Source organism: Aphelocoma coerulescens, chromosome 4 (assembly GCF_041296385.1).
Source record: "Aphelocoma coerulescens isolate FSJ_1873_10779 chromosome 4, UR_Acoe_1.0, whole genome shotgun sequence".
In the NCBI taxonomy this organism is placed as follows: domain Eukaryota; kingdom Metazoa; phylum Chordata; class Aves; order Passeriformes; family Corvidae; genus Aphelocoma; species Aphelocoma coerulescens.
Genome location: NC_091017.1, coordinates 71,927,089 through 71,996,972, shown reverse-complemented (window position 1 = coordinate 71,996,972; position 69,884 = coordinate 71,927,089). Strand labels below are relative to the sequence as shown.

At 42.6% G+C, this 69,884-nt stretch overlaps 4 protein-coding genes across 11 annotated transcripts in view; 1 reads left to right on the top strand and 3 right to left on the bottom strand.

The window, feature by feature from the left end:
- Positions 1-3,293, bottom strand: part of SLBP (stem-loop histone mRNA binding protein) — a 7,796-nt gene extending 4,503 nt beyond the window's left edge. Inside the window, exons 1-3 of the mRNA XM_069012255.1 lie at positions 2,932-3,293; positions 2,493-2,624; positions 186-290 (exon numbers count right to left, since the gene is read on the bottom strand). Coding sequence (XP_068868356.1) covers positions 186-290; positions 2,493-2,624; positions 2,932-2,975 — 281 coding nt within the window. The 5' untranslated portion in view covers positions 2,976-3,293. The remainder of the gene's footprint in view (positions 1-185; positions 291-2,492; positions 2,625-2,931) is intronic.
- A 2,548-nt stretch (positions 3,294-5,841) lies between these two features.
- Positions 5,842-16,535, bottom strand: LOC138110033 (histone RNA hairpin-binding protein-like). 6 transcript variants are annotated; one of them, XM_069014645.1, is made up of 14 exons: positions 16,429-16,499; positions 15,355-15,507; positions 14,755-14,871; positions 14,171-14,240; positions 13,415-13,519; positions 12,930-13,061; positions 12,097-12,246; positions 11,151-11,288; positions 10,441-10,557; positions 9,941-10,048; positions 9,370-9,483; positions 8,945-9,058; positions 7,997-8,188; positions 5,842-7,152 (listed from the first exon to the last, which is right to left on the bottom strand). In XM_069014645.1, the coding sequence occupies exons 5-12, from the start codon at positions 13,441-13,443 to the stop codon at positions 8,953-8,955; spliced, it is 894 nt and encodes a 297-aa protein (XP_068870746.1). In that variant the 5' UTR covers positions 13,444-13,519; positions 14,171-14,240; positions 14,755-14,871; positions 15,355-15,507; positions 16,429-16,499; the 3' UTR covers positions 5,842-7,152; positions 7,997-8,188; positions 8,945-8,952. The 6 variants fall into 6 exon arrangements, with proteins under 6 accessions (XP_068870746.1, XP_068870745.1, XP_068870740.1 ...); XM_069014644.1 differs by having other exon boundaries at positions 15,355-15,523; positions 16,429-16,493; XM_069014639.1 differs by lacking the exons at positions 14,171-14,240; positions 15,355-15,507 and having other exon boundaries at positions 16,429-16,535.
- A 1,365-nt stretch (positions 16,536-17,900) lies between these two features.
- On the bottom strand, positions 17,901-28,955 carry TMEM129 (transmembrane protein 129, E3 ubiquitin ligase). The gene is made up of 4 exons (XM_069014638.1): positions 28,524-28,955; positions 26,932-27,406; positions 24,517-24,676; positions 17,901-21,992 (listed from the first exon to the last, which is right to left on the bottom strand). Exons 1-4 carry the CDS (start codon positions 28,726-28,728, stop codon positions 21,744-21,746), a joined length of 1,089 nt encoding a protein of 362 aa, XP_068870739.1. The 5' UTR covers positions 28,729-28,955; the 3' UTR covers positions 17,901-21,743.
- Positions 28,956-30,414: 1,459 nt separating this feature from the next.
- TACC3 (transforming acidic coiled-coil containing protein 3) lies at positions 30,415-50,430 on the top strand. 3 transcript variants are annotated; one of them, XM_069014635.1, is made up of 16 exons: positions 30,415-30,520; positions 34,212-34,392; positions 34,530-34,675; positions 37,038-38,057; positions 39,217-39,316; positions 39,780-39,972; positions 40,988-41,034; positions 41,900-42,033; positions 42,652-42,763; positions 43,473-43,625; positions 45,976-46,043; positions 46,129-46,172; positions 47,131-47,291; positions 48,606-48,712; positions 48,920-49,040; positions 50,265-50,430. In XM_069014635.1, the coding sequence occupies exons 2-16, from the start codon at positions 34,213-34,215 to the stop codon at positions 50,328-50,330; spliced, it is 2,652 nt and encodes an 883-aa protein (XP_068870736.1). In that variant the 5' UTR covers positions 30,415-30,520; position 34,212; the 3' UTR covers positions 50,331-50,430. The 3 variants fall into 3 exon arrangements, with proteins under 3 accessions (XP_068870736.1, XP_068870737.1, XP_068870738.1); XM_069014637.1 differs by lacking the exons at positions 30,415-30,520; positions 34,212-34,392 and having other exon boundaries at positions 34,536-34,675; positions 37,038-37,092; positions 37,194-38,057; XM_069014636.1 differs by lacking the exons at positions 41,900-42,033; positions 42,652-42,763.
- Positions 50,431-69,884: the final 19,454 nt, after the last annotated feature.

Here is a 69,884-nt window from a genome sequence, read left to right as displayed (position 1 = left end):
CAGAGTTTCCCATGACATTCCTGCAGGACTTAACCCAAAGCTGATCTAAAAGCAGCAGACAAGAGGCTGAGGTTGCCCTGATTTTACTACAAAGGTGAAGTTAAAAATAGAAGTCGAAACAGATTCTACAAGACAATTTCCATTTCCCTTCCTTTCCCCACTTCATCTTAAACACCCAGGGGTACCTTGCCATTTCTTTGTTGACATTGGTCCTCATTTCATCTTCTTCCACTGCAGTTCCCCAGTCTGAACACCGGGAAAGGGGTCCAGGGCCTTCTGGTGTTGTAAAACTAGAAAGGAAAAAAAATTAAGGCTCTGTGTTAAAAGCCTGGGTTATTGTATTTATCTCCCACACTCACAGCTTGACGCCTTAAACATAATTATTTACAGTACTCAAAATGGCCATGAACATCTTGTGTTGTTCTATTAAAATTCCATCGTTGTAAAATTAAGCATCAGTTGGGAGTTCCACCTTGAGGTTGTGTGGTTTGTGTTGGGTTTTCTTAAAATTTATGTGGGTATCTCTTATAGAAACACAGCATAGATTGTTGACCCAGCCTGTGTTTTCAGCAACTTCCAGCTCATGTCCTTCAGAAAATGGTACGTGAAATACCCGCTTTACTTATTCACTCACTTGTTTTCACTCCACTAAATGACTTAGCAATTATTTATTCTTTCATGACTGCAGACTCATTAGCTATATAAGAGACAAAAATTAGAACACAGAATCAAGATGTAAAGCTAATTAATTCAAGTTACATGATAGCACCAGGAGTTTCTCTGTGTAAATATATGCCTAGTAGAGAAGGCAAAGGCACAAAAATGTCCTATTTTAGCTAGGAAACTGAGACTTACTATGGCTTTGCAACCGGTTTAACAACTTTACTGCAGCCCATTAGCATTGCAAGCAGGTTCAGACTCTTGCAGGGGAATAAGCTCAGATCTTTTCCCAGCCATCTATAGCTGCCTGCATTCAGATTATCCAATGTTTCCCATCTGTCCTCCTGATGACCAGTTTTCACTAAGTAAAACTCAAAACTGTATCCTACAGAGCACAGCTTTTTCAGTAGATCTCGAAATGCTCTGGAGACTTTCCAGGATTCTGTGCAAACATGTCCCTTAGAGTCAGGGAATTAGATCCATCTGCACTAAAACCAGCTCCAACTCCCTCCCTGCTCCCAAAATGGTTTGCACAACTTTGAATGTTTTATTTAATTCAAACTAAAAGTTCCATTTAGTTGAAACCCAGTTACAAACTTGGCAAAATTAAAAATCCATAGCAAACAATACAGGTACCTCTGCAAAGATCTGTTCAAGCTCCAAGGATTTTTAACTTTTGCTTTTACTGATTTCTAGTTGTGCAGAGAACACAGGCCATATCCAATTATTGCTCTCCCGTGGCAGAGAACAAACAGTAGAATCCCAGTTGTTCCCAACTCCTGAGCTTTTTCCTCAACCCTGTGAGGTACCTTTTTATACCTGTTTGATTCTGCACCTGTGCTGTGATTATAGATGACCCAGCCTCCAACCTGATCTTCTTTACTTTTGAGAATTTTAATTTGACATGGTTGGATTGGCATAAACAAAAAGTAGTTTCAGCCCAATAAGAGAACAACTTCTCTCAGAGCTCAATCCAAACTGAAACCAGGAAATAAGTCTGCACAATTCAATACTGGAAGACACACAGAAATGTTGCTTATTTACCTTGAAACTGACAAAACTATGTGTAAAGTTTCATTTTTGTACTGCTATTCAACCATGCTTCCTGAAATTAGTTTAAGCTACTCTGGGGACAGTGTAACTTGAGCCACTGACCAACGCGTTCCCTGTTGTCAGCAAAGGAAAATGGGTAGTTACAAGGCACAACCCACCCTGTTTTACATTAGAAACCTTGATTCAGTCAACTGGGCTGTGGCCACAACTCCCATCCACCGATCAAAGTGACTAAAGGGACTGTGGCATGAATAGCTCAGACTGTAAATGTGATGTAAAATAAGTCATTTAAGTCTAGCTGTGCTGGGGAAACACAGGAGGCAGCGAACAGCAGTGTGACCACTATGGGGTGACCTCAAAACCGGATCCCCACACAAATGTGCTGAAATACAACACAGCTTCTCAAGGTGGTCTGTACTCCCTTCAGAAACATAAAATAAATGATTTCTAAGAATTGAATTTTTGTAATTTCTTTTTACATTACAGCCTGTATTTACAAACATAATTAGCCTGTACGTTATTACTTCTTGATAAATGGCAGTAAACCAGCATGAAATAGAACATAAATTATCAAGAATGTATTTCAAGAGGTAAGAACGAAAAATGTTGACTCTTAAGAATTAAGAATGCCAAGATAAGGGCATTGCACTCGATCCTTTTCCCTCCTTTAAAACGAGCTACTTGTGGCTGATGAGTGATTGATAAACAAGCAGGGCTTGGAAAACTGAGCAAAACTGCTAGTTCAACAGCTCCTGGTGAACTGTCCAACTCCTCCTCACCTGTCCAGCCGGCTGTCCTCAGGCCTGGGCTTGTTTTCCTCAAACACGGAGGATTCGGGCTCGTTCTGCCTCCGCCGCTTCCCATCGGCGCCGCGTTTCCGCGCCTGGGCCCAGCGCGGGGGGTGCTGCGTGCTGGCGACAAACACAGCGACACACGAGGTGAGCACCCGGGGGGGCTTTAGCGCTTTAATCTTCTTCCCAGACCGCGGTTATTTACCGATTTCGCTCCCACCAACGCAGCGAGGCCACGCCACTCGCTGCGGGCCCTCTGAGGGAGCTCTGCGCACCCCCCCCCCCCCCCCTCGCACCCCCTCAGAGAACTCCGCCCGCGGGACGGCGGGGAGCGAGAGCCGGACAGCGCCGGGGGGAGCGAGAGCCGGACAGCGCCGGGGGAGCGAGGCCCGGCGCTGCCACCCCCGCCTCAGCCCGGAGGCCCTACCTGCTCTTCGTGCTGTCGTGCGGGCTCCGCTGGCGGAAGGACATGGTGCGAGGTATCCTCGGAAGGGAGGGCTGGACGCAGAGCCGGGAGGTGAAGGAGAGCCGGGCGGTGAAGGAGCTGAGGCGGGCGGTGAAGGAGAGCCGGGCGGTGAAGGAGCTGAGGCGGGCGGTGAGGCAGGGCCGGAACGGGCGGTGAGGAAGCGCTGCCGCCTTCCCGCTCAGCCCCTTCGCATCTCCCGCCGGCGCTGGGCGACACCGCCCGCTCCGCCTCCCCGCAGGGCGCCTCCACGGGGACAGGTGCGGACGGGAGGGGGGAAAGCGGGAAAGCTCAGCCGCCGCCCCGCATCCTTACGGCCTCACACACGCGGCACCCCCCCCGCCAGGGTAATGGCTCAGCCCGCCCCGCCCGGCCCCGCCCCCGGGGCGTGGTGGCGGGAGAATCGAGAGCGGTGGCGCGCGGTTTTGGCGCGCGGTGGCGGCGGGACCCACGTGAAACAACAGGAAAAAAACCCAGCCCAAACAAAAGGGAAAATACAAATTCCCGCGATTCAGATATGAAGGAAGGATGACGGTCACCGGCACGGCTCTACAGTCGATGAAGCGGACAGGGTACTTCAAGGGCCAGTTCAAACCCCACGCCAGATGGTTACCACGTAAATTTCACAACGACATGGTATTAAATTTCTTATCAATAGTGAAGAAGATTGGGTAATGCCACGAGGTTGCTATGCCTTGGTTGGTGGAGCTTTCTGGAGTTTTTATTGCACATGCATGCACAGTGAGATCCCGTTTGTCCTGGTATTAGGCATACACTCACATTTTAGAACAGCAATTTAGAAACAACCTGAAGAACTCCAAGAGAACACAAACAGCTTTAAACAGTAACACATTTGCAGCCCTTGCAGCCTGAAGACTGGTGGGACACTTCAGAGAGATGGTTTCTTCTGGCCTTAGAATCAGAGATCACTAAGGTTGAAAAAGCCTTATAATCACAGATTCATTAAGGGTGGAAGAGTCCTCTTAGATCATCAAATACAACCATTATTGTATAACCAGGTGATCACTAAACCACGTCCCCAGGAACCACATCTGGTAAAACAGATGGCAAAAGTAGCAAAGGAAAAGTTGTTTGGTGGGTTTTTAAAAATCAGCTTAAAACACAAAAGCAGCTATTGAAGAGTAGCAATGGTTTTGGAGAGACTTTCTGAACACACAGTAACAGGAGCTGTTTGGTTTTGGGTTTTTTTTTTTTTAATGAAGATACACTTTCAGCCTTGCTATGCATGAAGGGATTTACCTTGAAAATTCCTTTCCTGTTGCCTGGCCTTACTGTAGTAAATTTTGTACAAACTCACGCATCTTCTGTGTGGCACCTACATGAATATCCACGTTCCTGCAGAGAAGTCTGCTCTGCTGGCACCTCTCCTTTCCCACACACTACTATGGAAAACATAACTGTGTTCCTGAACCAAAGTCGTGCTTGAAGTACAGCAGAGTTTCAAAACATGCACAAACTCCTCTCCCTTCAGCCTGGCTCTGACACAAGCTAGAACAATCTGTTTACCTGAACACATCCAAGCAAGCCAGACAGAGAACAGCTACCGCCTGGAAGCTACACAGTACTTTTAGCATAACACTATGTACAAATTAAATTCATTTTATCCAGAACTATCTGCTGGGATAGATAGTAACAGCTCAGGGATTACAGCTGCACTGCATCTTTCTGTCCTTGTCAGCAACAAAAATCCTTCAGAAAAGCAGTTTCACACGACAGTGGGAATTTAAGGGGAGGAGACATCCTCAGCTGTGACCTCAAAGGAGTTTTACAAAGGAAACAAAGTACACACAACCCATGGCATTTCAGAACCGCCAGTGAAGGATGGTTTCCCCAAGCATAGATAATGTATCATCTGTAAGGAGATTCTCCCAGTGGAAGCATGCCAACAGAAGATACTTATCATTTCTAGGCAGAAACTATAACCTGTCTGCTGAAGTTCAGGGGATATTTTGGCTTAATTATAAACTGAGCACGGATTTATGCAGAGGAGATTTAATTAAGTTAGTAAAATTAAAGGAAAAACTGGGGGTGGAGTGCCAGACTTCTGCTCGCTTACCTCAGTTGTAAACTCCGTGTCAGACAGCCCTGGGTAGGTAAACAAGTGCATGGACAGGCTGTGTTCCAGTTTTGACTGCTCTGTTTACACTAATGAAGGTACTAATTAGAACACAGGATGATTCTACATCCAGGGGCAGCACTGCATGAAATGACTTCAGCAGACTTCAAACCTCATCTGCTGTTTCGTTCCTTCCCTTGTGCTACCGTAGCTTGTCCAAGCATACAGAATGTGGATTTGGGAATAAAACTGCCCAAAATTTAACTGCCACACACAGATTGGTTATGCTATGTCTAGGCTAATACCTTCAACCAAGAAATACAAAGATCTTTTAAGGACTGCTGAATTACAAATCCTATAGATGTGCCCATAAATCCACCGCAGGCCCTGTCTATCTCAGGCAAAAGCTTAAAGGCTCTTAATACTCATGAAATACTTAAGATGAGTTTAAATATTTCTTGACAGCCTATTACTCTCACCTAGCAGTTCCATCTTCTCCAGCAGGACACCTTTCCATGGCAGAATGGGTGCTGGGACTCCAGCTGCTGCATTCCACTAAGCCACAATGCCCTAAGCACAAACTGAGGGGCTGGACACAACCAGAATTGAATCCCTTCAAGAGTCTAATTTTAATCTCTGAAGACTCCTCCTTTCCCCTTTTAGCAAGGGCTAAAAAAGCAAAACCACCATCCAAAACAAACAAAACACCCTAAAACAAACAAAAAAGGACTACTAGGCCCACATATTCCTTTTACAATCAAACTGATAACACAACCCCAAAAGCAGACTAACAAGGATTTTTAAAGTTAAAGTTTTTAATTCTTCTGCATAAAGGCAAATTGCCAAAAATGTAACACATTCCTTTATTTACAATCACCATAAATCACATGGAAGCATGCACACTGGAACAACAAGGTTCTAAATATTACTCCTTAGAAAAGTGCTGTACAGATGTTCCCTTGTACACACACACACTCCGTGCTCTGTGGTGTGTGACTGATACACCCTTGTGTTGGGAAAAATGCCTGAGCATGCCTGGAAATAACATTTTGGGAGTGAGAGTAGTTCCTCAGGAAGCAGCTTATTTCCAAATCAGCAGCACAAAGGGCTCTTGGCCCTGGGTACTTCCAGCCCCACAGAAGGCTGTGGTGAAAAGCAAAACCAAACCCTGCAGAGACAACTCCCAGCTCTAGCAGACATTGGTATCCCAGTACATGCTACACAAGGACTGTAAAATTCTTGCAACTGGCACATGAATTTAGTATAAACTACTGTAGCCACAGCTCTCACTTCAAACTTCTGCACACAGTGCTGGCAGAGTAAAACAAAGGAGAGCTTATCCCAACATCATCACAATTCCTTAGCCTGGACAAGAGCAGCTCCACACCTGCAAATACTGCTATTCATCCCCAATACTTGTAGGAACAACAGGCACTGAATACATCCTCTCCCACTCTTTAACAGTGGACTGGCTCTTTGGGTCAGGCTGCAACACACATAAAAGCAAAATCCAGGTATTTAAGCTGGCTGCTGTTCTAAAAGTCACTGAGCCCCTTCAAGAAAAGGATCTGATTTTGATAAACCATCTACCTTTCCTTTCTCTTCTCTCACCTGGCTTAGGCAAATGCCAGCTTAATTCAGAGAACAATAAATAGGCCAAATGGGTGATTGCCCAATCCAAAGTTATTAACAGCTTGTCTTTAATGACTGGAGGAAAGCTGAAATTATCTACATTCCTTTGAAGGAGTTCCTCGGGCTGGATGTACAATTCTGGTCCAGTGGAGCAGAGAGGGTTCCTTCGTTTGAGGGGTGGCATTCTTCAGTTTGACTCAATGCTGGAGTCCAGTCAATTCACCAATTTCCTGGTGAAACATCAGCACACTCTGAGGAACAAGATCTCCAGAGGGAATGCCAGGATCCATCACCTGAAGCAGCTTTGCAATATAATGCACATGTCACCTGCCAATGCAGGCATAGCAGAAATGTCCTCACAAAAGCTTTAAGGAACATCCATTGTCATTGCAGCACAGGCTTCATGAAATCTGAAGTTTTACACTTGAGGCACAGCTTGCAGGAAACAATCTATCCTTATAAAGATCTGGAGAAACCTAAACAAAAAAGCAGGTAACAGCATTTTATAAATGTGCTATATCCAGGCATTAACAGCAAAACATTTCCTCTTTTAAGCTGTAGCATTACAGTAGCAGTAAATGGAAGAGAGCACTGCATATGGTGAGCTTATAGCACAGTATAAAGGAGAAACCCGTATTGTCCATACCAAAGAAAGTGTTACAGCTAGTATGAACATTTTGAACACATAAATTACTGAGAAAATACAGTACTAGATACCCTACATTCCTAAAGTATTTGTCAAGAAGAAAAGGAAGCAGCTGAGCCTATTTTTCTCAACCACTCACATAATTTTCATCTAAATGTCATTAATTCATAAAATAGACTTTTATCTCAATTATAATTAATCAATTTCTGCCATATCTTAAAAATATTCTATTGACTAAGGTTTTTCCCCAGAAAGCAACCAGATACATTCATATTTATTTCTGATTATGACAAATTTTCTTTTAGCAAGGGAAGGTAGTGTGGAATTCTACCATGTAACCCACTATCTGGTTTTCAAGCAAGATTAAACTTCCACAGATAAAGTTCCTGACACTTGAGATTTAGAGCTCCTCACACCTAAAAGCCAAGGTTAAAGGCAATGTTGCTCTAAATACTGATCTTTCCATCCCAGAAAACCAGTGTGTTGCTCCACAGAGAAGGTATTTAATTCACTTCATACATTTTACATCTAACATAAATATTTACAAACCCACTGAATATATACACTCCTTAATACAGCCTTATTTACAACAAAGACCACTGAAAAAACGCTAAGTATCAACTATGTGGAAACCAGAAAGGCTCTTAACTGTGACACAGAGATGCTTCTTTTACCTGAATAATTTCACCTTATGTTGATTGCACGTCTGCTGACTGTAAATCTTCCTCTTTCAGTGCAGATCCTACATGACAGCACCAGTTTTCCAAGACTTGACCTGCTGGTCTCAGACTACATTCCTATTCTTCAAGTCTTTTTTCTGTCACAGGAGAAATTCCTTCTTCAATACTTCTATATACAAAGAAAGACTAGATATTTTCAAATATTGAATTAGCACTTTAGGGAAGTGAATGCATGTTAAATATTATTCATGCTCAAAGAATTTAACTTAAAAATCAATGAAGTCAAAATAAAAATGCCATCAGCATAATTTTTTAAAAGCTCTAGCTGCCTTTTCCTCATATTACTATAATACAAAATCTAAGTGTAAAACTAATTTTGGCCATATTCTAAATGAGTTTTATTATGCAAAATAGTCAAAGATCACTCTTTAACAGACATTTATATCCTAGTCCATGTTTCAGAGCCTGCATCAAATGTACTTCAAAGCCAATCTAATTACACAAAAGACTACCTGCTAATAAAACCTGTTTGACCCAGATTGCCATCCATCCTATTAATGCACCACAGGAATCTACAGTCCAAGAGAAAATTTTCACTAAAATCTACTCCTGCAAATGCCAAGTTGTAACTTCATCACAAAAACATTAAGAGGCAGAAAAGGCGCTACTGAAATAATTGAAAAAACTGGCACTTTTTATTTGAGTGATAAAAACCCATCTTCTAGCAGACAGGTAACAATTTCAATTTCCTAAGTCTGAAGCATTAGATCTTTTAATTAAGGTGCTGTATTAAGCGCAAGAGGATGGGATAAAACACTAATAAAATAAAGGAATAAAAAAGAAACTGATCTGCCTGAACTGAACAGTTGGAATCTGTAGAATGATACTGTGGATGAGCTACTGAAACAGAACAGGTCACGTAAGTAGTCAGCACAAACTCACTTTGGTATTTAGATTTTTTTCCTCAATATTGTATCTTCAGCATTTGCACTTCCCCATCCTCTGTCAGGGTATTCTGACTGATGTCCTCCCAATAAACTGCTACAAAGTTTAAGCCTACAAATAAAAAAAACAAACCCAAAGACTAAGTGCCTTTATTATGGTAACTTTTAAATATTAAATAGCTACAATCCATTAACACAGACTATAACATAGAACATAAAGAACATAAGGACAGAATTTTACCACACAACATATAAATATCGACCAAAACATCCCTAAGAAGAATAGCAAAAAAAAAAAAAAGTCAATGTTTATAATAAAAGCTTGGATTGAATTACAGCAAGAAAGCAACTAAGCTTCTAAATTAATATAATTTATAATTATAAAATTAATTAAAAAATACCCCTCAAACCCCAATTTGATACCTCTCCAGCCTGCAGTCTGCATCTCTGCAAGTCTTGCTGTCAGGCAGAAAGAAGCTGGATTTCCTCTGTTTTGGACTGTTCCATCCTGAAGAACAACTGGCTGGAATTGGGTCACTGCATAAAAACAAAAAACTATCATTGTTGCCACTACAAAACAACTTAATCTCTAGGGAGACAGAGAGGAAGCTTCCAGCTCTTAAAGGCTGAGGAAATGAGAGGCAAACTTCCAATTCTTTCCACAAGACAGAGTGTGAAAGGGGCTCATCATTTTCCAGCATTATCTGGGATGGCAGACAGCAGAAAGCAACAGATGGGAAAGTCAGAGTGGAAAAAGCTGAGTAAGCTCAAAGAAGAGAAGTACCAACCAAACATACCATGTGCTGGAGGAAATGTAAAAAGGGAAAAGGGAAAAGGGAAAAGGGAAAAGGGAAAAGGGAAAAGGGAAAAGGGAAAAGGGAAAAGGGAAAAGGGAAAAGGGAAAAGGGAAAAGGGAAAAGGGAAAAGGGAAAAGGGACACCTTTACAGGATAAGCAATAAACAGAAATAACATCATAATCACTGGAGTATTTACCTTGTTATTCCTATACTTTGTTGTACTGTCACTACTTCATCTTTTTCACCTAAGGCTTCCCACTCTGAGCACTTTGAAAAAGCCTCCTGATGTCCTGAGTCAGTAAGGCTGGAAAGAAAATGAAAAGGTCTGAATCCATGCACGTGAGTAACACAGCTCCTCTTAAGGGGGCTAAGTGGACAGAAAAAAAACCACACCTGTATAAACATTTTTTACTAAGGTTAGTGTGAAATGTCTACTAAACTGCCCAAACCCTTCGTGTTGCTTAAATCTACACACAAAACCCCCCGTGTTGTGTCTTCTGACACTTGCAATGGACCACTGTAAATATTTGCTATCATACAGCACAATTATTCTGACATGATTTCCATTCCTCATTAAATCGCACACATTTTTAGATGAAATTAAAGCTGTTAACAAATGGAGGGAAAAGTACCAGTCATATTCCAAAAGTTAGTTTGTAATATCAATGAATTCCCATATGGAGAATAATTTCATACCTTTCCAGTGTGTGGTACATCTGCAGATAATGGTTTTTGCTCTCTGAAACCACAGAGGAGTCAGAACTGTTTCTTTTTCTGCGCTTCCATACTGGAGAAGAATCAGGAGAACAGAAACTACAAAAATAAAACACAGATTTTACACACATAACATTTTTTTATCTATGTCTAAATGTTTATCAGAGTTCTGCTAAATAATAGCATATGCTACAGAGGAAGTTTTCTTTTGAGGTATGATTCTTCAGTCACACAGAGGAACATGGAGCAAATGGCTCACAGTTTGGAAGCAGAACCATTTTGAGCTCCACACACTTTCCCCCAGGACAAAAGATTTCAGTAAACAGGGAAGTGCACAAGGTACTTCACAGTCAGCCTCCCTGCTGTTCTGCAGACAGGCAAGATGCTATTAAGGAACAGCTTCTGAAAAAGCTCCCCTACTTTCAGAACATTCCAGCAATGACTAAAGAAACCTCAGTACTCTAAGATGCTGAAAAAATACTGCCTTTCCTTCTGTTAAATCATGTAATTCTGCAGTGCTGGTAATTTTTCCACATTCAATGCTCTGTACCATTGATGGATTACGCTCAACAGCTAAAGTGCCAAACTCCAGAGCTGAGCATTAACTACTCTTCCACGTTAAACATTTCCTACAAAAACTGACACGTACTGAATTATTTCCCTAAGTTAAGCACAGAAGTTTTCTCTCATACCTCTCAGGTATGTAGTCAGTCTGTCTGCATTCATCTTCACACTCATTTCTCTTCTGCTTTTCGTCAAACACAAAGGAGCCAGAAACATCCTCATCTTTGCAGAACCATTCCTGGGAACTACCTGAAGGTTCTGTACTACTAAAAACAGGAGGAAAAAAAAAAGCTTTAAAAAACTACCCATCTGGCTTACTGCTCCAACTAGAAAACAGTTAAACTGAAGTAATAATTAACAGTTCATCTCATATGACATCCAAATGGTGTAAAAACTGCAACTTCTACCACAGGTTAATTACAACACAGGTAAAACTACTTACACAGTGCAGTTACAAAGCTACAAGAACTCCATTCACCCTTTTCCTCCCAATTTACTAGTCCAAATCTTGTAAAGTATGAGGTGGCATCAATTAGCAGAGCTAGCCTTGTTACAGAAATTCAAAGTTGTGAAAAGATAAAAATATTTCCATCTTGAATGCAGCTGACACTCTCCTGAAGAGAGCACAGAAATCTCTCTCTCACTTTAAACGTCTCAAATCCTCTAACATATTGTTACTGTAGGAGACACATGGTTCCATGACATCAGGAAAAGGAAAGAGGGAAAGGTTATCAAAGTCAAGGAACAGTAATCACCAAATTTGTGCTTATGCCTCTCGCTTTCTAGAAAAGTAATGTTACCTTGTGCCCACCAGTGTAAAGACAAAGGGGAGGAATGCACTTCTGCAGGCAGACCAAATGTCTTCCTCCCCATAAATGCCTGACTGCAGACGATCTTAGACTAAATAATGGGAATATCTTGAAGACTAACAGAACTCAAACGGAAAACAAAGCATTCAAGGAGACTCCCATTTCTGAGTCTGATCTTTTTTCTCCCAGTCAGGAATGCTCTAAAGGAACTACAGAGCCCTCCTTAAATTCCTTAAGCCCTGACTTAATTCACCCATATACACACACTGGCTGCAGATCCCAGGTTTCTTCAGCAGGAGGATCCCAAGCATGCAGTGCTATCTTCCACAGCCTGATCTGCTGGTCCCAGGACCTACGGCTGTACTTCTTGAACTTGTTGGGAGTTCTAGGGTGAACTCCTGGAATTCGCTGGTCCCTGTAAATACACAGTAATATTTATTATTTCAGAACATGAGGTTTTTTCCCTTAAAAAGAATCCTCAGCTCATCAGATCACACAGGCATCAGTGGTCTGATAAATAAAGTTCATATTTTTAAACACTTAACTGAGACGTGTATAAGACATTACCAAAAATAGATCACAAAAGCAACAACTAACCATCATGTGCTGAGTCAGACTGGAAGCTTATCCAGTCCAGCTCTCTGATAGCTGCCAAAAGCAGATCCCTACTGCCCATGGACAGACACGAAACAGAAGCATAACTCATACTCCTTCAATAATATCCCAACCTCCAGCTCCTTCAACTTTATTTCTCCTGAGTCAAGTGCAGCTTCTTTTATTTAGTACTGTACCCAGTCTGGCTGGGATGGAGTTACCTTCATGCTCACACAGCTTCAAGGCCTGCTCCTTTCCCCATTCAGCCCTGCCCCATCCCACACACACTTAAGTTTACGGTGAACACTAAGTTGAGAGGGAAAACTGCTGGGACAGCTGACTCAAATTACCCAGAGATACTGCACACCATAAAATGTCACAGTCAGCAATAAAAACCAGAGGAAGAATTTGAAGAGAACTAAGGCTGTGTGCTGTTCTACACACAGACACACATCAGGAACAAATAAGAGTTCATTTGGAAAGCTGCAACACAGTGCAACTTACTTTGGAACTTCTTTAAGGTATCTGTCATATGCAAGGGTATTCTTTCCAAAATTGATCTGTTTTTGTCTTCTTCTCAGGACCACTTCATCAGTTTCCCATTCAGCTGGATTAGCAGAGTCACTTGCAACAGAACTTGAAAATAAAAGTAAGAATTAAGCTGAAAAGAACCTTAATAGCTTTACAAGTTACATAAACATATTCTAGAACTGCCTGTATTCTTACTGATAGACAGTGAGCACCACTCTGAACTCACTAGTTCACAGAAGTGAAAGCTGTGCTAATCAAATCTGAACCTCAAATAATCACACAAGTAGCTTTTGAGATAAAACTTCTCAGTGCTACTCCCTCCTTAAGGCTTCCTTCAGGCTTGATATGAAACAGCCTGTGTTTCAAATACTCATTAATGCATGTAAAGTAGTCAAAGATCATCAGATGGTTATTGCTAAAACCAAGGCAACAATAAGCAGTAATAGTTCAATACCTACTTTGTGATTTTTTTATTTGATGTCCTCATTGTTTCGCCTTCTTCAGTTCTACCTTCCCAGCTGGGGCAACTGGAAAGAGGCCTAGAATGTTCTGGTGCTGTAGAGCTTAGAGAAAATAATGGGAATTCATCATGAATGCTTGCTGCTTGTAACACAGTTAATGAACAGAAACATCAATAGTGGACAAAAGCACTCCACAACTGTAAAAACACAAGCATGCTCCTTCTCTGTTTCAGTTCAAAGTCACCTTCAGCCTGCCCTCTTCTGTCAATTTTAATGCCTCAACATTTAACAAGTAATGTAAGTAATACAGAAGCAGATTTAGCTCATAGTCTTACTTTCCCTAAATGGTTTCACATCAACAGATGAAATTACCATCCGTGCTGACAACATAATTTTAACACAGGACAAAGATTCCACACTGAAAAGGAACATATCCACTCAGCAAAAGAGAAACACAAAACACTGCTGGCACATCCACTTAAGTCTCACACTCATGCCATACTGTTAGTATTTTTTATGACCACATCAAAGACACAGAAAACACTCCTGAACACAAGGCCTTTCCTAAGGTCTTCAGAAGATTAATTTATTAATGAAACAATATTAAACATGCCATCAAAAATTAATATCACCTTCATACAGCGTAATATTCAGAAATGTATGAATTACATTAAAAAAATATTTTCATGTACCCTCAGTAAAATATTTCCTCTTACATTCTGTTCAGTTTTCTGCACATATCTCAGCACTCACCACTTTCCACCCTTGCTATCAGACTGTAAGATACAAGTCTCAACCACTTCCTCCACCGTAGGTCTTCAGTCTAGAATATCCAAAAGCCAAGAAAAATATTCCTAGAATTACCTATGTATAAAATTCTATCTCATCTCAAATTTTTCTCAATAACTGTAGGGAAAAAAAAAAGGTGCTCACTAAAAACTGCAGTAGAACTGAATATACCAAGTGCACTGTGAAGTGAACAAAGATGGCCTGCCCACACTTAAAGATGCATAAGCAAAGTATGAAAATAACAGCATATGGCTTCACTGGGAATTTCATACTAATATTGAAGCCTTCAGCAATAAAGGGCTTAACCTACTGCTTCAGTAAATAGCATTTCTCCCTTTCATTTGGAATACTTGCTAATACCATGGCATGTATTTCAATTAGATAAACGGGGTGGTCTTCTTCAGGCATGATGCAGGTATCATCTCCTAACTCTGTGCTACTCTGTTATAAGAAAACACTCAACCTAAGTATGTCCAAGCTTTTCTTGGAGTCCTAGAGAAGAGTGTAGCAAAGTGGAGATGTAAAGAAAATTCACATTTATTCCTTACCTGTCCAGCCAGTGGCCTGAATGGCCACACTGATATTCCTCAAGCACCAAAGAATCTGAATCCTTCCAGCTTCTATATTCCTGTTCTTGATGCCAGCAGTGTGGATGCTGCACAGAACTAGAAAACAAGAATTTTCATCTGAAATCAAGTCACTGGTAGTCACTGAACATTGCCCATAAAAAACAAATATGGACAATCTGATTTCACATACAGATATGTGATTTACATCAACTTATTCAGGAAACACTTACTTAACAAAGATGTTAGACAGTGCAATTGCTGAGAAAATGTCTTTGATTAATGCAATTAAGACATCAACATTTTCAAATAAGCCATTATTATTTAAACAACCAAACATATACTCTATTTTCAGACAAAATGGTGGGAGAAAAAACCTAATTGAGCACTGTCAGCAGTGTTTATAGACCTGTGGGCATGTGCCAACATCCACAGACCATCCTCCAGCAGCAGGTCTGTGGAGGACATTTATTTACTGCCCCATCCCGTAGTAAATTCATGGAAAAGCCAAATTTAGGAACTACACTTCAATGCAATGGCTAAGGAGAAGTAGGTCAAATGTTTATGTGGAAACACTTTTACCCAGGAAATTCTTGACCAGACACGGCTGCAGAGCCCTCACAAGGAAGCCTGGGATCTGACTGTAGTGCTTGCAACACGCTGGTGGGTCAGCCAGGGATTGCTTAAGAGTTGAGTTCTCTACATTTTCCTCCTCGATTCTGGCGGCTTTGACATCTTAAATGACAGGTTACTAAACAAAACACAATCGCAGCATCTACTAACACCAGACCTGGCTTCTGGGCTGAGGACCACACCTGCAGATCCACCCCCACACCTGCTCGAGAGAACGACCTGGTACTGCAGCCTCTGCACTGTAGATACACGGTGTTTCTGTGTGTGTAACAGCAAACAAACACACAGCTCTGTACGTGCCAGGTCTCTGCGCCTAACTAAACGAGGGAGAGGGAAGGAAGGATTTTTCATCTTTTACTCCTGCGTTAAGCACTCATGATTTCTTTCCCTTCCTCCTCCACCCTGCCTGGCTTTGGGAGTTTCCTGCTCCCAGAGGCTCGAAGTTACCAACAACACACAGCACAAACAGCTCCCTCCGAATCACAGACCCAGGCAGAAGGACGCTTCCAAACCCGCTCGGTTTTCGCCAAGACACTGAATGGATAAAACCCTTCTCTGACCACCTTCAGCAATTACTCGATTTAATGACTTGAAAGAAAAATTTTTAAAAAGCACGCCAGCTTAGGTACACTACAACACATGTCGTAAGTACGACACTGTTTGAGAACGTGAGGGGAAATGACAACCGAAAACTCTGCCTTTTAAAAACATTCCGGTATTCGCTTTGCACTGCCCGCCCACTCCAGCCTGAAGCCAAGCCGCAGTGCTCCCAGCCGGGCTGGGGTGCCTCGCCTGCCCGGGCAGCTGGTCCCTCACTCGCCACCGGCAGAGGAGGCCGAAGGAGCTCCTGCAAGGGGGCGAGGCCGCAGGAGAAGGGGCCGTCTGGCGGAGGAGCACGGGCTGCCACGGCTGCATAGCCAGCAGCTGCCCCCGGAGCCGCCCTGGGACAGGCAGCGCCGCACCCCCGCCCGCCCAGCAGGGCGATGCCCGCCCCGCTCCCCGTCCCCCCGCGGCCGCTCCCACCTGCGCAGCCCGCCCGGCCCCGCTGAGCCCGGGCGGCGCGGCCCGCCGGACATGGCTGAGGCGGGCGGCGGCCCAGCCGAACATGGCCCCGGCTCCGGCCCTGGCTGCAGCGGCAGCGCAGGCGCGGCCCGTCCTCCCGCGGGGAGCGCAGGCGCGCTCGGGCGGTGCCGCAGCCGGGGCAGCCGGGCCGGGGCTGTTCGTGCCGGGCCCTGGTCGGTGTTCCCGGAGGAAAGGGGCGCGTCCTGCGCCCCTGTGAGGGCCTGGGCACAGCTTCCCTCACACCGAGGGCACCGCTGCCCTCTCGCCATCTCCCTGCGGCTGCATTCCCCGGCCCACTCCGCTCGCAAATCTAGGGAAAACCCAGCTCCCACAGCACGGCGTTACCTCACGCAATAGCCAAGGATTCGTTTGGGGACGAGGTAGTTTCCTGCTAGTCGTCGTGAGGGGTTAGTGGCCACGACAATTTACACGCTACAGGAATGTGTCCCACATTTCATACCATTAATGGAATCATAGAACAGTTTGATTTGGAAAGGACCTTAAAGATAACTTGCTCCAGTATTTATATCTCAACTCCTTAAACAGCTCAAAGTCAACAAGCATTTCTTAAGAAATGGCACTCAGAACTTTAGTGTTACTACATACCATCCTGACTGGAATGGTACTTAGCTGCAGACTAACCAGTTTTTAAAATCATAGAATGGTTTGTTGGAAGGGACCCTAAAGATCATCTACTTCCAACTCCCCTGTCATGGACAGGGACGCCTTCCCCTAGAGCATCCCATCCAGCCTGGCCTTGAACAGGATCCCTTCCAGGGATGGGGCATCCGCAGGTTCCCTGAGCAACCTGTTTCAATGCCTCACCACCCTCACAGTAAAGAATCCCTTCCTTATAAGTAATCTGAACCTACTCTCTTTCAGTTTAAAGCCATTCCCCCCTTGTCCTACCATGCCATGGCCTTGTCAAAAGTCCCTCTCCAGCTGTCTTGGAGACCCTACATGTACTGCAAGGTGCTGAACTCCAAGGTCTCCCTGGAGCCTTCTCTCCAGGCTGAACACCTCCTGCTCTCTCATACCAGTGGTGCTCCAGCCCTCTGAACATCTTCATGGTTCTCCTCTGGACTCACTCCAGTAGGTCCTCTACTACAGGAATGTGGTAAGATTCTTTATTGCTGGTGCTTGGTAATAAATCTGAGCAAGATCACGATAAAATAAATGTTTAATATAGGACACACCATTGCTGCATGCCAGTGCTACCTTGGAAAGACAAATTTTTCATCATTGCCCCTGCTGATTTCATGACATCCAATGTCGCTTCTTCCCATCTGGTAGTTGTGAAAAGTCATTGGAGGTTTTTTTCCTGAGGTTCTTATTTAGATATCATACACACCTTCTTCCATTTACGCAACTCTCTGCATTCAGGTTGTAGTAGGAAAATCCATCCAAGAACGACTTACCATGTACACCTTCAGGAGAATTTAAGCCCTATTTTTATTTATTCCCATGTTCTCAGATAAGACATTGCAAACAGGTAAGTCAGATTGATTTCCACCCATGTAAGGTTTTACCTGGTAAACATAACTTTAAAATTAAAACCAGAACTCTTACAAAGAATCAATCGTATTTTTATTCAGCTCTTCAGAGAGTTTTAAGATTAACTGCATGTATTCATTAAACCTTTTCCTTAAGGGCTATCCAAATAATACTGTTAGTTTTAAACAGGTAAGCTATCTAGCAAAAGAACCACCAAATACCACAAATAAGAAATCCTGCAGTATGTCTTTGGAAGAAAATGTCTTGTAATCCATGTAAGAGCTTGAGTATTTATTACTCAACTCCTTCAACAGCTCAAAGTCAACAACACTTCTTTAAAAACTGAACTGAGAACCACAGTCTTACTGAGGTTTGTCCTGACTGGAGTGGTGCTTAGCTGCAATCTAACTAGTTTTAGAAAATCATAGAAAAGGTTTGTTTTGGAAGGGACCTTAAAGACCATCCAGTTCCAACCCCCTGCCATGGGCAGGGACACCTTCCACTAGACCAAGTTGCTCAAAGTCTCATTCAACCCCCTTAGCACTTCCAATAATGGGGCATCCACAACTTCTCTGGGCAACTTGGTCCAGTTTCAACACAATAAAAATACTGAAGAGATCACATGGTAATCTGGTATTTTGGTTTCAAGCTATGCCAAACCTCATGGTAGAAAAACTATTCATATAATGGATTAAAAATATCTCTTGCTTGGAAAAAAATATCTTTTTGGGGTTGACAAATTATGTTAACCTAAAAAAACCAAAAGGTAACGTATTTTCTCAATATCTTCTGGAACACACTACAATTACAGAAGTAATACAATGTGGAAATAAATAATATAGCCATGACCCATGCATTGAGAAAGACCTGTTGAGCTGCAGCACACCAGGAAATTTGGGCTACACATTATATGCTCATATGGGGTATTTATACTGACACAGTCCACCCACAGATTTTCTTTAGTTTAATGACATCACATTTATATAATATACTTCAGATTACTAACATTGCCCACCCACAAGTCAGTGATGTGGAAAAGCACACACATAGCTGGAAATGCAATACTAAATCACTCAGTGATTTACACACAGTAATAAAAAAAAAATTCTTTCAGTAAATATTTTAGCCACTTGCATTACTTAGTTTTTTAATTTTTTTATTTTTTTATTTTATACATAATGCTGTAAGAAAACTGATTCTAAACCCTATCCTCATATTTAAGAAATGTACCAAGATTATGTGAGAGGCAATGGTGTGTTCTTTACTGCAAACAGAGAGCATCTTCTCTAGAAATGGCCCTATATGTGCATGTGGCTCTTTGGATGATAACCTGAAGCTATCATGAATACAAATGCCTATTTTTGTACTCTATTATTTTCATGTTCATATGGATTTTTAACAAGTTGTTTCTCTAACACAGCCTTTAAGAAGCTCACTAACGTTGGAGGCATCTCAGATTACTTTGAGAATTTAAACCTGAGGAAAACTACTTGTTTTAAGGAATTTAAGTCAGGTACTATCATTAACATAAATCATAATTTTGTTTCAGTAATTATTACTAACTTTTCTAAGAGGCACTTTTGTGGACAGAGCATTAAAAGATGCAAGGGTCTCATACATTTATGACTGTTACTCTGTCATACTTTTATACTGACAAAAGAGGTAAGATGAACAAAAGCAAAGTTCCACTGAAGTGAAAACTTCCAGTCAATTCAGAGTAGATTCCACTGCAAGAGCAATTAGGAGTTTAAAGCTTTTATTAAATGAGATACTGTTGGCAACTGACCTGGTTGTTTTCTATAAAACCATCTGCAACTACATGTATCTATTATCTAAGTTTCTCAAGGCCTTTATGATTTTAGCTTCCCATTCTTTACAAGAAATATTTTTATTCCAAACAGGCAAAGTGCTGTAGGAACTGAATGACTGGTGGTGGCAAAACCACAGCTCCAAAATCCTACCCTCTCTTCTGCAACTATTTCAAGGGCCACATCCTTTGTATCCATGCCATATTATGTAAACTTTCCAGAAGCAAATGTTACAAAATGCTTATTTGTAAAGGCTGCTGTGTAGTGATAGGTGCATGTCAGACAACACCACCCGGCCCCGTAAGAATCTTCCAAAAGTTGAAAAGTCCTGCAGAGACCATTTTAAATCTAGAAATTATTTCCCACTGAAGTACTGGAAAATATTTTAAATTCAATTGCTGATCAGCTCCTAGATTTTTTTAGTAGTTTTCAGACTTGCCAACATATCTGTCTGAAACTCCAGAACTCAATTTAATTCTATTCAGATGAAGAGTGACATACCACTGAAGATCTCTCTGGGAAAGAGACAAATCCATAGTACCTGTCTCACTGTCAAATTCTCATTTATACAATTTAAAACAACAGTTAATGAAAAACAGGGAAGCCACAGTTATTAACAGGTAGTTTAGATACTTGCATAGTAGATGTTGTACATAAAGCAACTGAGATATGCTGAAACAGTTAGTGTCCTTGAACTCAACCAGTTTGGATTTTTACAAATGAATGTTATTTAAAAAATCCAAAGTTAAAATTCAACCCCAACAGTATAACATAAATGTTAGTTTTCAAGCGATGCTGTCAGATCTGTTTTCAATTCCTTACCCCCCTCTGAATTCTTGCTTGCAGCCACATTTGTAACCATTTCTGGCTGACTCCAAGTGGAGGTGGGTGCATTCACCACCTGTAGCTCAGCTGAGACTAATGTAATGTTCCATGGTTGTGCTTCCAATACTTGTACATTTTTACATCCTACCACTTGTTGTTCCTGCTCAAACCAGTTACCTGTCAGAGTAATCAAGAGGTGTGCATGTAATCACCAGCATGTCACCTCTGCCCATGATTTACTGGTAAGATCCTTTTGATTATTCAGGTGGGAAGTACTAAGAGCTTTTGTTCTCGTAGACCAAAGCTTTAAAGTATTCCTTTCCCTATTTGACCCACCTGTGAATTTACTTTACAAATTAAAGCTCAGATGTTTGCTGCATTCCCTTCCAATGTATATAAAAAAAAGTCCCATCACCTAAAGAGTATTGAAACCCTAAGCAATATAGCTCCTGGAAACCAACAGATATAACCATAAATTAGCAGTGTAGGTAAATGGGTTATGTTTACAAATCCTTCTGTTGTTTGAAAAAAAGACATCCATCAAAACGTATGCTAGAGGCAAATTAATGGAATAAAAGGTCCATACAGGACTTGTAAATCTTCAGGAATTACATTTCTTAGCTCACTGCAACCCTTTATGAGTGGAGAGGAGCAGCTGAAGGGACACAACTGGTACACTTCTTTGGAGAACAACTGCAAAGATTAATAATAACTTTACAACTGGATTAAAGAATAACAAAACTATCAATGAAGTCTAACCAAAGCAATTTTCTCAGTTAGCCCTTTATTAAAGAATCAAAACCCATGTTAAATTTAAAAATGTAAAGAATTTAACCTACGGTAAAACCTGAAAAGACAACAGTACTGCAAATATAGAAGGATAACCTTATTCCATCCAAAATGTAAGAAAGGAAAATAGGAGTTTAAACAAAATTAAAACCCAGGAGCTGACATCAGGTGAGTAAAATCCACAGATACAGGTAAAAGTGGAAAAGAACTGAAAAGATTTACATCTGTTTTCAACACTGTAAAAGAAACCCTTAGAGTCTGTACCCTGGTAGAACATGAAGTCTCAGAAACAGATCTAGCAGGCCTTTAACCAAACCCACTATGAAACTCAGTCAAACTGAAAAAGTACCCAAGTACTACTCATCGTATTAGGCAAACATCTAGAATGCAAAATTTGGCTCGGCAAGTCGGGCAAGGCACTTGGCTTGACAGCCAGGTCTCTGGGTGCTGCTGGTCCTGTCTGCTGGCAAACCACTTGCCCATGCAGGTGAGGCACCACATGGGCCGGCAGTAGCACTGCTGGCATTCCCCCTCGTTCGGCTCCTGGCAGTTCTTGATGAGCTTGATGTTAGCAATAGTCTGCATACACCCTATGCATGGCTCCAGCTCCTGAGGGAGGAGAAAAAACATCAAAATTGTGAACTGCACGGAATGGGTCCTGTTACTGCTCTTCAAAGGCATTTAGAAATTCATCTGTGGCAGAATAATCAAGGCAGAACTGCCCCACCAGAGGATATCAAGTGGTTTTATTAGAACACTCTCTAATTAATGACAGCAAAGCTTCTCTTTGAACAGAAAACCCAGAACTGCTGCATGAGACTAATGGTTAAACAAAAATTATTGAAAAATAAACATTCTTTCACTGTCTGAAGAGCTTCCAGCAGCCACAGCAAGGTAAGCAAGCAGCCAGCTTTGTCATTCAAACTATTTTTAAAACAAACGACCAATATAAAGTAAGGAAAACAAACCAAGCAAACAGTTCTTACCACTTAAAACAGCAAATGGCTGTTGCTATCTTCCATCTTTCTAAGTAAGAGACATAAAAGAGGAAACCAGGGCTGTACTGAACACAAGGACACTCATCCTGAAGGTCTAGAAACTTACTTAATTTTTCTTGGATAATATTGGAATAATTGATTTCCCCCACAGTTAATTATGACACATGCAGTTGCATATGGGGACATCATCTTGCTATGAAGTGTTTTACAATTAATAAACAATAATTAGCATTTCCCACATGTCTTCCAGCTGTCCAAGAACTTGACAAAGTTCAAAAGACAGCACACTGAATAGGCATGGAGACCTGAATCTTCATATTGCTACTGGTGGAACAAAAACCAGCTCTCTCTGTGGTCTCTAGTTCCCATCTCCAGTGACTCTTCCCTTGTCAGCTCAAGTGTCTGCTCAGCTGCACTGGCAGCTGGCTGTGGATCAGATCCAGACTGAACACAAGCCACTCAGCTTTAACTTGTGAAATTAAGTCTTATCTCAGGTTTTAAGCAGGAAAAATTCTAGCATAGAAAGATTAACTAACTTTTTCAACATATTCATGGAGCTTCAAAATAGGGCAAAATTCAGTGTTGTATTTTTAACATTCTTCTCATAATCTCTGGTGTCATTTATCACTCAACATCAAACCCAAGTTCAGTAGCTCAGCTGCCACTTAAATGTGTCACAAATGAAATGCTCTGCAAGAAAGCAGCTTTATCTTCTCTTTATTGTGAGCATCTCTCTTTGCTCGCATTGCAATCAGAACACACAACATGATGTGCAGACACACCTGATCCAGTTTTATTTTAGCTAGTTCATGAACCATATAAACTGCACAACACTACCAAAAATACCAACCCCTCCTTCCATTAGCTGAATCACTGGACCCAAACTCCCTGCAGGGTCACCAGTACTGGTTTAATTGGTTCCCCCTGGTACACTGGACAGTGCTCCAGTCACACTTCTGACTGCTGCACAAGTATAATAATGACCAGGTCTCTGCGAGTATTACTGCAGGTAGGACTCTATGCTGTTATAATTAACACCATATAATAGTGGCCATAGTAATTATAGCTAAAGCAAATCCCAATTAAGAATCATTAGTTTATTTCAGCAGAAGATCCAGCAAAACCTGGCTGTCTAGAAAAGCAAGCTGTACTGGAGCAAACTGCCTAAAGAACAGCAACAGCAGCTGTGACTCTGGCTCCCCATAAACTTTCTACAAGCGGAATGTCATCATTTCCCAATGTTTTCATGTAACATTTTAATGGAAATTATTACAGTGGACTTTATTTCACTGTGTTATTTCTCATGTCTTAATACCGTAATGCTCACAATACAGCTTGTCTCCTCATAGCAGGAACAGAAGCAGCAGCCAGAGCTACATTTATGACATGTTTACTGAGACAGCAGGTGAGCATTTGTGAGGGAAGCATCACCCTGACTGAGCAAAGAGCACTTGTGTTTCTGGCATCACTGACCAGGAGGCCTGACTGGAGTCAGCCTGGCTGTGCAGACCCTAAGAAATTGTGCTTGGCTGTATCTTCTCAAGAAGCTAAGGAATTTAGGCCATGTCTTATGAGGGGCCCGTGAGATGAAACTGTAAGTGCTACAGCTGCACACCCACACCATGGGGCAGTTTAACCACCAGTCACTCTCTAAGTGACTGCAGCCCCCAAGCCCATGGAGCTCTCCTGCAGGGCAGGCTCAGGTAGGTAGGACACCTCTCAAGGTTTACCTCTTGAGGTCAAGAGATTCCCTACCTGCTGTTATCTACAGCAAGGTGACAGTTTATATTAGATCTAAAACATATTGTATGCAAGGTAGCCGAATTATTAGAAGTGTAGTGAGTAGTAGAGTGTTTGACTGCTGTTCAATTACTATTTAATTAATGACTGAATACTGCTTAATTATTAAATGAGGATTATTAAGCAGTAATCACGTGATAATTGTAATTTAATCATCATTCATAGTTTAATCCATATTTTTAATAAAACCTTTTTTTTGACTCCGTAATAATGAATTCTCTTAATAATTCACCGGAGATAGCCCTAGGTAAACATTTATCAATTGCACAGTAATCACAGGCTCATCTATATTGAAAGTATAATTATTACAGTCTCACATGGATAGAAAGTCTCACCTGAGTGCTTGGAACGTGATATGTCTGGTTTATTTCCACCAGAGATGTAAAGGTTTCTAAAAATAAATCACTAAGGCTTTGATGGATCACAACATTAGCTGCATTGCTGATAGGAGCACGGAGCTTCTCCCGGAGCTCCCCATACTCTGTGGAGTTCAACCTGAAGAAGAAAAGATGGAGCAAAATGTTACCATGATTATCCACCCAAATACCTCGATAGTACCTTGCAGAGGTTAACATCAAGGAAGTGAATCCACGGAAAAGCTATTTAGGCTGGTACTTATTAGTCAGAATAAATACACAGCATTGTCTTTTCTTGTTTCCTTTTGCTGATTAGTTACTGGTTTTGGCAGAACTTGGTCAACAGAACACGCTGTCCTCATTCATATCTGTGTAAGATTGCCAGCAGGGTATGTCAGAGATCAGCTAAAACATCATCCAAAAACAAAGGAAGGCTTTTGAAGTAATCAACATGAACAAAATCATGCATTAACTGCAAAGTGCTGTTTGCACCATTTCTGTCACCTTTTTAATGCCTTTTACTTAGACTATATCTAACTTCTCGTTTATAAACTCCTGAGGACAGAAATTAATTGTATCATGCAGCAGGCATCACAAGGTGATATAGTACTACATAAGTAGCAGAAGAATGTCAATCTATCAGGTTCTGTGATTTTATGATACAATTTTAGGTAAATCCAGAAATTTCACAAAGGTGACAAACCACTACTGATTTAAGGCTGCAACAAGCTGTGTTCCACACCAGCTGCTCCTGTAAATTAAAGTGATGCCCACAGCACTCAAGTGGCACCTGAGACCTCACACAGACCCTGCAGTGACATATCCCTGTTGTCATCCCTTTTTATGGTAAGAGTTCTGAACTGTAGTGTCAGAACTCTCCAGCTCAATGCTTCCACTCATGAAACAGCTTTTATGGAGAAGTCCTGGGAAGACTGCCCTCATTTTCCTACCACTCACTGAGTTCCCAGAGCCCAGCACAATGCAAGGCTGGCTTAGCTCTAGCTCCCAGTGGTCTCCATTGTTTTTACTGCTACAGGATAATGTCATTTGTTAACAGATGCTGTCCGTGAAAATCACAGGGACCTTTATATCCAGAGGAACAATTCACACTGAACATGCAGGAAAACATGGCCCACCTGCACAAAAACATTTTTCCTCCAGAAACATCTCACTGTGTTTGATTCTGATTCTGCATATATACAATGATCCTATATGATTCTGCTACATTCTAGCAGAGATTTACTATTTCTGACATCTTATTAGAACAGCTTTTAAACACTGTTCTTGATGCTATTCTGTTTAGTCACAAAATACATTTTGGGGTTAGGACTATTTTCCCTAAAAGGAATTGTCAAACAAGTAATGATTTTCTCAGCTGGGGATATAGTTTGACCACTCTGGCACTGAAGTGCTTGCAGAATAAAATCATTAGTTGTTTACTACTCATTTGGTCACCACAGGTCTATAAAAGTCTCTTTTCTTAGGATTGTCATGCTTACCTTAACTAACCTCTTGTTCTGAGTTCTGTTCACCTGGATCTCTACCATAATCACCTCTTGGCCTTCCTCGTGCTTGCCCCACTGCACACCTACAAGTCTGGTGATCTGTCTGCTTTTAATTACCTAAATACCTAATAAATGCTCCTGACATACAAATTTACAGCAAAAAGACACTCAAATACCTTTTCAAATATAGTTTTAGAAGCACTAACATGGCTCTTAGTAACACAACAACAAAGAGTTTAGCACCCTTCTCCTCAGAGGTTTCTGCAGAACTAGTTCTTTAGCCTGGTTACACAGAGAGACTGCTGAGATAAACAGCATGGGCCCTTGCAAAACAAGCCCTAACAGTCCACGTTTGCTATGATTTACTGCTGTAAGAACACATAAATCAGAAAAGGACCAAAATTACTTCCTTGCTTTAGGGGCAGTAGCTCAGTGAGAGCTCTTCTGAGCAGTGATAAAATTATGAGCCTTAAGCACAAGGAAAAATCCAAAGTTGTGGGTGAAGAACACACAGTTTTAGACAAATAGCTATTTCTCTTCTACCCAAAATTTGGAAGACCAAAAATTCTACCTTTCATTCCTGTTCTCCATCTCTCACCTAATTTTATCCAGTTACTTCTTTCTGCATCCAGCACAATCCTCTCCCTAAGAATGGATCAAAGAGGGCAATCCCTTTGTTTATCCGTTGTGTATTCAATGCTGCACATGTACAAAGCTTCCTAAACAACCTTCCCTGCACTGCGTGGCAGCACTGCACATGTTCAGCACCTCTGAACACCAAGCAGGGAGCAAAAAGGAAGGGATGAGACCAGGGAGTCTCCAGATCAGGCACAAAAGCACTCCATCAGCAACATCCAACAGCACACATGTAACATAACAGTTGTTTTACCGGATATCGAATGCCTTAACGTAGGGATTAACACTGGCAACTCGGATGGTGAGGAACTGCACAGGCACGTTGGAGTCTGGGGTGAGTTCATGCTGTCTGGAGTCTGTCACCGTCAAGTGAATGTCCTGCTGCTGGGCAACATGTAAACAGTAGGTGGTCACTTTAATCACCCACGTGTCTGTAACGATCACCCTGGCTCCTGGCGCTCCAGTAGCAAATTTGTCGATTCTCCTGAATTCTGTGTTGATGGAAGAAGCTACTGCCCTCCAACCCGACTGTGGGAGAGCATGAACAGCAAGTGTCCGGGCTAGCGGATGATTATTCCAACCCTTCCGTGACCAGTAATATGCCAGGGCACTAGTGATTGCTGGGAGGAGAACTGCGAAGAAGAAGAAAGTTTTCCATTCTTTTGAAGCCAGGTAGAAAAAGCAAAGATGTTTTTCAGGTGCAGCAAAGCACATACCAAGGTAATAACCTGCAAGGAAAAAAACTCATTTTCAGAAAACAACTAAGTACCTGCAAAAACACATAGCCCTGAATCATATGGTTATCTAACCAGTGAGCTCAGCTCCAGGAGAGGTACTGTACTTCTGGATGGCTTCAAATTCAAGCCTCTTGTCTTAAGCAATCGAAGGTAAATTCTTAAGCACCACTGATTTTTACCAGAATTATGTAGCTAAACAAAGCTGATTTGAATTTGCTGATTGAATAAAATTATCTGCAAGATGCCACTTAATTTTAGGAGAATTATATGGCTAAAGGAAGCCAATTTGCTTTCTCTGGTTAAAACACAGAATCACAGAAGATGATGAGTTGGAAGGGACTCACAAGGATCCAACACTTAGCCCTGCACAGGACACCCCAAGAGTCACACCATGTGCATGAGAGCATTGTCCAAACACTCCTTGAACTCCATGAGGCTTGGTGCTGTGACCATTGCCCTGGGGAGCCTGTTCCAGTGCCCAGCCACCCTCTGGGGGTGGAGCATTTTTCTAATATCCAACCTAAACCTCCCCTGACACAGCTTCAGGCCATTCCCTCGGGTCCTGTCACTGTCACCACAGAGCAGAGATCAGTGTCTGCCCCTCCTCTTCCCCTCATGGGAAGTTGTAACTGCAATGAGGTCTCCCCTCAGTCTTCTCCAGGCTGAACAGACCAAGTGCCCTCAGCCACTCCTCACACGGCTTCTCCTCAAGGCCCTTCACCGTCTTGGTTGCCTTCCTTTGGACACTCTCTAATAATTTAATGTCTTTCTTATATTGTGGCGCCCAAAGCTGCCCGCAGCACTCGAGGAGAGGCCGCCCCAGCCCAGAGCAGAGCGGGACAATCCCCTCCCTTACCCGGCTGTCGATGCTGTGCCTGATGCCCCCCAGGACAGGGATGTCCCCCCCGGCTGCCAAGGCACTGCTCACTCACATTCAACTTTCCATCGACCTGGACCCCCCGGTCCCTTCCGCGGCGCTCCTTTCCAGCACCTCCTTCCCCATTCTGTACTTAAACTGCAATTCCTTTGTGAATGCGCGTGCTGCGGTGCAGCCAGCTGGTTACAAAGCTCGGGGCGCACATTCCAAGGCAGCCGGAGCGCTACTCACCCAGGGGCAGCAGGGAGTGCGCCAGCAGCGTGCCGGTGCTGCGCCGCAGGTGGTACTGCACGAAGGCCGCGTCCTCGCTGCCCAGCCAGGCGGACAGCAGGCTCTGCACCGTCAGCCCCGCCGAGCGCACCTCGTCGGGCGGGAACACGAAGCACACGGCGAACACCAGGTAGGCCAGCGTGAAGGTCACCGCGGGGCTCTCCATGCTGCGCCCCACCGGGCGCCGGGGTCCCCGGGAGCGGCAGTTCCCGCCGCGCCTCCGGATGCTCCAGCGGGGAGCGGTACTTCCCGCCGCTCCAGCGGTACTTCCCGCTTCGGCCCGGATGCTCCAGCGGTAGTTCCAGCGGTAGTTCCAGCGGTAGTTCCCGCCGCAACCCCGGATGCGCGGCGCGGGCGCTGCCGGGCTGGCGGGGCCGCCGGGGCGGGACCCGCCTCCCCTCGCACTGATGGTCCCCGCCCCTCCATCCATCTCCTCCCTCCCCTCCATCCATCTCCTCCCTCCCCTCCGCCCCTCCGCGCCTGCCTGGCCCCGAGCCCCGAGCCACGTCCCCGCTCCAGCCGGGAGCCGGGCCTCGCCCTCAGCCCGCGCCCGCCCAGCCCGGCCGGGACGCGCAGCCCCTGCCCGCGGCTGGCCTCAGGCATTGTACGCGCTCGAGGTCATGCTCCACAGGCCTGGCAGAAGGAACCGATTCTAGTTCTTCATGACCGTAAAAGAGCTCTGTTGGATGAGGGCAACGTCTTTCTGAAGCAGGGAAATGACCTATTTTACTTAAGCGTCGGAAAAAACTCCTCTTTGTTTCTCCTTGTGTATTTTATGTAATGCTTTCTAATATTTTCTAATAAAACAGGGATGTAGGATCTTAAAATGCCTTAAAGGGAGGCATATTTTAAGATATCTTTGCACATCCCCAAACAGTAAATGGAGAGGCCTAGCCTGAATTTCTGGTTACTATTGAAGTACAAGTTATAGCTAATAGCCACAAGATTTGCTGTTTCTTCCAGAATGTAGCAAACCCCCTGCATGCACCCTGTTATAACCACAAACTTCCAGATTCGTCTCTTTTAGAGAAAGGGGAGATTGTATAACTGGAAAAGCACAGCAGAGAAAGCAGCATGTCATGTTACATGCTACTACTGATGGGAAACCAAGTCAATAGTAAATGCCACCCACGGAATGTGACATCCTAACGCTGGCAGATGGCTGATGTGTTACTGTTGTGATGGAGATCGGGAATTTGTGGTGGTTTAGTGACTCTTGAGGATGGTTACATCACTAAAGTCATGTTTGGATTCTGTGAGTCTTATTTCATTCTAAAAGACATCCTTGTTAGCAAGTTTATTGTTTTAACAATCATTTCGTTGTCGCTGTCTGGTGACTCAACAGTAAGGACTGTTTTAATGTGCTGAATGAACTGTGAAATTCAGTAATAAAAAACGGGTTGTGAAGCAGCAAGTCTTCTTTCTGTGATTTCACGCAAAAGCACATGAAGCAGAACTGCGACTGTGGAATCACAGAAACAATTTGAGTTGGAAGGAACCGTAAAGCTCATCTCATTCCAACCCCCCGCCATGGGTAGGGACACCCTCCACTAGCACAGGTTGCTCAGAGCCCCATCCAGCCTGGCCTTGAACGCTACCAGGGGTGGGGCATGCATCGCCGACGCGGCTGTGCCTGGGGACACGGGGACATTTGTGCAGCCGGGGGGTGTCCCGGGCGGAGCCGCGCCGGCACTGCCCGCTCTGCCGCGCGCGGGGGCGCACTCCGGGGGGAAAGGGCGCAACGGTCACGCGTGGCGCTGTCCCCGCCCCCCTCCCGCAGGGCGCTGTTCTGATTGGCGGGCGCGCCCCGAACGCCGCTCCCTCATTGGTGAGCCGGGGCGTCCGTTGGGTTTGAACTCGAGTGGCGGCGGCGGCGGAGGGGTTGCGGCCGGCGGCGGGTGTAGCGCGCGCTGCCTCAGCCGAGCGCCCTGAGGACTCGTCCCGGGAAGTGCCGGCAGGTACGGGGGGCTTAAGGAGCACGCTGTGACGTGGTGTGGGGCTGGGGGGAAGTGTTTAGGTATCCCTTTGTGAGATTGGGGGATTTGGGGACCCTTCTGTAAGCTTGAGGCAGTGTGGGGCTGGGAGAGGCTGTTCAGGGACCTCTTTGTGAGATTGGGGGGTTCGGGGACCACTCTGTGAATTTGGGGTGCTATGGGGATGGGCTTAGGGGCCCCTTTGGGAGCTTGGCGTTGGGAGGGGCTTGGGGGCCTTTCTGTGACCCTGGAGTCCTCGGGTAGGGGAACTCTGGGGCCGCTCTGTGAGTTTTAGGAGGTGGGGGGGATGGAGCTGGGGGAGGCTTAGTGACTCCTCTGAGATGGAGATGGTTTGAGTTTGGTGGGGGAGTCTGTGGGGAGCTCGGAAACCTCTGTGCGAGGTAGGGTGGTGTGAGACTGAGGGGGGTGGCTTGAGAGCCCCTCTGTAAGCTCGGGGTGGTGTGGTGCGGTGCTTGGGGGCACTTTCAAAGACCCCTTTGTGAGATTCCTGCTTGGGGTGCTGTGGGACCGGGGGCACTTTCCTGTCTAGGGGTGTCAGGGGCACTTCTGTGAGCTTCAGGTTCACGTTTGGGGGTAATTTCTGTCAGATTGAGGATGGAGAGAAGGCAGGAGCTCGGGGGCAATGGCAGGAGGGCGTGGTGGAGCTCAAGTGCCACTCCCACTGAATTCGGGGATGAGGTGAGGATCTTGGGAGCATCTCTGTGTATTTTGAGGATGATACGGGGTTGATGGGGGACCTGGGGTGAGTCAGGAATAAAGAGGGACTGAGGCAGGGTTGGGTTTGGGTTTGACTTAAAACACGTCTCGCTACAACGGAGGGCACGGATGGAGCTCCTGCAAAGCCTTCCCTGGCCTTGCTGCTGCTCCTCCCTTGCAGTCAGGAGAAGGTGATTATGAGAGAGTTGCTTACCAGGCGAGTGTTTTTGTTCTGAAGTGAGATGTTAGCACTAAAATGCATATATATATATATATATATATATATATATGTTGCAGTCAGCTATGTGTCAGTTTGCATGAAAATATTCAGAGCACATACCAATTTACTTTGCCATGAGTGAGTGATCTGCATCTTGGCTGCTCAAGAGTTCAGAAGGATAATTAAGTAGAAAAATGCCATCTCTGCCCTGCACGTTCAGTGGCTTTTCAGGCATTTGAGATTTACGTCGGTGTTTTGGATATTGTGTCCCAGTATTTGTTAAACAACAGGTTACCTGAAGCACTTTACAAATTATAGGTAACTGAGGATTAATTATCTGATGTCATTGAATTTATTTTCATTCTTAACTGTAGAGTGGCAGGTTCCTGCATGTGCCCACATAAATATTCTTCTAAAACAAGGAGCATTTTCATTTTTGTGAACTTTGATAGAACCATGGAATAGTTTGGGTTGGAGTGGACCTTGAGTATCATCTAGTTCCAACCTCCCTGCCAGGAAGGGGTCCTCCCAGGGATGTGGACACCTTCCAATAGACCAGGTTGCTCCAAGCCCCATCCAGCCTGGCCTTGAGCTTTGTTTTGCTATAGTGGGAAAACTTGCTGCCTTTCATAATACTTGTGTGCCTTGGATGCTGACCACTTGAAACAAAGATGTGAATTTCACTTTATCACAGCCACTAGCTAAAGAACTTGTGGAATGTTAGATCAAATCTCGACTGCAAATTTTTAAAATAAATGCTGAGTTACTTTTAGTATTTTAATCCTACAAAAAACTTGATTATTAGATTTAATATCTAAAGTGTTACATGTATATGTTGTCAGCTTGGTTTGGATTTGGTTTAGCAATGGTGCACAAGTAGCTCAAAGACAAAGCTGAAAAAGTCTCCAAACAAACCTCCTGTGCTTATGGAGCTTGTTTTAGAAGGTGTTGACAACTTGATCATGTCCTAGGCTTATTTCTAAAGTAATTACAGTAAAAAATACGGTTTTAAAGATTCAATTCATCTGTTGTCTCAATTTTAGTTTGGAAGAAAGCAAAGCAATGAAGTTCACTTCAAGTTCTACAAGTGATTAATGTAGAAATACTTTATACATAAAATAACCTGCGTTAAAGCATTAATGCGATGAATACAGAAGGAATGAGGAAATAGCTAATACAGGCGTGCTTTGCATGCCATTGCTTCCATAGCCATTGTTTGCATTCCACTGCTGATTAAAAGTGCTGTTGTCAGGCTCGCAGAAAAAGCAGCTGAGTTCTGTGGAGAGTAGGAAGCAAATTCTCTCGTAAGGATTAATGCAGGAGTGGAGAAATGTTTGGAGGCTGCATCTTAGAAATTTAAATGCATAAGAGCAAGGAGATTGAAAACAGGACGTAAAATTTTCAGTCCAAGTGTTCTTGTTACCTCTTTATGACACTGAAAACAATCCTTTGTAGTCTTTCTCAGCTGATTTTCTGGATTTCAGCTGATTTCTAGATTAATCTTGAATACATGATGGAAAAACAGGCTAAGGATTAAGTGTTTGGGCAAATCAAGCATTTGAGATCACTTAGAATGGTTACACATTGCAGAAAGCTAATGTCTCTTCCATTTGATACTGGTTATCTTGCATAGGTGATACAAGATAATACATCAGCTCTTATGAAATAAATCTCTTTGATAGCAGGTTTCCAGATAATTAACTGTACTTCTCGGGTGTCATGACAGGTTCATAGACAGTGTTATGCTTAGATCCTCCTTGCCATACCTTGTCTGTTTCTTTAAAAAAAAATAGCCATGGCATCACTGAATGTTACTGTTAGACCTTTAAGAACAGCAGAGGCTCCAATGGGAATAAAAAGTAGGCAGAGTTCAACTACATATAGTGTGGTGGCTTGTCTGGTGTATTTCAAATGTGCTTTTTCTCTATTTCTAATTTATTTTCATTCTTAATCTTAGTTGTAGCCCAGGCTTTAGTTTCAAGTCCTTCACACTAGTAAAATTAGATCAGCATATAACAATCTACTAAAGTTTGTGCATGTCCAGTGTAAGAACAGTATTTGAGAAATACCTTTCTAATGGCAATTTTTCCCAGATTTGCATACCAATAATGTCTATGCTGCAAAGAATTCCTGAATCTTATGTGCTTTACAAGAGCAACATATGCTCAGACAGTGCAGGAAAAAGCTAATTTGATCCAGGACTGATCCCAAACACACCCTAACCAACCAAATTTGTTTCTGCTGTTTGCTGGTGTACAATGTAGTGATGAGACCATGTGAATAAGGCAGAGAGATCATTGTCCTCTGTCTCACCTGTCCCTTGCAGAAGCAGTTGTGTTGCTTAGCTGGATGCCCTGTTACAAGAGACATGGCTGTACATCACTGGCTGAAGGGGTTTGGAATGAGGAAACGTTGCAGGTGACAGAGCTCCCTTTAAAGGACGGGCAACTTAATTAGTAAGGCCATAATGTGAGCTGTGGAAGGCATAATATCAACGATTAGCTTCTCAAGCCCCTACCAAAAGTAGAGGGGCTGTGCTGTGCTGCTTTTAGATATTTCAGAGTCGTCTGAGATAGACCTGTCCGTATGAAGACTTTCCATGCTTCCAGCTTTCCCTTTGAAGCTGTTAATCTTGGCTAGTCAGTGCCAGGCTGCCAACTTCTTCCATTATCTCAAAGTGCATCTGGCTGACCACACCCTCTCATTCATGCTGCGGTGCTGTGTGTGTTGATGTTCTAGAATGAGTCTGCAGATTTTAAATGCAGAAAATGGAGAAAATGGAGGAAGCATTAAGGATGATTTAACAGCAGAAGACGCTGGCTTTTTCTTTGCGCTGCCGGAGCCTACAGGAAGACCTTCCATTCTTCGCATGTCCCAGAAAGAAAACTTGCCACCAAAAAGTGTGGGAAAAGCAATGAAGGTAAACCTTTGGTTTTGTATTATTTTTATTCTTTCTTCTTCTAAGATCTCTGCTACTGAATGCATGTGGTATTTGGTGCTTGAAAGATATTGTGCTCATGTTTTTCCTTTTACTTCCCCCCCACCCCTTTCTTAAAGGTAACCTTTCAAACTCCTCAAAGAGATCCTCACACTCGAAAAATCCTGAGTCCTGCTATGACAGACAAACTTCAGCCTGCTTTTGCACTTGATGGTTGCCGTGAAGACGTGGCAGATGATGTTTTGTATGTACCCTCTGATGCTGAGTAAGTAGCGAATCCCCTGCTAGCTGTGTTACCCATGTGGGACATGCTCAAGTTAACTTTCCCAATTTTAAGCCTCTAAAATATAATTTTCTATTCTATAACAAGATGTAAACTGTACAAGAGGACCAAAATTAATACTAACTGATGCATTAACTTTTTTGAAAGATAAAATTTTCTTTAAAATAATGAGTTAATTTGATCGTAATATTAATTATTGAACTTTATTTCTAACTCCTCTGTAATTGGCTTCATTGAGGTGACTTATGGTATGAATAAATAGCTTGAGAAGAGATAATGTAAGAAACAGTTTCGTGTTCTCTACCTGATGTAGGGTTTTCATGTAAGAATACAACTATTCTGAAGCTAAGCCTTAAAGCTAAGCCTTAAAATATCTTATCTTGTATGTTAAGTACTGTTATCTTGAGGAGTAAAATCTAAACAGATGAATCTTCTGAAGGATTAGCTTGAATTGACACCTTGAGTCAGGGAGTTTTAAGATTTTCTTTAATCTAGCAACACAAAGTGAACGTAACATCAGTCACAAGTATAAACAAGTTTATATGCCTTTATAGTCTAGCAGCTTGAGTCTCAAACTGGCTCATGGTAGCTGTTTGGAGGAGAGCATAAAGTCTTTAATGTTTCGATTTGGGGGTGTTGTGACAACAAAAAATTTTATTACTGACTTTTATTAGCCCCTTTTTAAAGTAGTATAAACATCTGACACCTGTAATTCCCACTAGCAAGAAGTTTCAGGTCTTAGTTTTGCCTTCTGCAAGCAAATACTTTTGTTTGTTTTTTAAGTACCCAATACTTTTATTTGATCCCTATTTTGTTGTTGGAAAGAGGAGAAAGGAAAAAAGGTGGCAACACTTAAATATTCTTTAAGAGTGTAAATTTGCTTCAACTGTTTATTTCCATGTACAGTCTGGTTCAGACAGCTATTTCTAAACTAAACACCACAATTGAATAATGTAATGGTATTTATGCCCTAAACTCATTGCTTGCACAAATAAACAAAGATTTAGTACTTAGAAAATTCAAGTGACTTTAAAGGATCAGCACCAAATTGTTCTAGTTAGGGCATAATTGTATCAATGCACTGCTTGTACTGAACACGTCCTCTCTAGTTTTAAAATGTGAGGATTTGTTTGTAGCAAAAAAGAGAAAGGGCTCCGCGTAGCTGAACGGGGTCACTTTTGACTCCTCACAAGTGATTGAGCGTTCCAAGCAGGTGTCTTGCTCCTGACTGGCATTTATTAGGTTAAACACGGAAGGAGAGTGGGAGGGACCTGAGTAGTCGCAGCCTGGGGCTGAGCTATTGCCGGGAAGAGGCGCTCAAACCGGGTGAGAAGGACTTCTTCAGCTCTTATCTCCCACCTCTGCTTTCGAGTTTATCAAAGAGGAGTTTTTAGTGAGTGGCTTTTAATCATGTTCTGTTCTGCAGCAGATAAGGATGGCACATAAAAATAATAACTTTATGGAGGGACAAAACAATGGGAGGAAATCCTGTTTCAGGAAGTAATGGCTTAACTCTCTGTAAGCTGAGGCTAAGCTTTCAGAAGTTGTGTAGAGTTTGGGGAAATAAAGTAGAGAACTATAACTTGTAGAATAATCAGAATAGTGAGTACACAAACTCTTTAACTTGTTTCTTTTGCTAGAAAATCTTATCTTTCTCTTACTGGAGAAGTATTTTCTTATATTATCGCTTGGCTCTTCAGATCTGCTGTTGTACAGAATTTAGAATGCCTGAAGTCCAGGTTCTGTTTTGGTATATGGGATAGAACCCTGTAAGACAGATGCTGGTGCATACTTTCAGGGGGGAAAGTATTTGCTAGAATGATGAGACAAAGTAATGACTAGTGTGGGAGAACCTGAATCATGACTTGATTTCGTCCCAGATTTGAGTCTGTTGTGACTCAGATGAATCTGCATGAAGATGGTACCACAAGTTGTGCTTGTGTTTGAGCTGCTGCCTGTCAATAACTCCTCCTAAGCAATCTGTGTTTCACTGCCTAGTGAAAGGGCAATGTCCAAATGTTGTGGTGAGTAGAGCAGTCTCCAGGGATGACTGGCATAAGGTAGCAAGGTGTAGAACAGGTGGCTTAAGAACACTGACTTAACTTCAAAGGTTGATCTCCCTATGCTTTGTGTGTATCAGAGTTCATAAATCTTGACTGTTTAGGTGACAAGTGAATTCTTGCTGTTATATTTTGCTGTCAGCTCTCTTATTGCAAAAAAAAAAAAAAAAATCAGATTACTCCGAGCATGCAAAGCTACTTGTGCAAGTCTTTCTAAAGATAATTTCAAACCATGCAAAGTAACTGTGGCACATGTAATCTTTCTTCATTTTTTTTAAATGCAGCACATGCCAACAAAAGACTGAAGCTGAAACAAACCGGATACAAATGCCAGAGAAGGTCAGTGTGGCTCCTTACCCAGATGATGAGATGCCAGTGAAGAGTCGAGGTTCCTACAATATTGATTTTGATAACTTAAATGACATCAATCCTTTTCAAAGTTCAGTACAGTTGCCTCATTCTCCTGGAAATCTGCAGAAGTCTTCTGTAAAAGTATCCAGCAGCCCTGAGAAAACTATTGAGGAAAGTAATGATTCTCTTCTGCGGGATGATGCAGCTCCTTCTGCTTCAACCACAGCAAGTACAGAGTGTTTAAGTGAAGAGAAGACTCTCATCTCTCAAAAGGAATCTGCACTGAGCGAGCTGGAGTCTAACAAATCCAAACTGTCCCCTGAGCAAGCGATTGGTGACTCTGAGCAGGGTGTGAAGTCTGCTTCCACAGATGCAAGCCAAACTGATAATTCAGTGGCATTAGCAGAGGCACCTACACCTCATGTACAGTCACCTGGCAACTTAGGTCCTGGTAGTTCTGATGTAACTAACTCTTTTAAAACTGGGGAATCAAAGCTTCAGAAAGTTTCAGTAGCAGAAAAAGCCTCTGCAGAAGAGTCAAAGCCTGATGAAGAACTGGTTGTCTCCAAAGGGAAACCTGCAGAAAAGCCTGATGTCACCAAGGCTGGACCAGTAAAATTGGAATTTGACTTTGATAATACCACTGCTAGAAAACCACCTCCTAAGAAACTAGGTAAAAGAACTGGAATTAAACCACCTTCCAAAAAAATTCCTATTACCAAAACAAAACCAGAGAATACTGAAGTGCAAAATAAAAGTAATGTGGAAGATGAAATCCCTCTTCCTAAAGCATCTTATAAGTTTGACTGGGACAAACTTGATGATCCAAACTTCAATCCGTTTGGAGGAGGCTCTAAAATTTCCACCTCACCTGAGTGTTCTAAACCTCTTCTGGTGGAGCAGGATAACGGTCCCAGTACCTGTGAAACTCTTGAGAAAGAACCCAAAAATCTGTAAGTAAATCTGTAGCTGAATGCAGAAGCACCTTGAATCCATGTGAGGAAAGTTAGATAGTATCTCAAGCTAGTCCATTCCTAGTTACTTGACTGCCACCCTCCAATGCTGCTTGTCTGTTGTAATCTTTAACACAATTGTGTTGCAACTGCAAAGATCTTAATTGGGGAAACTTCTGAGATGACTAGCTCTAGGCAAGAGGTGTTCTTAAATCTTCGAGAATGGAAGGGAGCAGGCTTAGATGGGAAGAGCATTGTTCAAGTGGTGCTTTCCCCACTCCTCCAGGATTCAAGTGTGGAGAATCAGGTGACTGCAACTGTCTTTAAATAAAACAGGGAAGTAGGCAGCAGTGTTGCACATGGTGCAGCATAGGAAGGGACCAGGCAGTTTTGTTCTCTGCTCTAAGTTCACCTTGAACTCTAAGGTGCTATTTCTTCCCTGCATGTTCTTGGTATCTAAATGCTATCTCAAATAAAAACACCTGTCTCTGAAGCTGCATTTTTTTTGGCACCACCAAATTTTTATTTGAGAATGGAATGTGTTGTTACCTTTCCTAGAAAGTCTAGTTATTAAAATGTCGATGTTACTACAGGCAGTCAGGTACTTGCCAGAACTAGACTGGCACAAATTGTTCATTTGACAGAAATGTTTGCACTCTTGCTCCCTGTGTAACGTGGTCAGTTACTGTTTACCAAGGTGAAAAGTTTACTTACTGCTGATAGCACAAGTGGAGCATTGGACTTCTCTAATGAAGTTCACACCAATAATCAAAGCATTGCCTTGGAAAGAAGAGCAGGCTGCTTGTAATTCTATTTAAACAAAAAGCCTATCTTAAAAAAGTAATGAGCCTAACAAATGGAAATAAGAGAACAGTGTTAAGTGGATAGAAATAAGTGATGTTTCTGTGACTTTCTGCTTCCCAGATAACACTGCTTCTGATGGAGGGAGAGCTCTTTGTCACGTAAGGTCTCAGCAGGCGAGACAGTAAATTTACATCCCCACCCTCTGTCAAGCTTCCAGTGCTGTGGCAATAGAACCTTTCAAAGGAGCTACCTTTGTTCAGTTCATCTGGCAATATAGAATTTGAACTGTGTGACTTAAATACAGCTTTTTTATTTTCCCTTTTTATTTTGTTTGTTTGTTTTTGTGTTTCTTTAGGGGAATTGTTGAGCAGAGTGTGGTAGAAGACATGCTGGAAGCTCAAGAGGAGAAGCCAGGAGTTCAAGTGGAAGCTGAACTTCCAGGAAAGGGAGAAGTGGTAAGGTATAGGAAAGATAGCCAGCTCTTCAAGTTGTTCCATGAAGCAGAGTTCTCTGACTTAATGACTTAATCTTGTGAAACCTATTTTTGATATTTTGTGTAAGAATTAGCGGGTTTATGTATCTTCAGCAGCTTTAGAAGGAATGTCAGCTGTGCACACCTGGTGTTTTGAAGGTAACATCAGAAACAGCTAAATTGGTACCTTGGTATTTAGTATCTTTTTTGATCAGCAGTTGCATATAGGGATAAAAATAAGGGCTTGAACTCTAAAAAAATTAGCTCTTGTATAATATGAGCTGTGCTCAGTGTTGGTAGTTTAATTTCTATGCCTGTGAATTCTCATTTTATTATGTTGGCTGCCCACTTAGTTTATGACAATCCAGTTTGATCATTTAAATGATTTTCCTTGCATTTTTAAATAATTATTTTAACAATTAAAAGGATTTTGTTTTTCTCATCAGGAGAAGCAAGCAAGCCCATCTAAAATGTTTCCAGTTAATGTTGCCCCTTCTCAAGATAATTTGGTTTCCACTGACAGTGGAAAAAAGTCAATGTCTGCAGAAGAAATTAAACCTAGTTCCCCCAGAACTGAAGTAATGGCAGATGAGACGGCTAATGCTGAACCTGAAGAGCTCTTCAGACCATCATCAGAAGGTAAGGGCATTTCTTTTAAACAGACTGAAGATGAGTTGTTACAACAACGTGTGTGTATATATTGTTCTACTTTAGTTTTATCATGGATTCTAGTTTTTTTTTTCCCCTCTCATTCTGAGCCTCTGAAAGGACTCCAGAACCCACAATGACTAGCAGCACTGGGAAATGTACCTAAGCCTATTTCTAACTTTCTCTGGTTTAAGCTAAGTTTAAAAAGCTGACTATTAGAATTCAGCTGCCTGGGATGATGAAATTTAGGCTGGTACAGAAATTATCTTCTTAAAGTTTCAGTGGCAGTTTCTGTGCTGAAAAATTGCTCCCTTAAAATAATTTCTGGTATTAAAGATTTTGTAAATTGAGAGCTTTAGAGCTATACAGCTGTGTGTATTTGTGAGTCTTGTAGATTACTGCAGGCCTTAGCACTACTGGTTTCATACTGCAGTGTGAATGATCTTCCTGACAAGCATGCTTGTCTCGAAAGCTTCCTACGTAGCTGTGACTTAACCACTTGGAAGGGTTATTCCTGGTAGGAGCATTGTGTGGAAGGAGGAGCAAATGGTTTGACTGCAGTGCAGTCTGTCACTTACCTTCATACTTGAGTGGAATCACTGTCTTGGGAAATGGCTATAACTTCATCTGTCAAACCTGAGCTGTGTGCTTATTTTAATGATGAGATTGACAATCTTGCTCTTTCATGGGGCATTGTGTATGACAGAATATCTGAGTGTGCTTGTCACTTTAACCATAGAACACAAGAAGTTCTTCAACTGTGTGCTAAATCTGACATATTCTTACAAGTATTTGGAAACAAATGGAAACTGTAAGTTTGCTTAGCATAGAAGTCTGCTTTTTTCAGGTCTAGATAGAAAGATAGTATTTTGAGCAAATGAAGAGCTAGAAATCATGAGACTGAGGGGAGGGATTTATTTGCTTTATACACATCTGTTTGTTTCTGTCTGTGGTAGGACAATTTGACAATATTGCATCTTCATAGTATTGTTTCCCCCTTTTCCAGTTTTAGGAATGGGCATAGACTATCTGGAACAGTTTGGGACTTCATCAGTAAGTATGGCTTTAAATATTTTGTTTGCTGTCTTGGCAGTGTGGAGAGGAAAGGAAAGATGAAACTATCAAGCATTAAATGTTTTCATGAATTAACTTCACTTTGAACTGTCCACAGAAATTGTCACCTATTCCAAAGGAATGTGATAACAAGGCTGTGTAGGGGGTGATGGTGCAAGGAAATGTAGTTATAGCAGTTCAACTAAAAATCAAAGGTCTCTGGCTGTTGGTGTGCAAAGGTGCTATTTTTCTTTAATAGCAGTGAAACTGAGGTGAATGATGTTTTACTTCTGTCCAAAACTGCCAGAAACATGATGCTTTGAAAGTGCAGGATCATTGTTTCAAAAAGATTTCTTTCTAAGCTCTTTTGCTTTATGGCCAGTTTTGGGAAATCTGTCTCTAAATGGGGCTTGTCATGTTAATCAGTTCAGCTTAGTTATTTTTTTCCTCCTTGGGTCTAGAATAAGAGTATCTCTCAACAGTGAAGGCACTGAATTGAAATTGTTCTGGTCATGCTGTGTTTGTCCTTATTATTGTATGAGCAAAGACAGAATGGAGCAAAGACACTGCTTTTTCTGCTTATAATACTATCCTTCCCCTCTGTGTCTTCTGCTGGTTTGGAATAGTTCATTAACGATTGCCCTTTTGATTCTGTCTGTGAGCAGATTGAGTTCCCTTGATATTACATAAGGACCTAAGCATGTGGGCACAAAGTTCTCTTACGTAATTTTCCTCCTGAGAACAATACTCTGGCCACTGAAGAATAGGATCACCCACTGTCCAGAGGATTATTTGTGTGTGGGTGGGATGTGTGTGTTGTGCTCTGAAGCAGCAGATCTGCCAGTTTATTCCTCTTTCCCTTCAGTTCAAAGAATCAGCCTTGAGAAAACAGTCACTGTATTTGAAGTTTGACCCACTATTGAGAGACAGTCCAAGAAAACCAGTTTGTGGTACTTTTGAATCAAGTGAGAGTATCATGACAGCTCCACCTCAGCCTGGGTAGGTATTGACTTAGTACATAAAATCAGAGTTGTTTAGCTTGGAAAAGACCTTTCAGATTGTCAAGTCCAACAGTTAACCCAGTACTGGGGAGTCCACCACTAAACCATGTTCCCAGGTGCCACATCTATACATCTTTTAAATACCTTCAGGTTTGGTGACTCTACCACTTCCCTGGACAGCATGTTCCAGTGCTTGACCACCCTTTTAGTGAGGAAATTTCCCCTAATATCCAAATATCTAATATCTAAACCTCCCCTGGTGCAATTTGAGGCTGTTTAATCCAGTCTTCCTCCTGTCAGTTGTAGAGAGTGAGAAGGTCCCCCCTGAGCCTCCTTTTCTCCAGGCTGAGCTCCCTTAGTTGCCCCTCATCAGACTTGTGCTCCAGACCCTTCCCCAGCTCTGTGCCCTTCTCTGGACACACTCCAGCACCTCAGTGTCCAAAGTGACAGTGAGAGGCCCAAAACTGAACACAGGATTTGCGGTGTGGCCTCACTGGTGCTTAGTACAGGGAGACAGTCACTGCCCTGGCCCTGCTGGACATGCTACTGCTGGTACAGGAGCTTTGCAAAGAAAGGCAGCACTTGAATTTAATGGTGTATGTTTGTTCATTTTTAGTCCTGTTGCTGATTTAAGTAAATTGCTTGAGGAAGCTGGAAAGCCTCTAGTGAGCCTTCAAAGTGAAGAAAAACCAAAAGGACTAGATCTTCTGGGGACGTTTACAACTTCTGTAAGGGTGTCTGGAATGCTATCAGGTTTCATGTTGATAGTTTGGGAATGGGATAGCCTAGGTTCTGGACTTAAGACTTGCAGAGATAATTTAGGGATTGCAGAATGTGGTAAATGTTTATTTAAACTGTTGTTTTAAACCAGGTTGGATACTCATTTATATCAAAGTTGAACTTCCTTAAGAAAATGTTAATCAGAAATAAGTGGTTTTTGTGGAAACTGATGCTATTGCACATGGTCCACGAGAATTTGAGCTGTTTTTAATAATGCTGTAGTTGAGCAATCTTTTTTTTTTATGCAAGTGAAACCACAAAAGACATGCTTTGTATTGTAATTGCATTAGTGGGATGAAAAGCACTTTGGTTAAACTGGATGGTCTTACAGCTATGGTTTATATTTTGAACAGATCTGCAAACAGCAGCTCATCCTGAAATGGTCTTTTTTACTTGTGGGGAAACAGCATGGTGTCATCTGCTTTGTTTCTGATAGCTGTAATTGGTGGATAGCAGTTCTGATTCTACCTTAGAGATATTTCTTAGAGCTACGTGGTCAACTCCAAAGTAAGGAAGTTTGATGGTAACAAACTTCTGGATGTATCTTGTATGTTTAAGTGAGATGTGTTGACTTGGTACTGAATAATGTGCATACAGCTACTCAATGGCATGACAATAGGAATCTTTTGAAACTTTGCATTTTTCTTTTCTTTACAGGACACTGGTCCCCTAATTCCAGGCTCCCTGAGCAGTGATGTTCCTCCAGTCCCTTTTGCTGCTTCTACAGATGCTGCAGTGGATGCTATTATAGATGTGCTAAAATACAGCCAGAAAGACATGGATGCAGCTGTTGAGCTGGTTAAGAGAGAGGTATGGTGGCCCTTCCAAAGCAGAACTTGGCATAGCCTTGGAAGGTCCTTTGGTTTAGATTATCTGGGATAAATCTCTACTTTGCAGGTTTTTTTCATCATACTTGACATAAGTATCTCATTCTTAAAAGCTTGCTGTGGACTTGGTGGATGCTGTAGGTATAGAACTCTTTGGAGCTAACACTTCAGGGAATAGGATAAACTTCATTATTAGTCAGCTTCTGCCTTAGATCTGGTTACTGTTAAAAGGCATATGTTATCAAATGGGATAGTTAGGCTTAATATCGGTGATCTGGATACTTCTAATTCAACAGGCAGAAAATATATTTTCATACCAATGGAAGAGAGTGCCTTCTTATGTAATTTCCCAAAACCAGATAAAGCTGTAGTGACAACTCAGTGCTATGGTCAGTTCTTTTCTTGTGGGATGTGAATGCACAACAATATGTCCAGCTAATAAAGCGAAGGTGAGATCTGGAGCTCTCTCTAGAGGAGAAGGACATTAGTGAAGGAGGGAAGAAGTAGTAGGTAAGATTTTAAGCCTGTTCTGTAATTACAGAAATTGCCTTTAAAAGCCCATCTTCTGACAGATGCAAGAAGATTTATATATCCACTCATTTCAAAAATTTGAGTACTTGATTCATTATGGCTTCTGAGGTATGCAACCTCACAAATACTAAATAATGTAAGAGGAGTATGGAAGCATAAATGTCCTTAAACTAATTGTATCACTTCAGTAAAAAAATGTGGCTTTCAAAATTCCTGACTGCTGTACTGCAGGCAGTGACAATAGGGACACCAAACAAAGATGACCTATGATTATTTGCTGCTTAAGTTACTCTTTTGTTTTAGAGTACAGAGACAGTGGCTTTTCTAGGAGTAGCTTTTACTTTCTGTCATTTAGGAAGTGACTTTCACCCAGCATGTTATCTAGTACAGGAACACAGATGTGGCTTTGACAGGGGACAGCTCTTAGTGCATTGATCTGAAACGAAGAATCTATATAGTAGCAGGGGGTAAAGCTTGTAATATCTTAAAAGTGCTGCTCTACTTTCTTGCTTGAAAGATCTATTTTAAACCTGCAAACACCATTATAGTTGTGGCTGGATGACTCCAGCTGTGTTGCTTAAATAAAAAGGCTTGGAATTACAATATTAGCCCGAAAGGAAGACAGACTAAACTTCAGGTTTTTTTTTTTTCCTCTCTGAAACAACTCAAGAGTAGGAGGAAAGGGAAAACCTGTTTTCCCTGTGAGCAAATACAGCACTTATGAAAGCTTGCTTTTTTGGGGTCTACTGAACCCTTTCTGAGTTTACAAGTGCAAGTTTCAAACTTGTTTCCATCTTCACATACTTTTGCTTTTGTAACATTTTGTAACGTTTTTTTCTAGCTTAGCTATTGCTACTTCTCTTTATAGGTTGTGCATTCTTTTTTCACTAGTGTCCTGCTTCCTCTCATCTGAATATATTTTAAATGAGTTTGCTCTAAAATAAATACTGAAAAATTAGTGTGCTACAGTTACTGTGCAGTTTTGGGACAAAATTAGCAGTAATCATGTGCTTTCACTTTCTTTTTTTAAAAAATTCCAGGTTATTTTATGTATTTTGGGCCTCTTGTCTTTGAAGGCCTCCTGCACTGCAGTCAGCTGTGTGTTACAGTTCTTAAATGTAACTTTGTCCTAAGGTCTCTGTTATGGAGTTTCCACAAAGTGTTTAGCAAAAAGTATTTGTGCTGCTTAATTCTGTTACTGTGTTACTGTGAGTTCTGCTTTAGTTCAGCTGATGTGAAATAGGTATGATTATTCTCAAATGAATTGAGGCATCTTTTTATCCTCCCCCTTCCATTTTCCCTAATACAGTGTTGAATATAAATTATTTCAAACAGCAATTTGGTCTTGAATAAGCTTCTGGTATTTGTTCTCTCATGTGTTAAGATTAGTAGGTTTGTGAAGTGCTTTTTTTTTTTTTGGTCTTCCTTGTAAATAAGAGGGAAATATGTGTCACTTGAGAGAATGTTCCTTGGCCCATTGTGTTCTCTCAGAAGTTATAGTGATCTACACAGACACTGAGTAAGAGAAGCCAAGAGGTTGGTTGGCTGAGTTGGCTCTGATCTTCTCACTTGAAGAGATACTGGCAATATGCTGGGAGTCATATATGCAAGATTTATGTATTAATCTAAATCTTATTTAAGTCAAGTTTGTAATGAAACCATTTTGATTCTGTTAAGCAATTAGAAATTATTTCTCTCTCTATATTAAAAATATATCAAAGTTGCCCTTCAGACTGTTTTTAGTATCAAATCTTTTATCTCTTTTTGTGCAAAAATAAAAACTTACCTTTTTACCCTCAAAGGTTCAAGAGAAAGAGCTGGAATGGAGTAAGAAGTATAATAAGCTTCATATGGAATACAAGGAAATGGGGTATGAATCTGTCCTGACTTTTATATCTACTTATTTAGTCCTGATACTTTTTTTAAACTTATGGTCAACTTTTCATTGTTTGTAGAAAAATAGTTGCTGAATTTGAACGGACAATAACACAAGTTATGGGTAAGTTCCATATTTACACTTTGAGTGCCTTGGGGGCCTGGGGCATGCTTAGCCTGGAGTTACTAAATGAGGGTAGTACTCTTTCATCTCTGACATTAATATTTCAAGTGCTTCCAGGATGAGTGTAAGGTTTAAGACAAAGTAGACTAACAATTTCATGCATATTCATAGACATGATGTCACTTGGTAGGTAAGGATGACTTTTTGAATCAGGCATGAACACAACTTTTCTAATTCTCCACTGGAGTTTGAGCTGTTGGTTTATTAAAACTGGCAGATCCAGTTGTCAGCACTGTGTTTAATTGTCTATTATCTGGCGTCATTTAAGTGGTGAGGTATCACTAGAAGTTCTTGCTGGACAGACCTAGCCTTTTGCTTTAGTCAAGTTTGTGACTTCAAAACTGGGAAAGACATACTGTGAAACTCTTGTTGTATGGGTGTACTTTCTTAGCTCAAAGCTGAATAGGCACATCTGTGCCCACTCTTTTGTGTTTCTAAGACTATGGGAAACACAGCTTGGGTGTGCTAACACAAACCTGTCCTGAAAGTCTGCTCTGCTAGTCTGACTTGTTATCCCAGTCTCCTCCAGATCTTCCAGCTGTTGTGTATGTTTAATGAAAAATATTTTTGGATTCCTTGCTTCTATCACAACATTTGAGGCTCCTGCTACAGTAAACTAGGGGGGAATATTTTGACTACAGTGCAGGCAAAAAAATGCATTTGGCAAGCAATTGTCATAGTGTTTAATGGCCTTAAGTTTGATGTGAGGTAATATGTAACAAATAGAGACAAAGACAGACTTCTTGAAAACAAGACAGAAATGGTGTCTTTCCAGTGAGAGGCTGTTATGAACCCTTTGTAGGGAAAGAATCGAAGGTGTGGGGGTTATCTCTCTGTGCTGTGGAACTAGTTTTATTCTAAAGTAATAACTATCATGGGTTAACTCCACTTTCTCTAGAGGATGCTCAGAAGCAGAAGGAAGTCTCAAGGAAAGAAATACAGAGGCTGATGGAAGAGAATCAGCAAGCTACTTCAGATCTGAACTCTATGGAGAAGTCTTTCTCTGAACTCTTCAAACGACTTGAAAAACAGAAAGATGCATTAGAGGGTTACCACAGAGTAAGATGATTTAATGCAAACAATGTCCTTCCAAGATAAATGACATTTAGTGGAGAGGAAATGATGAAATTTCTAGAGCAGCCATTAGTTAGGTAGTTTAGGGACTACCTGTAAAACCAGGTGCTAAGTTCTTTATTTAAAGATTATAAAAAAACTATTGATTTGTTGTACTTAGTGACTGACTTGAAGTAAGATAATGATAGCTGTTAGGAGGCAAAGTTTCTTCAGAAGTGAGCTGTTTTTTGCTGCAACACATAATTTTTGTTAGTCATAGAGATACTCTCATGTAGCAACTGCTACATGAGAGCAGCTTGTTTCCCCTACATCATGTTGAATGGATGTTGAAGAGGATTTGCAATTACAAATCAGAATAATAATTTGAGTGCTCTTTATGAAGATGTTTGTGGGCTTTTTCTAAAGCTAATGTCAAGCCTTCATTCTGCAGCTTCTTCAGAGGCTGGAGGAAGGAAGCTAATGAGTATAAGCTATAGTTTCTTACTGCATGAAATGCATAAAAATTGATTCAGTTGGTGCTTAAAAAAGTGCCTTCAGATTTTTTTCATTCAGTTATCCTTTAATGTCCCTGTTTACTAAAACTTATAAACTAGCCTGTTAGAAGTTTCATGGTAGTCTAGGTTTGAGAAACAGGCGTAGTGTCTGTTACAACTTTAATTTCCTCTTTACTGAGGTGTCAGGCTTCCTTCATCTTGTGTCCCATCCAGCTCCACTCTAAATTCAGAAGCCTTTTCTGTAGCACAGCGATAAGAATCACTTGGAAACACAGTTCCTAAATTCAAGACCTACAATTAGTAAAGTCTTAGCACCTGTTTTGAACAGTTCCAACTGCCTACAATAGCTAATAAAATATGTTCATAGTGTGACTACCAAGGTAATTTTCTTGCTGTTAGTGGTGGATTTGTTTACATCAGGGCTGAATCTTTCCATGGGTTCTTAGAAGTTGGGTTTCTAGGTATTTTTGGAACGATTGCAACTTAATACAAAGCTGATTTGAAAAAAAATCAAAGCAAACCAAACAAAACCAATTAGTGACTGTAGTTTTAATGACCTTCTTTACTAGAGTTTGCTACTGAGTAGTGTATGGGGGAAATATGGTGAATAAATGTTTGCAAAGTTAAGATAGTTGAAAGGAGGCAGTTTAATCCATGTAGGCCTGTGGGACTTCACAGTTGTTCCTCTTACTCCAGTGAGCAAATACTGCCACTTAAAAGTGTAGTCAAATAGCCCATTTGTCAAGTGGAGAGACTCTTCCAACTACTATCATAAAAGGCTGACTAAACTTTGGTTTTGGGACAGAATGAAGAAGTTCTGAAGAAATGTGCAGAAGATTACTTGGCTAGAATTAAAAAAGAGGAGCAGAGATATCAGGCACTCAAAGCACATGCTGAAGAAAAGCTGCAGCAGTAAGTAACATGTCAAGAAGCCAAGTACCAGGAGTGAAATATCTAGTTTTCACAGTTGCTGCACAATGTGGTTCAGTAGTGCCAAAACTTGGCTTAGACATGCTTCATTTGGTGATTAATCCAAAGTACAAGCATCTAGTGTGATTCTGTGAAGAGTTTTGTTGTGCTGTTTGAAGGGATGTAAACACCATCTTGCACCTGTTTCAGAGCCAATGAGGAAATTGCCCAGGTTCGCAGCAAAGCAAAATCAGAGACTGCAGCACTTCAAGCCACCCTGCGCAAAGAACAGATGAGGATCCAGTCTTTAGAGAGGAGCCTTGAACAAAAGGTCAGTCACAGTGCCATTGGGTGAGTCTCTTCAAGCTATTGCCTTAGACTAGGTCAGCAACTCCCTTGTGCCAGGGCTAGAAGGAGCCCTGCTAACTGTACTGGTTTTGATGGCTGCTGTCCTGGCAGGCTTTGGGAATTAGGCATTGAGACCTAAGACACAAGTTGTCATGTCAGGACTTGTCTGTATGTTTAGATTTTTCTTGGAGCACAAGGTTTGTTCCCAAACCAGTCTGGGCTGCTGTCAGGAGGTTGCCTGAACTACTGAAGGAGGTGGTGATTAACAGTTACACATGATGCAGAGCAGAATCTGGGAATAAATTTTGAGTAACTGTCTGGCTCAGCTTGTTCATGAACATGACTTGTAAGCTGTTAGCACTAATATATATTTAACTGTATGTGACTCAAGTTTTCAATATTGTTCAGGCCATTAATCCTTGTACTTTATATTGTTTCATATTGGATAGGCAAAGTCTTAGAATGCTTTGTAAAGGCACATCTGTTTCCTTTGTTGGAAGCCTTCAAAGGAATAAGACTTCTGAGGATTAAAAGTCACTGCTGGAGATGCGTGCTGTTAGTTTTACTGTATCGTTGTCTCTGCTAGCACTGAAGACTCAAAAATGGATAATGCTGACACATTCCTATTATGGAAAAAAACCATATTTGTGAGTCTTCAGTCTTAGGGCTAAAGTTTGCATAGCTGAGGAAACAGTAGGCCTGTAACTGGAGAGATGAGAGAAGCCATTTAACACAGAACTAAGTTGGGTCTTGTCACAGATACAGTAACACTTTGTTAAGAAATGGTTTAAACATTCCATAAGGAATTCTACAAACTGGAAGTTGTCACATGTCAGTAAAAGTGTCAAGGCATCATTTTACAGAGTCTGTCTTGTGAAGATTAAAAGCAAAACTGTCCCTGTCTTGAATTTTGGTGTACCTAACAAAGGCTTTGAGTCCCAAAAGTCTTGTTTTCCTGGATCAGTTGGTCTGCAAGTATCATGGAAATGTCTGGGGAAGAAGTAGAGAGAGTGTAGTGGATTCTGGCTCATTTCCTGAGGCTCCTAAGGAGCATAGTAGACTGTCCTTTACGTTACATTTGCATTAGCCACTACCATGTAAATGGACTTTCTATTCCATGTGTTGGTGAACAGGACTTGCAACTTGCTCACAAGGTTGTATCACAGTTTGGACATACCTGAAACTCACTTTTTTCTTTCTTCCACAGACTAAAGAAAATGATGAATTAACAAAAATCTGTGATGACTTGATCTCGAAGATGGAAAAGAATTGATAACTGTCTTGTAAATATGTTTAGTTTCTCTGACTTTCTGTCTTGTGTGTTCACTCACTTTTTTATGTATGTTGGGAAAAAATAAAATTCTTGATTCACACTTGTCTTTCATATGATTGGCTGTATCTTTTATAGGAAACATGTATTAAGTTCAGTAATTGCTTCCAGTAAGTAACAATGTTACTTGCAATGTTACTTCTATTGTTACTTGCTTCCAGTAAGTAACAATGTCTTTCATAATATTTTCATGTGTTGCTCAAAGGAGAAACTTTTAATCAGTGTACCTTCAGTCTGTTCCCTGTGTAAGGACTTCAGAGTTCTATTCTTGTGACCTGGCTGTGCTGGGGAGGGTTGCCATGGGCTGTGTCTCTATTTTGCACTGCCTGCTCTCTCACTTAAATTGAGGCATTCCAGAGTTACAAGACTGAAATAAAACCGAACCTGCACAAATGGTATAAAGTATTTAGTAATGTAAAAATATTTGGAACTTCAGTTTGGCTTTGGTTTGTGGATTTGTTTTTTTTATTATTAAGGGGAGCTGGAGTGACTTTGTTTTTGCAGATAAGCTAAGCAGAGGTTTAATGGCAGGCCTGATTGTCTGCTGCTCTCTCTCTCTGGGGTTTTCCATGTCCTTAGTCTCTCTGACACTACTGACTTTAAAATCTTCAGTCAATCTTGCTGGCCCTGCCTGTAATGGAAATCCTTGAGAGCTGTGGGCTGCAGGTCACAGGTTATGATGAAGTCATCCCTAGGTAACAGCAGACATCTTGGATAAACTGATTTTTATTACCCAACTGATTTATTACCCAACAGCCATCAGCAGGACTGTCTTAGTGCAAACTACAACTTTTGATTCCTAAAATTACTTGGGAGGTTATTCCCTCACTTCCCTGACTCATAGATGCATCTTCCTCCAAAGGGCTGTTGCTGCTGAGTGCTGAGCTGTGCTTGGAGCCCTTCCCTTAAATTAGGATAGGCTGCCAGGGCAGGTGGAAAAATGAGTAGCAGTGCCTCAGAGTTCACAGTCGACTCCTCTGTGAGGCAGCTACTGCTGAGTGTAGGTATCAGGAACACCCTACAGATCAAAGCTAGTTAATTAGCATGCTTCAGGTTCATGATTTGTGGGGTTTTCTTAGTGCAGAAATCACAAACAGGAGAGGGGGACAGCAGTGGCAATGATATTAAATGTCTGGCTCTTGTAGAAGTTGGGCTGTATTTTTCAACTTGTATCTTAGGAAAGTGGCAAATGGAAGAGGAGAAAAAATAGCCATAGTACAGAGTGTACAAAACCAAAGTTTACTACCCCCTGCCTCAACTTCAGATTGCAGGAATTACTCCAGGCTGCCTTGGGATGTTCCTGTATAAATAGGCAATCATGCTGATGAGAAGTCTTGTACTTGGCCTAATTTGTGAGATATCATAATTATGGAAACTGATTTTTTTTACTGAATTTGTAATAGAATGTTTTGGAAGGGACCTCAAAGATTCTCGTTCCAACCCCTGGCCCTGGGCAGGGACACCTTCCATGAGACCAGGTTGCTCAGAGCCCCATTCAACCTGGCCTTGAACGCTTCCAGGGGTGGGGCATCCACAAATTCTCTGGGCACAAGAGGCTGGCACTGAAGTTGCTGCTACAATTAGGAAAGGTTCAGCATTCAGCCCTAGAGGCCAGACCTGTGCTTTGCTCTGGTGTTGGATCGTCTCTGTGGTGTGATGAGCCAGACTGGTCTGGGGGAAAGGGCAGTGACTGGTTGAAGCTGCTGCTTTATAATGAATCATTGTGTTGTGCAGGTTCACTTTGTGCATAAAAAGTGGGGTAGCAAAGGGCAGAGCGTTTCAGGGATGAAGGTAGGTTTGTCAGGGATAAATAAACCTGCAATCCTAAATACTTCCACAAGATGTAGCTGCTGCTCTTTGAAATACGGGGTTTTCTGAGTGGTGCTTCAGCACATTGCAGAGCTGGCGCTTGTCCTTCTCTAGTTGAGCTTAGTGCCTATAAGAACAACGTTTTTATGGATTTCTGTTGGAAAGGATAAAGAGCTGCACAGTGATGTATGATAACCAGTAAACTGTAAATAGTGATAAATGCTGTCTGGAGTTTTGTGCTACAGGTGCCAAAGTGTTACACAACCTGTGTGCACCTTTAGGAAACTGCTCCGTCAGGGAGCACTGGGCTCTTCCTTATGTTCCTCTGTTCTTTCAGGGTAAAATGGCTTTCTGCTCTTCACTCTGGCTTTCTGTTATTTATGCAGAATATCTCTGGTCCAGTTTTCTGGATGAAGTGAGAGACATTCAACCTCTTTTCTTCTGTTTCTTGAATATAACAGCTGTACAGGCACCACCATCCCCAGTGTTTTGATGGAGGTAATACAGAAGGCCAGTAGAGATCAGCATGCCTGGATACAGGTGCTATGATTGTGTTGGTGCCTGACAATTCTTGTCTGATATCAAAAGTTTCATTAAGAATTACACCTTGTGAGGCCAGTTACTGCCTGTTGATATTAAATACTGGAAACTGTACTTCAGTGTAACATGGAAAGACAGCACACTACATTCCTACTGTAATCTGTGACCCCTGCCTGGGGCTCTCCTGTTTGCTGATTGTGTCAGTACCTACAAGAACACTGATAATACATGGAAATGGATGCTTGAATGGATATGGCTATAAAATGCCAGGGAATTGAGCAGGATGAGTGAGCAGCTTTTGTATGTGTGAGTCCCTGAGGCTTAACTTCAAGGCATTGCCTTGGATAACTATTTTCCTTTCCAGAGGCTGGGGGCAGGGAAGGCCTCTGCATTTTAAACTGCTCAGAAAGGATAGTTTATCTTTCTCTGCAAGTGCAATATGTACCTCCAACTTAACACTTACACCATCTGTAAGAATTTAGTGTACTTCCTACTTAAAACCATTGTCAAATGTTACTTTTGTTATTTTAAAGAATTGTTACTATCCTTCTAGTACTGGACAGTCCTCTTCAGAAGAATTCACCTTTACAGTATACAATGGAGGTGCCAAAATACATGTTAATCAATTTATGTGAAGTTGTCTGGAAAATACACGTGTTTCACTGGGATTAGTTAGTGTTTGCTTACTAAAATAAGAATTAAGCTGTCTTGGTTTTTGCCTTATTGCCATTTACTTACTGATGTGAACTGCCTGTTCTGCAAGCAGGTTATAGGAGGGAAAAGTGATACTGCTTGGTGCCTCTGCTCACTTAGTTTTATTTATTACTTATATGAAAAATTGCCAGGTGCTGTACAAACAGGATTACAGTTCCTGCTCCAGACAGCCTGTTTCCAGCTGAAGTACAGGAGAGGGTGTATTTAATCTCAGAGCTGATTAAGGTGGATCAAAGGTACTGAACCTTCTTCCCAGCCATTTCAGCAGAACATTCATTATGGTCCAAGTACAGACTTCAGTCTCCTGCACAGTTAAAGATTGTTGTTCAGAAATTGTGGCTTAAACCTCTTTGGAGTCAGGGAATCTCTCCAGATTGATTCTAGAGTCACTGGGTTGTACTTTGACCAATTTTCCAGTCCTTTTGTTTGCTGTCAGCTCTGACAGCAGAGAGTATGTAAAGAAATGTCACAGTTTGACATGAGGGAATTTCAACAGAGTCACCTTGGTGTGAAATGGAAACCAGGCAAGGGCTGAATCAAACTCTGCCTTTAGCTGGACTTCTAAACATACAGCTTTACTTCTCAGGCTGCAAGCTACACCTCCAAAGCAGGTATTTTTCCCTTCCCTATTGTAAACCTTAAAATTGCACAGAAGAAAATCAGAGAAATAATGAACCATCTCATTTTTAAACTCAGTTTGGAGGATGGATTTATTACCTGAATGAGAAAAGAACAGAATACTAGTTTTCCATTAGAAAACAGATGTTAAAAACATTTAATTTCAGCATGCTTTGGCTGCATGAGGAGCTCTCTATCTCTTTAAAAGTCATTAGATCATGACAATGACTAATCTTTTTATGGTTTTGAAAGATCTGTGTGGTATCTCTTTGACAAATGGATCATGATTTTTTTGCCTTTTATACCTCTTATACCTTTTTAAAACTTCTGTATTCTTAGTGCTTTTTGCTTACATTCTTGGACTTGTTTATTCAGCTAGGAGACTAAACATTTTAGAAGTTTTGTAGGTAGGTGTTAGTGTGCCCCAGAGCCCAAGGTCCTCTCCAGAACACATTTTGTAAACTAAGATAGAACCATCCAGGAGAAGGCTCCTTGGGGAGGGGGGCTCACTCGAGCCTCTCATTGGGGAACTTTTGATAGATATGCTAATTAGTAAGACCTATAATGTTAGACCAGATCTTTTGTGGGGGCATTGCGGGGTGCATTTCGCTGCATTTGACCTGGACATGTGCACCTAAGGATCCTTAAAATAAATACCGAGGTAAAATCCCTTTTTCCCTTCTAACCATGTTTGGCTCTTGATTTTAAGACCAGGAAAAGGTATCAACAGCATCTGCTTTCTTACAGATTTCCTTTGCTCTCCAGCACACCTAATGCAGACAAACTAAATCATCTGTAGGAGTGAAGGGGAAGGAAGTTCCTTGTGAGTTTTGTCCTATTTTTGATGATAGCGCATGTAAAATTAAGAGCATTTTACATCAGCTATTTGCTTTTCAGCTCCTGCTGCCAGATTTTTGCTGGTGATGCCTTTGCTGTTTGAAAGTCTCTCCGTAGTTTGCAGACAGAATCTGTGTCAAGCTGTTGCAGTGGGGATTGCTGCAACATGCAAAAGACAGGAATTGGTCCCTATTTTTCCACGGGCTGTCTTATGCATGTTGCAGTAATCCCCGCTGCAACATCAAACCCTGATTTTTTTTCTCCTTGTTGTGAGAGGGTTTCACAACAAAGTTCTGCTGTCCTCAAGAGGTTTGTGGTGTAACTTTATTCATCTCTATGGAGCCTGTCCTGGCTCTGGTTGTGTAAGGGGAGAGTCCCTTGGGTGGTGTCCCGTGTCAGAGCACTGCTGGAGCTGGGGGCTGGCTTGCCTGTGTCTGTGATAGGTTGCAGTGGCCCAGAAGCAGCTGTGGCTGTTCAGTGGGGCTGACACATGCTGTGGCACCATGTGTGCTCACTGGTGTTGTATGGCTTGTTTGTCTTGAGGAAAAAGCCACTGGGGACACAAATGTGGTGAATCTTCCTCCCTCCATCTCTTTAAATCCTCTTAGACTTGCAGCACAAGACTACATGGGGAAGATCTTCAAACCTTTCCAATACTAGCTTCTGTATCACCTCATTCCCGAAGCTGGTGACTTTTGTACAATGCCAGGGTTCACTTCAGCTTCTTCTGGAGGAAATGGTGCAGGATGGCACTGAATTAGCTAATGAGTCATTTAAACTTTTTCTTTTCTCTGTTTTCCAAGCTTGCTAAGCAATATTGTCTCCTGCAGCCCAGCTTTACTTTTTACTTTTTCATTTCTTCTCTTCAGTGCCATATCATTTTTTTTTCTCCAAATCAAGAACCTATATCTCCCCCTCCCAACACAAGTGAATGTGTGTGTCAAATTTGATGAACCCATTTCCTTTTGTGTAAGTTCTTCAAGCCAGTTCTCCATTATTTCCTCTGGGGAATGCACCAGCTCAAAAGAGAACAAAGCTAACTGAAAGCTTTAGGGATCAAGCAGCCCATATTAGCCAGTATGAACAGGCTGTGCTTCATGGAGCTCAGGAAGGTGCCAGTCAAGGCCAGGTGAGGAGGAAATCCAAATGTTTCCCATGAATTTCATGTCTCCATGAAATTAAGGACAGGTGTGATTAAAGAATAAAAAAGCAAAACCAAACCAAACCAACAATGGATGGTAGACCCAGGAACTGAACATTTTTGGGAAAGCTAGTTATGCAACATTTCAATAAGCAGAAAGTTCCATTGGTTGCCTGTCTCTTGGCATTTTAAACACCATCCCCTGCCTTTCTTTCCATTAGCAAAGCCAACTGGCCCGTGCTTGGGATGCAAGTGACAAGTGTTACCCTGGCTTACACTGAGGAGTTGTGTGAGAGCCTGTGCCTGACAGCTGATAATTTTATTTATGGTCATGGCACCATGCTTCACTGCTCTGTTTGAAGGCATTGTTGGTATTACATGAGAGAACTATGTTTGGGTTGGAAGAGCCGTAATTGTTGGTCTAAAAATACATCCAGTCTGGCTCTTAAACTGAGGAGACAGGGATGCAATGACTGCTTTGTTTTCCCAATCACAGCATCATGTGCTGCTACCCTGATTTTTTTCATGGTATTCACCCTGGCCTCCAGAGTTTAGATACAGAAAATCACTGGAGATAATCCATTATATCAGTCAATAATGTTGTTTATTGGATGTTGCAGAAAAGATGGGGTTTAGTTCATTGCAGGGTGTAATGATTTAGGTGATGGGAGGAGAATTTGAGCACGGGGATCTGAGTGCTGAGTAGTAATATGCTCTTGGAGAAACCACTTTGGTGCTCTGCACCTCTCTTTTCCACTGAGGTGTCTGGAGATTAACAATGTCTGCTGCTTTTATGCCACACACTTGAGGTTTTCAGTTCCAAAAGCTGAGTGTGTAGCTAATATTTTCCATCTGAGGGGCAGCCTGGAGCTAGCACTTCAAATTTTAGCTGCCCAGATCTCATGATAGGAAAGCTGTTGTTCCAATAGATGAACTAATTAGCAATGAGGCATCACATCTGGTTGAAAAATCTCTGCTGCAGTTTCTATGGAGAGTTCTGTAAATAAATAAAATCCTTTCCAAAACAGTATTTTGATCAGCAGTTAGTTTCCAAATGATAGAACTCATATCTGAAGCCTCCAGCCCAGACCTAGTATCACTGGAATCTGGGACATCAGGGCTGGTGGATTTGCTGTGGATTTAACTCTTTAATGTAGGTGATGCCCAGAACTCCCCCTTCCAAAGAGAAACCTGATCTAAATTTTTCAGGTGATGAGCAGTGTAAGAGCTGTGTCTGTTCTTAGAGCATGTGGTAAAACATCACATGCTTATAACGAGAAAAATGTGATGTTTTAAAATAAAAGTGGAAACAGCTCTATGTTTTCTGTAAAATGAGTGCTTTTAAGGAGTTTGTAAGGTGTGGCTGCTGTTAGGACCCTGAGCAAGGCAGAAGCACCTCATGGGCATCCCTTTGCAGAGCCCAGAGCAGCTGGTACTGACAAATCCATCACTCCAGCTCAGGATATTTCAGTGCTTGGAGTGACTCAACACAAGCAGTGAGAGTTATTAACCTCCTTCTGGAGCCTGAGGTCCCTGCAGTGACAATTATGTGAAGTGCAGCCTGGAGTCTGTTTGTCTGGCAGGGATCTGTAATTCATTCTTCCAAGTGCTGTTGTCCTGTTTTACCATAAAGCCCCTCCGAGGAGCCCTGGGAAAGCACTTGGATAATGACAGAGCTCAGGGGCCGAAGGAGGATGGTGGTGGTGACACCAGCTGGTGATGTGGAATGAGGTGACTAAGAAATGTGTGTGACTGGTAAATAGCTGGCCCAGGTGTGAATGTACCATGAACTGTCCTTGGTATGGACTGAGAAGATTATGTCCATTCAGACCACACACACAGAAAAAAAAAAATTAGGAAGTATCTGTGTACGCTTGAGAGTAAACATCAGTTGTGTTTGGCTGGCTCCTGAGAGAGGAAGAGTCCCATCTGGAAAGAAAAGAGGCTCCCAGAGCCCTTTGGATTTAGGAGTACCTAATCTTAATTTCCAGGATTAGATCTAATAATCTGAGCATCTATGATAACCTGATAAGGAAAAGATCTGCAATTGGAAATGCTGGCAGCATATTTGTCTTTCTCTGCTCACCTATGTGTATATATATATATATATACACACTTGTGTCTGTATGTATATGCAGATATCTGTAGGTTTTACCTCTTGCTGTCTTGCCGAAGCTTCCTGGGACATCAGCAACACATGATGTGTGCATCTGTCTGTTGGGAAGCACAGAGAAGGGTGTTTTTAATATTCATTTTTGTTGCAGCACTGGCTGGGTAAGATGCCACTTGTGGCAAGTGTTATGTAGAGCTGGAGCTGCTGGTCCCTGGTGTCTTTGTTGGGGGATCTCTGAGGCTGAGCCTGGCTGCAGACAGTTGACTACTCCCCCCTTGTACAAGAACCTTAAATCATTCAAGAGGCCCTCTATGAGAAATAATTGTGTAACTTTTAGTGCTTTGCAATTAGTCAGGGTCCAACAGTCTCCTGAGTACAGGTAGCCAAGGTTCTTGACCCTACAAGTGATATCCTAAAATCTTCATGTGCTCTGGAGGAGAGTGGTTCACAGGCAGGTGATGATAAGTTTATCTCAGAGGTCCCATTACAAAACAGCAGTGGTATTGTCAGGCAGCCTGGTCTCAGCTCCCCATGCCCTGCACTGCCAGGGATGTGAAGTGCCCCTCACAGCTCCCAGAAATCCTGTTGTGGTGTTTAACCCCAGTTAGCTACTCAGCCCCATGCAGCTGCTGCCTCACCCCTCCAGTGGGTTTGGAGGGAGAATCAGAAGAGTGGAAGTGACACAATTCATGGGCTGGGATACAGGTAGTTTAATGGGTAAAGCAAAAGCTGTGCATGCAGCAAAGCAGAACAAGGAATTAATTCACCACTTCCCAAGGAGGGTGTTCAGCCATCCCCAGGACAGCCGGGCTCCATCCCACGTAACCGTGACTCGGGAAGACAAACGCCACCACTCCAAACATCCCCCCCTTCCTCCTTCTTTCCCCTGCCTCATGTACTGAGCATGGTGCCATATATATGGTATGGAATATCCTTGGGTCTTCTGGGGTCAGCTGCCCCAGCTGTGTCCCCTCCCAGCTCCTTGTGCACCCCCAGCCTCCTCGTGGGTGGGGTGGGGTGAGGAGCAGAAAAGGCCTTGGCTCTGTTTAAGTCCTGCTCAGCAATAGCAAAACATTCCTGGGTTATCAGTACTGCTTCCAGCACAAAACACGGCCCCACAGATGATTCTGTGAAGAAAACAGACTCTATCCCAGCCAAAACCAGCACACACAGCTAAACAGAACCTCTGATCCACTGACAAGAAAGCACTTTGCATGGGTGACAGGTGCTTTTCAGCTGATTTGCATGGATGGGCAGAGATCAAAGAAGGTTGATTGCTCTAGACAAGGAATTAGGCTGGCTGTACTGCCTGTCCAAGTGTGACATTACTGTGCGCTTAATTACTTTCTGTGCTCACAGTAATGTTCATTTTCTCAGCATTGTAAAGAATATTATTTATAGGAACTTTATCCTCCTGCCAACCAACAAAGCAATTACTTCAAACTGCATCTTTCAATTGGATTTTGCTGTGATTTGTGGCTGTGAAATCCAGATGATGTTAAAGAAATGGATAAAAGGGATTTAAAATTGCATTCTTTCAAGTAAAATGAACTGCAGCTTCTGTTTTTGTTTGATTAACAATCAGTAAAATATAAAGGTAAGGGCTTTATAGGTGATAAAGATTGCAGGAGAAATTAACAGGGTGGGCCAATTCGAGTTCCAGGTCCTCTGATGTGGTTGAGGCAAGGCTGTGTGTCCCTGGGTTAGCAGCGAGTGTGTCTCCAGGTCCACACTAGAGTGCCAAGAGGGATCTGAGCTGGGAATTTGTGACAATCAAGAAAAGACAGAGCAAACTACAAGGCAGCATTTCCACACCACCTGCAGCCAGGTGTGTGAAGGATTTAGAGGGTTTTTGCCTTGACTGTCAGACTGTGCACGGTCAACTTGCTTTATTCCCACTGCAAAACCTGGGTGACTGCGTTAGCACCGACAGAAACCAACACCATCTCAATAATAATGAGCTCAGTGGGGTGAAGTCTCAACTCTTTCCCTCCACTCTTCCTAATCCCATCCATCCTGACAAAAGCAATGAAGAGCCAACACCTTCTTGCACAGAAATAAGGGAAATTAAACCCACCTTGCTAGAATAAGACAGCAGCATCTTTATGAGGCACAGAACAAGCCCATAGAGCCATGTGTGTTCTGGGGCACAGACACTGCAGGTGCTGGGGTGTCTCTGTCTCCAGGAGTGGAGGAAGCTGAATTGCAGCAGGAGGGGTTTCCAGTCCTTGTCCCCATGTCCCTGTAGCTGCCCAAAGTGCAGGGTGTCCATGGGCAAAGGCAGTTTCTGGCAGGAGGCTCCCATCCAGGCATCCTGATGTCCACAGGTAACACAAGTCCTGGTGCAGGTGGGCCTGCTGAGCCAGGGTGGAGTCAAGGTGGGGAGGATGGTCTAGCTCAGCTCCTTCTTTCTATTACCGGTGGGATTTCAGATGTTTCCCAAGACCAAGAAATTCTTGCAAATGACCTGAATTTTACTTAAACTTGGAATTTTCAAGCTTCTTAAATGAGTTCTAAGAGGCTCTCTCAGACACAAACTTGCTGAGTGAGAGGGAGAAGCAAAACAGGAATTTTATTTACTCCTTAATCTCCTTTTTGAAGCCACTGGTAAGGAAACAAGAAGCTTTTTTTTTAAGCCCTCTATTGCTGTCAGACTTTTCTGCTGGGAGAGAGGGTGGGTTTTTTCCTTATTCTTTATTGTGACTCAGAACTGTGCACACTAGCAAGTGACTGCCTCCACATAACAAATTGGATGCAACCTGGAAAAAAAAGTGGAAAAGCTGCAGTTTCTAGGGAGTTCAAAAACATATGCTCCAAAATCTGTGTGTCTGTATATTGACTGTTATTTCCAATTGCCAAGGAACTACATGTACATTTCTGTTTTTTCAAAAGCACATTGTGTGTGTTGTTGACAGGAGGCACTTTGGCTCCAAAATACTGCCAAATAGCCTTGTCAAACAGAGATATTTTCTTCTTTCTTTTCTCCTTCTCTCCTCTCTCTCTGTCCCTCTCCCTGCTTCTTTTTCTCTCCTGTCCTCTCTCCACCTCTTCCACGTGTAGAGGATATGGGGTGAGGGGCTGTGCTGTACAAAGGGATGAATTTCAGGTTGTGGATTCAGCAGTGCCTTTGTGTTTCTGACTTCTTAACTGCTGAAGGAGCCAGTACCATGGCAGTGACCTTAACAAGGTGACAGAGCCCACAGTGTCACTCACGCAGGAGTGATCATTACCTGCAAAAGGACAGGAGAAGGTGGCAGCCCTCATGCAGAAATGCCAAAGATAGGGAGATCAATCCAGGCTCCTAAAGGCATTCTTTGTTGAGAGGGGCCTTAATATTTAATTAATATAAAAGATAAAATTTTTATATTTAAAAAATATAAAAATTAAAATGATATAATTCTGAAATAATACAATTGTGCTTAAATAATTTGAATACAAAGTTACAAAGTTTTTTGAGTTCTGTTTAGAAGCAGCAAATGTTACCGAGAAAGGCAAGGAGCAAAAGTTGGTATTTTGGCTCAGGAAGTGTAATATGAAAGGGAAAGGTAGATGGCCTTTTTTTCTCTGAATCTTGTGCCTCTGGTTGTAACAGTTCAGGAATGTCTATTAATATCAAATAATTCACTTGGGTGACTTTAGTAGGTAGAAACCAGAACCGATTTCAAAGGACTCTGAAGGAGACCCTTCATAAAGGAAACAAATAATTACACATTGTTTTTTGGTTTTGTTGTTTTTACCTTATTTGTGTCCAAGAAGCTTTTAAATAGGCCTTCTTTGTTTGTCCACACTGGAGCAATATAACCAGGGAATTTGGCAGAGTCCCAGATCCTGGCAGTAGCTGCCAATAAAAGCTCACTGAGTAAGTACAAAAAATAAAATCACACAATATCATTTTTAACTTTGATTATGTTGTGCTGAATTGCTCCAAGGGAGGTAATGGCAAGCTCCAAGGGGTTAGGACCAGCCTGGGGTGTGAAGGATGTTTATCTTGCAAGTGTTTGCTTTGGGCTGTGTATGTAGTTCCCACTGCTGGGGAAACACTTTGTCAAAAGCCCACTATTAAAAGAGTTTGGGGAATAAACATTGCAACAATGGGAACAAATAAAATCCTTTATACTGTAATGTGCATAGCGAGCCACTGTCAGATGTAAAAGCTGAATATGCTTTAAAATACTCCGTGCCATCCAACAAGGGAGCTGCCTTAGGTTTGCCAGTGGGTGGCTGAGCAGTGCCAGGGCCATGGTCCTGGGGCTGACGTGTGCTGTGAGGAGCACTTGGTGAGGGCACTGTCCCACTCCTGCTGTAGGATAAGCACAGCAGCGCTGCTGCTCCTCTGCAGAGCCATGCTGCTCGGCCTGGGGAGCTTGGGAAGTTGGCACCTGCTGCTTTGGGCTTGTGTGCTGTGAAATGTGGGGTCTGGGAGGTGTCCTGGAGAAGACACCTCTGGGAAGGGGAGGAGGGGACCTGAGAAGCAGCTGCTGGGACATTGGGCTTCTTGTGTGGGCCAGGCTCACAACTGGAATTTGGCAGGGTGAGGAGTCATGATGGATCAAGAAGCCAAAGGATTGGATCCATTCATGGGTTTGTCCCTCACCTGAGCCATGAGGGCTGCTGGCTGTGCTATCCTTATGCCTTTTCCCCACTCTGGTCCTTGGTTGCTCTGCACTGTTTTAGTTTAGGGCTGTCCTCTTGCTTAGGACATCCTTAGCTAGGTCCTGACTGTCTCTGTGACCCCTCTTTGAGATTTATCTCTGAGGATATGTTCAGAGAGCTGTCAGCCTTCAGGTGCTCCACATTTACTTTTTCTTTAGGATGTAGGTTCTTCTGTCAGTGCCTGGGATGCCAGGGACATCCTGCTCTGCATCCTGTCCTGCTCTGCTCTACTCCATGGGGGAGGCAGCACATCTTCAGAGCCACAGTTCAGGACAGCCTCTCCCCTGACTTATCCTGTCCTGGAGTGTCATACATGAAATCCCTATTTGTGCTTGGTCTTTGCATATTAAGTGCTTTAATTAATTAATTTTGAGTTAAATATTTTTAAATTGAATGTTAAAGTTAACCCATCAGCCCAGGTACCAAAAATCAAGTTCTATTAATCACTTGTACACCATAAGAGTTATCTTTCCTGTGTTTACTGTATACTTTTACAAGTGTTTTAAGATGTTGGATGTATTTTAGTACTTTTTTATGTGTTCTTACTTGTACTTTGGTTCCAAGGCAGATTTCAAAACCCCAGTTCCAACAAACAGCCCAGCCCCCATAGCCATTACCCTGTAGGCAAGTACCATAGCAACCTGAATTTTAATGACCCTTATCTCAACTAATACCACCCCTCTGACAAGGATGAGCCATTGGTAGATGGAGATGATCTGTCAAAGGGAAAACACCAATCACCTTAAACTGAAGGGGCGGGCTGTGGGCAGATGGTGGGTGGGCTGTGGGCGGGCTGGGGCGGAGCAAAGGCACTATAAAAGAAGGGGCCAGACAGACACACAGCCCTTTTCTCTCCAGCCTTGCTGAGGTGGAGGTCAGTGCTGGGAAAGCCTACTGCTATTAAGGAGCCTTTAGTAATTTTTTTGGCTTTTGGACCAGCCAAAAGCCAGCCTAGCACTGTAAGTCCTTTTTCTCTACCAGAGGTCCAGTGCTGTTTCAGCCAGAAGATCTAAAATCCCTGTGCTCCTGGGGCATACCATCTATCGAGCCATAGGATCCCAAATTTTTAATTTTTTTTCACTTTTCTGTTTTCAATAAATTATTTTAATTTTTAACTAAGAGTTGTCTCCTTTCTCACATGGAGTAAAAGCATCTTTACGTGGAGGTGAGAGGATTGGAAGGAAAATTCCTCTAATCCTGTCTAATTCCACCCAGCACTGAGACCTGCTCAGACAGCTGCCATTATACTGAAGGATTCCAAGGACTCAGTCACGAAATCTGCTTTTTCCTTGCCTGACTTCTGGCAAGTAGGACTGGGGACAAAAAGTAAAACTCTTTCCCCTGGGTCTGGTGTCCAAAATATAAATACATTTTTACTTTTCTACATCCCTGCACTGCCCTGCAACAGATGATTTCCCCATTCCCAACCTCCCTTCACTTGAAGCTGTGTCCTTGCTCAGCTCCAGTGTTTGTTGATCACATCCTCTCCCTGGACATTTCTGATGGCCTTCCTGTTTGCAGGTCTAGCTTTGTTGCTTGCTGTAATTCCTCCTGAAAATCTTGGGTCCCACAGAGAGCTCTCTCTCGAGTCAGGAAGTGTTTGTGCTTCCTGGTTTGTATGCAGATGCCAAAGTTCCTGAGAACTGTGGAGAAGTCTCTATTCTGTCCTCTGTTCCGTGGTTTCAAGTGAAAAAAAACCCCAAGCCCCAACAACAAAAACCAAACCCGGGGACATCATTCTCCAATGCCTCAATTCACAGGTTTTTATTACAGTGAGGCAGTAAAATTAACACATTTTTGTCTGCTCCTCTTTATCCCATCATCAGCCCTTTATATATGTTGTGCTTGCTTCCACATTGGTCTGAAAGTTGTTTGATTTTTCTCTAGAAATTCATCACTCCCATAAGCTCTGGTTTGCTTTTTTCCCAAGTAGTGTCCCTACCAACACACTGCTCCAGAGCATCTCTGGTCTGACCCACACCATTACATCTCACAGACACACAGACTGATCCAACTTACAATCTTTATAATGGAGATTTTTCTTTTTAAACCCAAAGAAAGGGTAAAAACTGCAGTGAAGATGTGGATTTTAACTGGTGTTATATATTTCACACAGAGGAACTGCTCTGTTTGGGGCTGCAGATCAGTCCTTGCACCAGGAGCTTCCTTGAGGGAGTGATCCCACTCCAAATGGGAGCATCTTGTGCTGGTGACACCAACTGGGATGCCAGCAACCTGAGCAACCCTCTCCAGTTGATCCAACTGGAGCAGGGGTTTGGATGAGAGGGTCTCCAGAGGTCTCTTCCCACCACAGTTGCCCTGTGACTCTGTGCTAAGCACAGGTTAAGGTCTCTTCCTGGGGTGCCAGTGGGTTACAAGAAAGCCTTACCCAAGTTTCGGGGGTCCAGCTGGGAGGAGATGGGGTCCCACTGTAGTGTGGTTGGAGACAGGAGGTCAGAGGGATGGAGACTGCTTGGGGCAGAGCTCACCTGCATCAGCTCATCACTCACACAAACCCCTGTTACTGCAAGTAGGGAGTGGCTGCACTTACCCTCTGTTTCTGGACAGACTTCATTCTGAAGATGCAGAAGTGTCTCTGATGCTCTAAGCCCATGCTGTAAATGCAGCTGGCAGATCTGCCCAAGATTTGTCACATGTCTGGGTGTTCAGAGAATGAGAGGATGCATCTGGGAGAAAGCAGGGAACATGCAATGTCCACACAATTGGAGTGAGAGCTGCTGGCAAGGCAGTCAGTGGATGCACAGCTCCAGGATAGCCCTTGGTACCTCTTGTCCATTGAACCTGGCCAGGAGAGCAGAGGATCTGGGGTGAGTAGTTTATGGATCAGCAGACACCCATTGCTCCTGTGCCCAGCAGCAGCTTCTTTAAAACCTTCATCTAGGAATTGTTTAGACATGACCTGACATGAGGGTCTGGCCAGCGGGAAGCCTGGATGGACATCTGCCAGCCAAAGGGTAAAGGACACACCTGACGTGAAAAATTTATCCCAAGGCTTTGAATGTGAAATTCTTCTTGTGTGAGAGCACCAAGGAGAGACATTTACTCTCATTGGTTTTCTTTATGAAAACCCACAGGTTTTCTTTGGCTGCCTCTTTAGCACGTTTGAGAACACAAGAAACCATTTCTTAGGGAGCAGCCAATGAGCCCTCCAACTCCCAGTGCATTTCCATTGACTTTCACATATTTTTGTCATATTTCTCTTGGCCTATGCTATAATTTAGGCACTGGCTTCTATATGTCTTTGGTAAAGGTTTGTATGGAACTAAAATCCCATTGTGCATTGCTGTGTAGGCTTGGGCCTGGCTAAATTTTTTTAGGATCTTCAGATCTTTTGAGGTTTTTTGTTTGCTGCATAGTGCCATTGGTTTAAAGCTCTACTTTTGCAATAAATTAAATGGGAGCCTGTTTGTATTCCTGGTGTTTCCTCTTGCAGAAATGCCAATACTCATGAGGAAAACTTCACTAGCAAAGGCTTATGTGGCTGGTATTTTTGTATATTGGTCTTTGAAATGGGCTCCAGTTGTGCCAGGGGAGGTTTAGATTAGGTATTTAGAAAAATTTATTCACTGGATGGGTGGCCAAGCATTGAAACAGGCTGCCCAGGTAAGTGTTGGAGTCACCATCCCTGGAAGTGTCCAAAAACGTGTGGATGTGTCACTTGGGGACATGGTTTAGTGGTGGACTTGGCAGTGTCAAGTTACTGGTTTGACTTGATGGTCTTAGAGGCCTTTTCCAATCTTAATGTTTTACCTTACTGTGCATTTGTTTTTAGTATTTCTGCCCTACTGTGATGTCTTATGACAGAGGGAGAGCTTATGGTCATTGTCAGGAGTGAGAACATCACCTGTCCATTTGACTGCAGGGGTTGCAGCTTGAGGAGCAGAGCCCCACACCAAGGGCACGTTGATCTAGAAAGGGCTGGAATCAGTGTGTGGCTGTGAAACTGAACACAAATATGCGAGATTGAAGAGCTGGTGTGTTCACCCACCCCGCCATCCCCTTTTATAGCAGTGCCTGACAAAGCTTTGAAAGGATATTTATAGTGGAGACAGCTCCCATTAAGTGGATTGAACTTCTCCCCTCTTCCCCTTGAATATGGTATCAAAACACCTCAGCAGAATAAATATAACAACTATAAAATGTACTGTTTACTTTTGACCCTTTTTGTATTTACTTTATGGCACGTTTGCCCGGTTAAACCACTGACCACACGCTCCAGCTGTGCCCGTGGCAGGGCAAGCTCGTGAAGCCATGGTAAGAGGTGAGGTCCTTCTGCTTAATTTTTTTTAGCAGCTGAAGTTTCTATTTGGTGACATACTCAGAACCAGGTGCTCTTCAGCCCATGGTGAGGCTGAAGCATGGAGAAACCTGCTGACCTCCAGCAGTGATGTGTACATCTCCCACAGCCATGTGGGGACTGCTGGGCCTGGGGCTTGCAGCTGAAGACTCTTTCTGGTGCTGAAAACCCTCTGTGGGCTTGGGTCCTCACCCAGAATTTGGCATATTCCCCCTCTCTCCTAGTGGGTCCTTTCACACTCACAGAGGATGAGGAGGGGTTACTCTTGGTGGATGTAGCTCTTTAAAAGTGGGGATATGTGCTTGACATGAGTTTGTTGTCTTGCACTTTGCCTGGCTACTGGAGAGAGAAAGGCATGTCCAGAGAGGGATTCAACCTTCTCAGCATCCTTCTTTAGGATGGGATGAATCAAAACCCCAGAAGGGCTGAGGGGGAACTCAAAGCTGGCTTTTACAATCCCATGCTCTAAGGCAGGGCTGACTTCCATAATTGTCTGAAATATCCCCACAAGGAGTCCTTGAACGAGGTTAGATCGGTGGTGGTAAATCCAGAGCCATCCCAGCCACCACTGTTATCCTCTGACCTTTTCCTTCTTGTGTCCCCATGGGGCTGTGTGCCATGTACCTGCACCAGTGCCACAGAGGACCACTGCCCCAGGGTCCTTGGGCACTCTCTGGTCCCTGGATGTTTCAGCCAGCCACAAGATCTCTGCCAGACAAACAAAGCCAGTCTCTGCCTATACCTGTATAACATGAAAATGCAGAGCAGATTTTCATATGTATGCACAGATAATCAGAAATATCAGGATATTTGGAACAATCAGAAATCAATGTATTTTCATACCCTGATGTCAGCAGTGCTGTAATTTCCCTGGCTCTCTTGTGGGGCAGAAGGCCTGCAGAGATCTGACTCAGCTGGTTCATGTGCAGCAGCCTCTTCATATCCCAGTGTCATTACAGCTCGCCCTTAAAGAAGAAGATTAGCTCTCCACTTAACAGCTCTTTATATGACAACACACAATAAATTCAGTGTAGAAGGAAGTATATGCATTCCTGGACCTAGTCTCTGAGCCTTTCTGTTAGGAGTAGAGCTATATTTCAGATTAAGATGCTGTAATAGCTCTGGGTTTGCCACAGTTAAATCATCTTCAGGTTTGAGTTGTCACCTGAGACAGATTCAATTTCTCCTGAACAAAGACACAGAAAGAAACAAGAATAAGGTATAATGGGGAAACTGACCAAATGTATTCCTTTCCAGGCAAACATTTTGGGATGGATGAAGGTATGAAGTGTCAGTGACAAATACAGAAAGCCATGAAGAAGATGCCATGTGTGGGGAGGGGAAGGAGGGATTTGGAGGAGCCCCTAAGCAGTGGCATTCTGGAGAAGTCAAAGAGAGTCGTTTTGGATGCTGCTCTTGTGCCAGTGAGGTCAGCATCTGGTCTTGGGATTGAGACCTCTTGGGATTGAGATCTCAGGCAGCCAAAGGCTGAAGACGATCAGGGTGAGGTGCTTTTGGGATCTACACAAGGTTTAATGGACAGACAATAGAAAAACAGGAAATAATGACTAATTAAAATTATTTCCAAAGGCTATCACAGCTTCTCTTTCACTGGAAATATCTACAGCTCAAGAAACACTCAGCCAATGCAGATTCTGATATCATGCATTGACATAATGCAGATGAGACTTGGATGGCTTGAGCAGTCTCCAGTGGGGTACACCCTCACTCTGGAGAATGGTGAATGTAACCATAAAAAAAATAAAGGGCAGGAAAAACTCCTGTCAGGAGGATGGCCTGACAAGAGGAGGCAGACTGCACCACTAGACTACACTAAATAACCAATGCCTGGGAATAATTCATAAAAAGTAGTGGACTGAGAGTGACAAATACAGGTGTGGCTTGTGGAACTCACTGCTGCAGGACACTGTGAGGCCTGGGAGCTTATTCTGAGCAGACCTTGGAATCACGTGGGGATGATCCAGAACCTGGTTCCTCACCTCTCCTCTTGCCTTCAAGAGAGTCCTGTAAGACATGCTTAACCTTCATAACTGTGCCTGTAAATCATCCCCTCCTGAGACAGGCCCAAGGGAGTGGTCTTTGACACTGGTTTACTCATACTGGCTTCACTGGGGGCAGATGCAAGGCAAGGCTGAGGGCTGTGTGTAATGCTGTGGGTGTGAAGGAATGCTTCTGTTCTTTTAAACTTCATTAAGCCACCAAAAAAAAAAAGGTCTAGAAGTATTAAAACCTCATTGTGAAGCCATCCTAGGCTGGGGAAATTGGGGTGGGATAACAGGTAACACCCTGACTCCTCTGCACAGGGAGGAGTGGTAACAAATCAGCATATACATATATATATATATATATACACACTGATATGTATGGCTTGTAGTTACAGACACTTCAAGAATGTGGTCACTGCACACAGGCATTGAAATGCCAATTACATATCCCTGCAGCATTGTTCAGCCAAGGAGAAATGGGAACAGAAGTGGGTTTCTGCCTCTTGTTAAAAAGGCACACTTTCAAATACTGGGCCCTATCCTGACCTCAATTACTCCAGGTGGCCTCTACACTGCAGTGAGGTGGTTTGGTTTATGCTGTGATATTGAAAAGGGGATCTGTCCTGTTAGCTGCCTTTATACTTTAATCTAAATATCAAAGCCACTGAAAGGATGGTTGATCTTTAAAATAGTAGTTACTCTCATTAATTGTTCCAAGTGCAGTTCAAACTGGGTTGTAGAATTCATA

Coding starts and splice junctions, on each gene's coding strand:
- LOC138110033 (XM_069014639.1), bottom strand. CDS start 16,481: ATGTCCGGCGGGCCGCGCCGCCCGGGCTCAGCGGGGCCGGGCGGGCTG. Junction 11,289..12,096: donor ACCTGGGATCTGCAGCCAGT/GTGTGTATATGG, acceptor TCCTGTTTTTAG/TAGTACAGAACCTTCAGGTA. Junction 10,558..11,150: donor ACTGACTACATACCTGAGAG/GTATGAGAGAAA, acceptor TTATTTTTGTAG/TTTCTGTTCTCCTGATTCTT.
- TMEM129 (XM_069014638.1), bottom strand. CDS start 28,728: ATGGAGAGCCCCGCGGTGACCTTCACGCTGGCCTACCTGGTGTTCGCC. Junction 27,407..28,523: donor GCACTCCCTGCTGCCCCTGG/GTGAGTAGCGCT, acceptor TTTTCCTTGCAG/GTTATTACCTTGGTATGTGC. Junction 21,993..24,516: donor ATCACGTTCCAAGCACTCAG/GTGAGACTTTCT, acceptor CTCCTCCCTCAG/GAGCTGGAGCCATGCATAGG.
- TACC3 (XM_069014635.1), top strand. CDS start 34,213: ATGAGTCTGCAGATTTTAAATGCAGAAAATGGAGAAAATGGAGGAAGC. Junction 38,058..39,216: donor GAGAAAGAACCCAAAAATCT/GTAAGTAAATCT, acceptor GTGTTTCTTTAG/GGGAATTGTTGAGCAGAGTG. Junction 49,041..50,264: donor AGAGGAGCCTTGAACAAAAG/GTCAGTCACAGT, acceptor TTTCTTCCACAG/ACTAAAGAAAATGATGAATT.